The sequence below is a fragment of the Gopherus flavomarginatus genome, chromosome 16, assembly GCF_025201925.1.
Source record: "Gopherus flavomarginatus isolate rGopFla2 chromosome 16, rGopFla2.mat.asm, whole genome shotgun sequence".
NCBI lineage: Eukaryota > Metazoa > Chordata > Testudines > Testudinidae > Gopherus > Gopherus flavomarginatus.
This window is the reverse complement of record NC_066632.1, coordinates 16,472,823-16,544,518: the sequence shown is the minus strand read 5'-3', so window position 1 is coordinate 16,544,518 and position 71,696 is coordinate 16,472,823. Positions and strand designations below refer to the sequence as shown.

The 71,696-nt window shown below is 51.1% G+C and overlaps 1 long non-coding RNA gene across 2 annotated transcripts; it reads right to left on the bottom strand.

Annotated features, from left to right (window-relative positions):
* Positions 1 to 28,566: 28,566 nt before the first annotated feature.
* Positions 28,567 to 58,322, bottom strand: LOC127035752 (uncharacterized). Of its 2 annotated transcripts, none has more exons than XR_007769916.1 (3): positions 58,206 to 58,322; positions 56,688 to 56,825; positions 28,567 to 28,813 (listed from the first exon to the last, which is right to left on the bottom strand). It is a non-coding gene; the product is annotated as an uncharacterized LOC127035752 (long non-coding RNA). The 2 variants fall into 2 exon arrangements; XR_007769915.1 differs by lacking the exon at positions 28,567 to 28,813 and adding an exon at positions 54,699 to 54,861.
* Positions 58,323 to 71,696: the final 13,374 nt, after the last annotated feature.

Sequence of the window (71,696 nt, the reverse complement as noted above, 5' to 3'; positions counted from 1 at the left end):
ATAGCACCTCCTAGCACCACATAGGGTCATTGCAGTCAGTATTGACTGTGAGGGTAGAGCACCCGCTATTGAGCTCCTCACCCCGCTCCCTGCAGCACAGCACCCCCCAGAGCCATGCTGGGATATTGGGGTCAGCGTTGACTGTGAGGGGCGAGTGCCCTCTACTATGAGCACTGGAATGGGGTGGCCAGGAGGCCATGTGGGGAAGGGGTGGCGTGGGAGTGAGGCCTCAGAGGGAAGGGGCAGTACAAGGGGACAGGACCACAGTTTGGGTGCAGGTGCCCCCCCCCACTTTTAGGGAGCTTCCGTCACCCCAGGACCGGTTCCAGGCCACAGCGCGCCAAGCGCGTGCTTGGGGTGGCACGCTGCAGGAGGCGCTCTGCTGGTTGATGGGATAGTGGCAGGCGGCTCCGATGGAGCATCCGCAGGTATGCCTGCAGGAGGTCCATGGGAGCCGCGGGACCGGCGAGCAGCAGAGCTCCCCCAGCGGCGTGCCACCGTGCTTGGGGTGGCGAAATTGCTAGAGTTGGCCCTGCGTCACCCGACCCTCTATTGAGCCCCTGCCTCAGTCCCTGCAGCAGCCTGGGGTTTCCCAGTCCAAGTACTAACCCAGTATGTCCTTGCAGAAAGAACACATCACCCACACAAGACAGATTGTCGCTGGCTTCCAGCCTGTCTGACTCCTCTTTTAAGGAGAGTGCCAGGTACAAGGGCACTCAAGGAAATGGGGATAGCTGGCTGGGGCTGCCTGAACAGCAGCAAGCTGGGCCATAGCTGTCAGTTGCACAATACCAAAGAGAGAACATTGCATTAATTAGACACACCTCCCTCCCCATCTGCCTGGGCTATGATCCAAGGACAATCACTTGCAGTGATTTCCTTTACAGCTGGTGCCAGGGACATCCCTGCTTCTGGATGGACTCGGGGTTCCCAGCACGGGGCCTCAGAGGGACACAGGACCTGAATTTCCTTCCACATGGACAGTGTTCGGAGTAACACCATCAAAGTCAGCACAGAGGGCTCATTGTGTCTGGGGATTGTTTCCTAAGAGACTTGTAAAACTAAACTGGCTTTGGATTAAGAGATCTATTTGCGGCAACATTCCAGCCATGTACACACAGACTAACTTGCACATGGCTCGTCCCTCCTGCAACCTGGACTCCTCCCTATAAGTCACATGCAGATTGTTACAGGGATTGCTGTCTATGCAGAAGGGTCCTCACCCCCACCCATGCCCCCTTACAGAGCAGGCTGGCTGTAAAGACAGGAGTCTGAAGATTGTAAGGGCGTTGTCTTTTTGCTCAGTATTTGTCCAGCACCTAGCACAGTAATAATACCTACCTCTTCTATAGTGCTTCTCATCCCTAGCTCTCCAAGCATGTAAGCCTACTGCAGTACAGCTAATAAATAGTACTCACAGCTGCCAGCTCATCTCAGACACTAGCTGGTGTCTTGGCTAGGGCTTCGCCTTTTGGAGGAGGGTTTTCAAATCACACCCTCGCCATGCAGTAATTAGGTCCTTTCCTTTCACTGCCACATGTTGCTGACGCAGTGACATCCAGCTTGGCTGGCAGAGGGCAGTGGCCAAAGTGTGGGAGCTTCATAAAGGGGAATCTAAGTGTTAAAAGTTTGTGGATTAGAACAGACGTCATTCCTCAGCTTTACAAAACACAAGACTCCGCTGCACGTCACTGTGAGGCACTGTCTCTATATAGGTAGTACAGGGCAAACATTCCTCTTGTTCTGGAAGCACCCGCAGGCCCTGGCCAAGATCCCCCTGTTCATTGTGCTAGGTGCTGCATCTAGTAAGGGCATAGAAACATGAGAAAGTTGACCCGGTGCGGTGCGGTGCTAGGGGCCGCTGTGCTGCAGGGAGCAGGTTGGAGGCCAGAGGTGAAAGTAAGCCGGTACAGGCCGGTTAAGCGTACCAGCAAGAGCCAGTACGCCGTGCTGGACCGCACCGGCTTCTGCACAGCAGGCAGCCCAGAGCCCTTTAAAACCCCTGCCCGCAGCTCCGGTGGCTGGGCTGGGGCCAGATTTAAAGGTCTCTAGTGTACTGCAGCTGCCAGAGCCCCAGGCTCTTTAATTTTCCCCTGAGCCTCAGCTGGGAGTCCCTGGTTGATTTAAAGGCCCTGGGTCTCCCAGCCACAGCCAGTGTCCCAGGGCCTTTAAATCTTGCGAAGCACCACTTCTTCCAGTTGAGGCCACGCCTCTTCCAGTTGAGGCCATGCCCCCCTCAGGACTCCGGCAGTACCGGTAAGTCCTGTAAGTTACTTTCACCCCTGGTGAAGGCTCTCCCCTTGCAGTCAGTGCTGACCCCAATGTCCTAGCTTGGCTCCAGAGGTGCTGTGCTGCAGGGAGTGGGTCAGGATTCGGGGTCCCTCCCACACATTGAGAAGGGGCGAGCAGCATCTCCTCTGCCACCCCATCAGGGTCAGTTACATTTTCACAGACTGTCAGCTAGTTCCATTTGGGAGAGGGGGATTCCTCCTTCCTGTTTGGCACGGCTCCTTTTGCATCTTCCCAAGCAGTGGCTTCTCTCTTGCCTCGGGCTTTCCCCACCCTCTGGCAGGTATCATATGTCCTTAGTACCCCTTAACAGCCTCCATTTCCCCACTCATGACTGGAATCTCCTCCACATCAACACTCAGCGCAGCCTCGGTTTCCCCAGCAGCTTCCCTGGCCACTGAGTCTAGTGTCATGGCATTTACACCTGTTCTGTGTAGAAATGGGTGGGGAGCCCAGTCATGTGCTGCCAACTAGCCCCCCACTGCCATCCGGTCCCAGTCCCAGTTGCTGTTGGAATGCAGACAGAACTGACCAGAGCTGTGTAGAACTCCTCCGGGCCGGATCAAACTGGACTACAAACTCATTCAATTCCTAAACTCAGAGAAGCGATTTGAAATAAACCCATTGGTGGGGGGTGTTTGATGGTTCGAGGGCAGCTCTGGAGGCCTGATCCTGCAAAGACTGAATACATGTGAGCCAGTGGAGACACATGGGTGTCAACTGGGCGGCTCAGCTACAGTTCTGGAGGAGACACGAGGCTTCACTGCAGTCAGAGGGGTGACTGCAGCTCGTGTAGACAGACCGGAGCCAGCTTGGACCTAGCTAGCTCGAGTACTGGAAGCTGTGGCAGTGAAAGTGTCACCATGAGCTGTAAAATCCAGCTGGACCCCTGGGTCAGTACGCGGGCGGCTATCCCTTGCTGATGGCCATGCTCCTTGGGTTTCACTGCTTTGGCACCGATCAAAGCCAGCTCAGGTGTCAGCTCCAGCTACAATCAGCCCTGATGACAGTGTAGCTGTGCTCTGAGAGGGCTTGGCTTGTGTGGCCCAGCAAACTGATGGCTGAAAGAGAACTGATCGAGCTCTAGAAATACATCGGGGGGGCAGGATGCCAGGGAAGGCGAAGGGCTAGTGCAGCTAACAGACAGTGTTGCCCAAGAATCAATGGGGTTAAACTGACCAGGAATCAATTAGAAGCAAGTTTTGAACTGCCCAGAGGAGGGAGGTGCTGGAACTGCCTCACAGTAGGACCATGAGGGGAAGAGACTGTAACCGATCTGACTGTCGAGTTCGGGCCATTGATGAACAGGGCAATACGAGAGGGTGCCCTGTGATAGCAGCTACCAGACCCCATGACCCAGGAGGCTGCTTCCAGTCCTGTGTTCCAAAAGTTAAGCAGGTGCCTATGTCATTTAGGGCTTGTCTACACATGAAAGTTAATTTGGATTAAGGTCAGGTGTGACTTTAAAGCCCAATAGCTATTCAGTTCTATAGAGGGTTTTATACCACACTCATGACTGCGGTGTCTGAGCTCTTTCCAGTGGAGCACTAAGCCACATGACTACCCATCCCCTGTTGTTTGTTCTCCAATCAGCGAACAGTGTGGAGTGAAGCGGCTTGTTTTGCGAGGGTTTGTAGATGAGTGGTGTTGTGTGTTTATCATAGAGAAGGGAAGATCCACAACCTGTGCTGGGTGGTGGGGTGATTTATGGGAGCTCATTCCGCAGGCTGGGACTGGCCTCCAGAAAAATTCTGGGTGGAGACTTCCATTGTGGAATGAGGCTGCCCTGTTCTTGTTTTGCTTAACCCACTTTGCCCTCATCACCTTACCTCTGCCCCCTTGTGCATGGGCATTAGGCTACAGTCTTCTTTGCAGCTTCATTTCCAGGAGCCCAACCTCCTTCAGTGCACAGGATGGGTGGGACTGATAGAAAAGGCAGCTATAGTTAGTGTTCATTTTTATTCTGCATTGGTCAGTGGGTAGTGCTTGTTAATAATAATTGGAGATATACCAATCTCCTAGAACTGGAAGGGACCTTGAAAGGTCATCAAATCCAGCCCCCTGCCTTCACTAGCAGGACCAAGTACTGATTTTTGCCCCAAATTCCTAAGTAGCCCCTCTCAAGGATTGAATTCACAACCCTGGCTTTAGCAGGCCAATGCTCAAACCACTGAGTTATCCCTCCCCCCAGATCAGCAGTAGGCAACCTATGGCACACGTGCCGAAGGCGGCACGTGAGCTGATTTTCAGTGGCACTCACACTGCCTGGGTCCTGGCCACTGGTCCAGGGGCTCTGCATTTTAATTTAATTTTAAAGGAATCTTCTTAAACATTTAAAAAACATTATTTACTTTACATACAACAATCATTTAGTTATATATTATAGACTTATAGAAAGAGACCTTCTAAAAACATTAAAATGTGTTACTGGCACACAAAACCTTAAATTAAAGTGAATAAATGAAGACTCGGCACAACACTTCTGAAAGGTTGCCGACCCCTGATTTAGATGGACAATCAGGCCCAGAGAGTCAGAGGTGTTAATGAGACTCTGCAGCTGCCCAACGTTAAACAATGGATACAAAGTCGGGGGGTTGCTTTACAGAGACCTCAACCTACTTAGTCCCACGGCAAACAACCCATTTAAAAATCTTGGTAACTTTCTACTGAAGAGCCAAAAGAAGAAAGAAAAACAGTGAAAGCATTGGAGGTGTAAAACACTAAGGAAGGCTTTTATCTTAACCTTTTTGTTGTCATTCCCTTTCCCTAGAACAGTAGAGAGGCTTTGCAAGGAAAACCCTCTATCTGACAGTATCTCAGATTGGTGGGTCTCAACCTCTGGTCCGCGGACCCTTGGGATCTGCAGTATAAGCTAAGGGGTCCAAAATATAAGGCCACTTACAGCCCTGCAGCGGTGCAGCTGGATCGGTACAGCTGATACTCTGCAGCGCATGTGGTGAAGACCCTCTGTGCCAATGGGAGAGAGCTCTCTGGTCGGCATAAAAAAGCCACCCCGGTGAGCGGCAGAAACTATGTCAGTGGGAGAAGCTCTCCTGCCAACAGCACACTTATGCCAGCTTAACGTATGTCACTCGGGGGGTGGAATATTCACACCTCTGAGTTACAGAAGTTTTGTTGACATAAGCGGTAGTGCGGGCATGGCCTTAGACTGAAGACTGACTGAACAGAACTCCACTGTGTACACAGGCAATTGATTTCCAAAGGGGTCCGCAAAGAAAAAGGGTTGCGGACCCCTGGCTTAGAGGGTGAGAACTGTCCTCTTCTGGGGAAAGAGGACATTAGTTGCAGCTGCTGTTAGTGCTGTGGGGGTTTGAGTCCGATCCCGTTTCTTAGAAGACAAAGCAAGACAAACACACCAAAGGAGAGCGACATGACCAACAAAGACACAAAATCCAGCTTTTGTCTCTGGTGTTGCTACTCTCTTGTAATCTCCCTGCTGGAGAACCACAGACATGGTGCATGGTTTTACCAGCCACTCTGAGACCTGGCAAACTTGTACCAGCATTGGGTAATTAGGGCTTTGCACTTAGCTGCCTTTCTGGCCACAGGCTTACAGCAGTGTTGCAAAATATGCAGTCCTGGGGCGCGGGGGGGAAACTCTTATTCAACAGAAGGCCAAGGAGAGAGAGAGGAAAGAGAAGAAATAAGGTAGGGGAGGAAAAGGATGCACAGGGCGGGAGTGAAGGTGACAGTCCCAGGTGGTATTTGGGATTCAGCTGGACCCAGGGGAGGTGGCGCTGTCGTCTGAGTCCCTCCTTGGCCCGACGGTAAGGACATCTCTCAAGTTCAGGACAACGAAGGCTCAGTGATGTGATGTGATCCTAGGAGCCAGTGCAGGTGGCAGCCATGATGGTGAAAGCTACTCCTTCCTCTTTTTTCTGTCAGCCATTGTCTCCTTGCAATACCTCTCCTATCAGTCGGCAGCATCGTGGGAGCCTCTTTTTCCACACAGTCTCCCCACAGAAAGGGAGTGATGGGCAGAATAGCCTGCCCCCTCAGTGTTTTGTTCACCAATTAGGTCTAGTTTGAACCCACCAATTTTGGTCCATTTTGCTCTGGTCTTGCCATTGTTCGTCTTTCCCAGGCATGATTGTAACACAGTCTTTGAGTGATCCCTGGAGGCCTTCTCGTTTGGACTAATTCAGTCTGTCTGTCTCCCTTTTGCAGCTTTTCCCATCCGCCTTTGCTGTTACAGGAGGTTTGGAGACTTTATGAACTTTCATTCCCTTTTCAGAATTGAGCTCACACTGAGAGTAAATGCTCAGGCCCAGCTATCACATCACTGCCTGCACTCAGCTTCAGGGGTGCTCCATAACTCCCGAGCCACACAGCTAATCAATTCCAAAATGTCAGGGAATGTTCTAGGCATCGGTGGGTGGGACTATATGGATTTTGGTGCAAATCGGAAAGTCAGATTCCGAGGACAAGCTGGGCTCCCACACTGCCTGGAGTTTCTCCGGCACCTGGGCTGCTGTGTCTCAGAGGCAGCAAGTTCACCTGCTGCCCGGAGAGATCAGGGCATTTTGACATGGCCAAAACAAAATGGTTTGATGCTTCCAAATTGAAATTTTGCAAAATTTCTGTTTTGCAAAAGAATTAGAAATGGTAACTCAGTGTTCTGATTTGGAACAAAACCAAATTTCGAAATGTCAGGATTTCCTGGGGAACAGAAATTCTGTTTTCTGCTCAGCTCATGTCCAGGTTTGTTAAATCAAGACTCCTCCACCACGCAGACCTGGAGAGTCCTCAGTGAATCTGAGATAGGTCTTGTTGATAGAGCAGGGAAAATAATGGATTTGTTGGTCACTGGGAATTCCAAAAAATGGAGGGAAGAATTCATTTTCGGTTGAACCAAACAAAGAATTTTCTGAATTTTTCACTGAATTGAAAGTAAAACAAATTTCATTTGGGGTTGAACAAAACATTTGGGGCATTGTTGTTACTTTTTTGTTTTTTAAAAAAAATAAAAGGCAATTTTGAAACAAATTTCTAAAAGTTTTGTTAGAAAATGTCAACATGAAACATTTTGATTTTCTTCCTTTTTTTCTCAGTTGAAACCATTCAGCAAAATGGACAGGAATTGGCATAATGTTTTGGTGTTAAAGCTGCACTTTTTGCCAAGAAAAGTGGTTTGCACCCAGCTCTAATCATTAACCTCCCTTATGCAGATGGGGAGGCACAGAGTGATGTGACTTACCCAAGGTCACTCTGCATGTCAGTGGCACAGCCAGAAATAGAATGCAGTTCTCTAGCTCCCAGGCCTGTGCTCTCACCGCAAGACCATGCTTCCTGAAGACACACTGTTTTCTGATGCACTCCAAACCAAGGAGGTTGGAGAGGTTTTGTGACGGGTTGGACTCCCCTTTCGAGGTGCCACCAGATGTGCTGGGGTCCCACCGAGCCTGCCTATCCCAGCAGTCTGGGTTTTCCTTTACTCTGTGTTGCTGTGACAGGCTCTCCAGCCCCTTTCCAGCACACACATAGGTAGGGACACACCCAGCTATAGACTCACACAGAACCTATGATCAGCTCTATGTGAGAGGTCTCAGCTAGGGAATTGTCCAGCACTCCTGTGCACACACACCCTCTGGAGCGTAACCCCAAAATTATATTGTTTTGCACCGCATAGAGATCTATATAGCATAAGCTCATGAAAATCACACCCTCCCTCAGTGGAGGGAGTTATGCACAGCTCCGCCCCTCCCCCCTGCCCCAGTTATGAGTTGCACAAACTGGGTTTTGGTATAAACAAGAAATAAGTTTATTAACTACAAAAGGTAAGTGATTATAAGGGAAAGCAAACAGAACAAAGCAGATTACTGAGCAAATAAAACAAAACATGCAGCCTAAGATTAATTCACTAAAGAAACAGGTTGCAAATCGAATTTCTCACCCTAAATATTGCTTTAGGCAGGTTACAGAGTTTCTGCAGCTCAGAGTTTCAGTTATTTCTCTTCACAGGCTAGACTCCTGTCTCAGCATGGACTCAGCCCTTGCCTTTCCCCAGCTCAGTTCCTCTGCTTCTTCGGGTGCTTTCAGCAGTCTTCCTTGGGTGGGGAGGTGATCGAAAAGAGCCTTAGTTGACTCACTTCCCAGCCTTAAGTAAGATTTACGTAAGGCGGGAATCCTTTGTTTCCAGTGGAAAAATACCAGCAGTGTCCAAGGTGGTATTTGGTACCAGATGACATCATCAGATGACCCTGCAGTGTCAAAGCAACATCCCAGGAAGCTTCTCAGAAAGGTGGGAGATTAGCATCTTCAAAGTCCTATTGTCCTTCTTAAATGGCCCATTCAGGCTGATTACCTGCTATCTGGTGGGTGTTCCCCCAAGTACACACACAGTTGTAATTGTTACAGAGTCAATATTCCTAACTTCAGATACAGAAACGATACATGTGTACCAATTGGATAATCACATTCAGCAAATCTGAACCTTTCCAATAATACCTCACATGACCCATCTTGCATAAAATATATCTTAGTTATGCCATAACAATATCTCTATGAATATGAGACGTAGCATCACATGTTTAAATCCATTTGCCAGATGGAAAAGGACATTTGAGGAAGACAAAATGTTTCCATGGCAAATTTGTGGCCAAACTGCTGCTATCCACAGCCCCTCAGTGACTGGGATTCATCTGCTCCTAAGCCATGCCTCTACGAGAACTTCCCCCCCTCCTGTTAGCAGTATAGGGCTCATGACTCACAGCAAGTTAGTTCTAATTCCATTCCATGAAGAGGAGTGGGGACACATCCCTGCCCCAGCGAGCTCATTTTGTTATTCACCTGCTTGTCAGAGAGGATCCTAAGCCACAGCCACAGAAATAACAGCAATGAGCTCTGAGCCACGGACTGTGTCTGCCAGCACCAGAGTCTGCTGATTTTCTAATCACAAGGTGGCATTTCACACCTGGCTCTCTCAGGGCTCCCGTGGGGCTGCCAGATCAAATCACTCCCATGCAGCAATGAAGCAGGAACATTAAGCACCATGGATTGAAGCCCAGAGGACACACACAGCTGGCCCTTCTGCCTGGCTCTTCCCAGCTCCTAGATATTCTTGGTAACACTGCACCCACTGGGGCTACAGGGCGTCTGGTGCCTGGGGGTGGGGGGGATGCCCAGATGCCTGTCTGTCTGCAGCAGAGGAGCTGAACTGTGGCTCTCTGGTCCCATCGCCATTATTATCATTTGTCTTATGGATATCTCAACCAAGATCAGGGCCCCATTGTGCAGGGCGCTGTACAGATACATTTGAAGGACAGTCCCTGCGCTGAAGAGCTCACAGTCCAACTAGACAAAGGGCAGGCTGGGGAACGGAGGCCTGGCGAGGGGAAGTGTTGGCTAGGGGCTGTTGTGAGCTGCGATAAGGCACCATCTGTGTGGAGGGCAGTGGCAATGGAGGGGTTAAATCCAGGGAAGACTGAGGGTACATCTATACTACAGGATTATTCCGATTTTACATAAACCAGTTTTGTAAAACAGATTGGATAAAGTTGAGTGCACGCGGCCACACTAAGCATATTAATTCGGCGGTGTGCGTCCATGGTTCGAGGCTAGCATCGATTTCCGGAGCGTTGCACTGTGGGTAGCTATCCCGTAGCTATCCCATAGTTCCCGCAGTCTCCCCCGCCCATTAGAATTCTGGGTTGAGACCCCAATGCATGATGGTGCAAAAACAGTGTGGCAGGTGATTCTGGGTAAATGTCATCACTCATTCCTTCCTCTGTGAAAGCAACGGCAAACAATCATTTTGTGCCCTTTTTCCCTGGATTGCCCTGGCAGATGCCATAGCACAGCAACCATGGAGCCTGTTCAGCTTTTTTTTACTATCACCGTATGTCTACTGGATGGTGCTAACAGACGCGGTACTGCAGCGCTACACAGCAGCATTCATTTGCCTTTGTAAGATAGCACAGACGGTTATCAGTTGTTCTGTACCATCTGCCATGCTATTGTAAATTGGCGATGAGATGACGGTTATCAGTCATTCTGTACCGTCTGCTGCTATCATGGGTGCCCCTGGCTGAGGTTGGCCGGGGGTGCAAAGACAAAAATGGGAATGACTCCCCAAGTCAATCCCTCCTTTATGGTATCTACAATAGAGTCAGTCCTGCCTAGAATATGGGGCAAGTGTACTAGAGAACCAGTGTACCAGAGAACCAGGGAGCACAGCCGCTCCGTGTCAGATCCCGCAGAAATGATTAGCTACATGCCATTCTAGGGGATGCCTCTGCAACAATCTCATTGCTTCCCTGCTCCCCCAACCCTCCTGGGCTACCATTGCAGTGTCCCCCCATTTGTGTGATGAAGTAATAAAGAATGCAGGAATAAGAAACACTGACTTGTTAGTGAGATAAAATGAGGGGGAGGCAGCCTCCAGCTGCTATGACAGTCCAGGCAGGACACTAAACAGTGCAGAGGAGAGGAGCCCAGCATCCCGCTGCTATGATAGTCCAGGCAGTACAGAATCTTTTCTTTACACATGAAAGGGAGGGGGCTGATGGAGCTCAGCCCCCAGTTGCTATGATGAAGATGGTTACCAGCCGTTCTGTACCATCTACCGGGAATGACTAGGAGTCATTCCTATTTTTACTCAGGCGCCCCCGGCCAACCTCACCTGAGGCCAGCCAGGAGCACTCACATGATAATGATGATGATGATGATGATGATGACAGATAGCAGTCATATTGTACCATCTGCCACCGGGGAGGAGAGGGGAGGGAAGAGGATGCTGCTGTTCACTGCCGCAGTATGTCGTCTACCAGCAGCATGCAGTAAACATAGGGTGACACTGAAAAAAATCAAGAAACAATTTTTTTCCCTTTTCTTTCACAGGGGCGGAGGGGGGTAAATTAACGAGCTATACCCTGAACAACCCTGGACAATGTGTTTGACCCTACAGGCGTTGGGAGCTCAGGCAAGAATGCAAATACTTTTCGGAGACTGTGGGGACTGTAGGATAGCTGGAGTCCTCAGTACCCCCTCCCTCCCTCCATGAGTGTCCATTTGATTCTTTGGCTTTCTGTTAAGCTTGTCACTCAGCACTGTGCTGTGGACTCTGTATCATAGCCTGGAGATTTTTTTCAAATGCTTTGGCATTACGTCTTCTGTAACGGAGCTCTGATAGAACAGATTTGTCTCCGCATACAGCAATCAGATCCAGTATCTCCCGTACGGTCCATGCTGGAGCTCTTTTTGGATTTGGGACTGCATCGCCACCCGTGCTTATCAGAGCTCCACGCTGGGCAAACAAGAAATGAAATTCAAAAGTTCACGGGGCTTTTCCTGTCTACCTGGCCAGTGCATCCAAGTTCAGATTGCTGTCCAGAGCGGTCACAATGGTGCACTGTGGGATACCGCCCGGAGGCCAATACCATCGATTTGTGGCCACACTAACCCTAATCCAATATGGTAATACCGATTTCAGTGCTACTCCTCTCGTCGGGAAGGAGTACAGAAATCGGTTTAAAGAGCCCTTTATATCGATATAAAGGGCCTCGTTGTGTGGACGGGTGCAGCGTTAAATAGGTTTAACGCTGCTAAAATCAGTTTAAACGCATAGTGTAGACCAGGCCTGAGGTGCCAGCGCCTGGCTCTCTGCATGGCAGACATTCACTTTGCTGCTTTGCAGTGGAGCAGGGGATGCCTGCAGGCTAGTACCCTGTGGGAGGACAGCTCAAAGATTAGCTGAGAGATGGAGGACAGCTCTGGATAGTTGCCCCTGGCTGGAGCCATGCACCGTGCTGCTCCCAGACATGAGCACTGAGCTGTGGGCAAGGGCTACTCCAGAGAGCCACAGGGTCCAGATGGTCTGGCCAGGCCCTGTCCCATGGCTGAAGACTGGAGAGTCAGGCAGAAAGGGCAGGCCACTGTGTGAACAACTAAGCAGTTATAACTGCTGGCGCCAGCCCCTTGCCATGGGGCTCTGCCCCTCCCTGCACTCTGCCTCCCCGCAAGGCATCACCGACCCCTCCAAAGCCCCCATGCCATTGGGCTCTTCTCCTCCCCACAGCCCACCTGCAGGGCACCATCTACCCCTCCAGAGACCCCATACCATGGGACTCTTCCCTCCCAGCATCCTTCCTGCGGGGCACCACCAACCTTGCCAGTGCCCCCAGGCTATGGGGCTCTGCCCCTCCCAGCATCACCGCCTGCTGGGCACCACCCGTCTCTGCCCTCTGCCAGTCTCTGCCCTGTGGAGATTCCCCTCTGAATAGACAAAGTGTGAGAGGGGAAACTGAGGCACAGAGTGAGGAAGTGGCTTGCCGAAGAGCATCCAGCAGGGAGTGGCAGTCCCAGCTTCCTGCCCACTAACCCAAGCTGTCTGGGTCACTCATCAGTGCTGCTGGGAAATGACTGAATACTCTCCCTGGGGGGAGCCCTGTCAGCTTCTGAGTGTTCATCGCCTTTGTTCTGTCTCTGGGCTGCTATTGTCACTGGGCTGAACTTAGCGCATGGAAATGGTTGCAGAAGATCCACGGGGGCAGGGGGTATAAACATGTCACAGAGCTCTCCCCCCTCCCAGCTTGGGATTTCACAACACCTGCACTGCCCGGGACATTATTTTGTTCTGTTTGTGCAGCTCCCAGCACCATGGGGTCCTGGCCATGGGGCTCCTGGGTGCTACCATAATGCCTCTAATAAATAAGGTGCAGAGCCTAACACAGTGGGGTCCTGGTTCTAGCCCATGACTGGGACACAAAGGCATTACCGTAATACCCCAACTAAACAAGGTACATAACCCGGCCCCTAGGTGCTCTCGTTGTATAGATAACAACACTGGCAAGGAAGAACTCTCCCAGCTCTCGCAGCCCAGGGCCTACAGCAGGGGTGGGCAAACTATGGCCCGCAGGCTGGATCTGGCCTCTCAGGGCTTTGGATCCGGCCCGTGGGATTGCCCCCAGTGGCGCCATGGGCCCTGCGCCACTCTGCAGAAGCGGCCAGCACCATGTCCTTGTGGCCCCGGGTCTCCATGTGTTGCCCATGCCTCCAGGCACCGCTCCCCACAGCTCCCATTGGCCAGGAATGGGGAATCACAGCCAATGTGAGCTTCGGGGGAGGTATCTGGAGGCGCAGAAATGGCAACACACACGGAGTCATCCACCCCCACCATCCCCCAGGGGCCACAGCACTTCCTGGAGCAGTGCAGGGCCACGGCCAGGGCCAGGGCCAGGGCAGGCATGCAAGGAGCCTGCCTCGGCCCCGGAGCGCGCCGTTGTCACCCCGGAGCTGCTTTAGGTAAGCAGTGCCTGGCCGGAGCCTGAACCCCTCCTGTACCCCCCAAGTCCCTGCCCTAACCCCCCTGCCTCTACCCCACACCCCTCCTGCACCCCAACTCCCTACCCTGAGGTCCCTGATCCACCCTGCACCCCTGTGCACCCCAACTCCCTGCCCTGAGCTCCCTGCTGCACCCTGCACCCCTGTGCATCCCAACCTCCTGTCCTGAGCCCCCTCCCACAGTCTGCACCCCTCCTGCACCCCATTCCTCTTCCCTGAGCTCCCTCATACACTGCACACACCTCTGCCCCAATCCCTTGCCCTGAGCCCCTTCCTGCACACCGCACCCGCTCCCACATCCCCCACTCCCTCATGCACCCCATCCTCCTGCCCTGGCACTGCATACAATTTCTCCACTCAGATGTGGCCCTCGGCCCAAAAAGTTTGCCCACTCCTGGCCTACAGCTTGAACTATAGCAGAATATTCCTCTGCTCTCAGCAGTATGGGGGCTCTGAGACACAGTTGGGTGGCTTTCAGAGTAGCAGCCATGTTGGTCTGTATCCGCAAAAAGAACAGGAGTACTTGTGGCACCTTAGAGACTAACAAATTTGTTTGAGTATAAGCTTTCGTGGGCTACAGCCCACTTCATCGGATGCATGCAGTGGATGCATGCAGTTGATTAGTTGTGTCTCCATCCAGCAGAGACGACACCCACTAACTAGCTGTGTCACTGCCCAGTGAGAGCTCCAATCAGCTTGTCCTTTGGCAGTTTGGAGAACAATGACACAGCCTGGGAAGAGGCTAAATTACCATGATTATTATGGGCTGGGCAGGCTGACAAGGCCCTGCTGCGTCAGCCAGCCAGTGAATGAGGGGATGAGATAATGGCTCCCCCCTCCCTCCCAGGATGGCTTTGTTCCTTGTGAGGGGCTAATCACATCCTGGCTGCCAGCAGCTCCTGGGAAAATAAAGGATGGAGCCCTGAGCTGGCAGATAAAGGCTCTTATTACAGTATGTTTTGTTGCCTAGACCTCTGCAGAGTGAGGGGAGGAGGGGCAGGAGGCAAGGGGCATGGGGAGAGAATAGGGCACACCCACCCACAGAGCTCACCCCCCGCCCACCCAGGAAGGGTGTGATCTGGTAGCTGGCGTTGAACTGCCTGGCTGGAAAAGGGTTACTGACCCCTAGGGTGGGAGACTGGGGTCTCTGGGCAGAGCTAGTGGAAGGGGAGTGAGAGGCAGGCAGTTCCAGCCCTTGTCCATGTGCTGCATCAGCTCCAGGAGGCATGGGTGGCAAGTTTGTAGAAATTTTGGTGGTGCCCAGAACCTGCACTCCAAACTCTGCCCCCCAAAACCCCACCCCCACCTGCCTAAGGCTCTGGGAGGGGGGTTGGGTGGGGGGAGGTGGTCTGGGGTGCAGGTCCTGGGCTGGGGATTAGGGTGCTGGAGGGGTGCAGGGTACAGGCTTTGGAATGGAGTTTGAGTGCTGGGTGCAGGCTCCAGGCTGGGGCAGGGGGTGGTGTGCAGGAGGCGGTGAGGGGTGCAGGCTTTGGGATGGAGTTTGGGTGCAGGTTCTGGGCTGGGGGTGGAGGCATAGGAGGGTGTGAGGGGTGCAGGCTCTGGGAGAGAGTTTTGGGGCAGGAGGGAGTGCAAGGGTGAGGGCTGTGGTGCTGAGGATGAGGGGTTCATGATGCAGGAGGGGGCTCAGGGCTGGGGCAGAGGATTAAGGTGTGAGGGGATGAGGGTTCTGGCAGGGGCTGGCGGAGGAGGGGTTCATGATGCAGATCGGGGCTCAAGGCTGGGGCAGAGGATTATGGTGCAGGGGGACGAGGGCTCTGGCTGGGGCTGGGGGGTTTGGGGTGTTGGAGAGGTTCAGGGCTAGGGTGGAAGGCCAGGGTAAGGGCAGCCTGCCCTGCCATTAGGGGATGGGGGGCACTAGGACACCAGCAGCACAGCCACAGGAGAGGCGCGCGCCGCTTTCTTTCAGGCAGGGATGCGGCAGGAGGAGATGTGTAGGGAAGTGGGGGCCGGCGCCCGATCCAGGCAGGGCCGAGGGAGAGATCCAGCTCCAAATTTTGATGGAGCAGGTCACCCAGCCCTGAATATTCCTGGTGCCCAAGCACCACAAAAGTATATAACCTGCCGCCTATGCCAGCAGGGGGTGGCAGTAGCAGCGTTCTCCAAGGAGGGCAGCATGGGAGGGGTATGAAGTGCCCCCTTCGGAACCCCCCACCCCGCTCCCCAGAGCACAGCACCCCCTACTGCTGGGGAGTCAGGGCAGCACTCCCTGCCAAGGGAGAGTGCCCCTATTGAGCCCTCCCTGCACAGCACAGGACCTATGAGCACTGCGTTGGGTCAGCTGGGGCAGCACTGATTGCCAGGAGACAGCACCACTGTGTTCTCCTGGCAGGTCGCCCATCCATGTACTGACCAGGCCCAACCCTGCTTGGCTTGTGGATCCCGCCCAAACCCCAGTGCAGGGTGTGACTGGAGATGTGAAACAGCCATTGCAGTATGGTGCCAGCACCCTGCATGCCAGTGTGTGTGGGGTGGGGTGGGGTGCAGAGAGATACTGATGTTCAAATGGCCAGGACCATCCCACCCTAAACTGAGTGGGGCTGGCCCCACATGTTCCCCACATTTGCAGCCTGAGTAGCTTTTACCCCTCTACCACCCTGGGAATGATACCCACAGCCCTGAAGGGCTCCCAGCAACCCTGCCCACAGGGTCACTCATGGGGAGATTTCTGAGAAAGTTGTAAAAGCCCAGAGCACCAGGACTCTGCTTGACACAGCCATTCTCCAAGGTGTTAGAAGAGGGAGTTCTGTTACCATCAGACCCAATTACTCTCCTGTCTGGCCTTCCAAATGCCTCTGTTGGGGAGCATGGAACCATCAGCCAGCAAGGTGAGGGATGAGGGGTCAGCAGCATTGAACTAACGTGGAACAAACAGGCTAGTGTGTATATATACATGTGTGTGTGGTAGTGGGTAAATGTGAGTTGGGGGGATGTGGCTGTGTGTGTGCTCATGCACCGTTGTGCTCCAAGGCATGGGACCTGCACTGGTCCACCATGTGTCACAAGCCCTGAGAAGCTAGTAGAGATGGAGGATTTTAGCTCTGGACTCTGTTGGGTAAACTACCATGTGAAGCATTAAGTGATGGACATGTGTGCACATGGGGTTAAACCAAATCCATTCTCACTTCTGTGTGTAGCCAAAACCCCAGAGTGATAGCTATAGAATATCAGGGTTGGAAGGGACCTCAGGAGGTCATCTAGTCCAACCCCTTGCTTAAACAGGACCAATCCCCAGGCAGATTTTTGCCCCAGAGTCCCCAAATTGCCCCCTCAAGGACTGAACTCACAACCCTGGGTTTAGCAAGCCAATGCTCAAACCACTGAGCTATTCCTCTCCCTGTGGGGGAGGGGACTTGGGCTCTGGGACACTCTTGCTGTTTGTGATCGTGGGTCTTTCTGTGTGGAATGGCCATGAGACCCAGGAAACTCATTCTACACCAACTACCACCTCCTCCCCAAGGGGCTGCATCATTCCAAGACAAACCCCTCAGTATCTGGCCTATACTGGGAAATGCCTGAGACTCTGCCTCCTCCCCGTTCTGAGCTGCAGAGCCAATTACACTGAGATGGCAGGGAGAAAAATCACAGTAATGAGGGGATAATGGGGAGCAAAAAAATGAAGGAAAATTTGTCATCTTCTCACTTAGGGCCAGATCCTGCAGCAAGCTGAGCACTTCCTAGCAGTTGTCGAGCAACTCCTGCAGCCTGTGGAGCACCCACAGAGTCAGTGCCTATGCTGTGGGGCTGAGCCTCCCCGGCCCCCGGGATGAAAAATGCAGAATTCACAGCATCCTTCCCATACATTTGCTGCTTAGGGCTTCCTAGAGTCTGTTAGAGGCTTTCCCTTCACTCTCCCACTTCCCTGGTTCTTGTCATGCAGACAACAAGCAGCAAAAGACTAGAAGACCGAAGTGCAGACAATGTGATGTTTATTGAGGTTAGTTTCCAAGAAAGCATATCCTGAAGCCCTTCACACCAGTTGGGCTTATCTCTATACAATGATAGAGTCTGTTCCCCAGTGTTCCCTTCCCAGCTCTGACGTTGCAGAGCCTTTCCCCTGCCTCCCCGTTCCCCGGCTCCGAAGCCGCACAGCCTTTTCCCCACGTCCCTGTTCCAGTCTCTGATGCCTCAGAGCCTTTCCCCCGCCTCCCCCTTCCCATCTCCAACGCTGCAGAGCCTTTACCCCGTGTCCCCCTTCCCAGCTCCGACACTGCAGAACCTTTACCCCGCATCCCCCTTCCCGGCTCCAATGCCGCAGAGCCTTGCCTGTGCCCTATTCCCTGTTCCCCACCTGTAGCAAACATGATTCCAATTTCCCTCCCACTTCCTGTTTGACCCCAGTTTATATAGTAATATTCTCAGCTATACCTTAGCCAATCACTTTACTGAAATGTAACTAATCAATCCTAACATATTGTAACATAATTCTCTAACCAATTATATCCCACTACCCTAATTAATGTACACCTAGCAATATTAATTATACAGTAGAACAGATTAGCAAACAAGACAGATTAACAATAGAAAAGTGGGGGCCTGTCATAAACAGATAAGTAAGAGTTAATAGAACAAAAGTACTTCACATCTCTTTTGCCTGTAAAGGGTTAACAAGATCAGTGAGCCTGGCTGTCACCTGACCAGAGGACCAATCAGGGGACAGGATACTTTCAAATCTTGAGGGAGGGAAGTTTTGTGTGTGCTGTAAGTTTTTGGTTGTTGTTCTCTCTGGGTTCTGAGAGTGACCAGACGTGCAACCAGGTTTCTCTCCAATCTCCCTGATACAGGTTCTTATAGATTAAAAATAGTAAGTACTAGGTGATAAGGCGAGTTAGGCTTATGTTTGTTTTCTTTATTTGCAAATGTGTATTTGGCTGGAAGGAGTTCAAATGTGTATTTTGCTGAAAGGATTTTACTTTGTACTTGTATACTTAGGCAGGGAGGGTATTCCCAGTGTCTACAGCTGAAAGACCCTGTACCTATTCCATCTTAAATTTACAAAGATAATTTTTACTGTTTTTCTTTCTTTAATTAAAAGCTTTTCTTGTTTAAGAACCTGATTGTTTTTTATTCTGGTGTGAAATCTCAGGGGACTGGGTCTGGATTCACCAGGGAATTGGTGGGGAGAAAGGAGGGAAGTGGGAGAGAAAGGTTAATTTTCTCTCTGTGTTAGGATTACTTTCTCTCTCAGGGAGAGTCTGGGAGGGGGAGAGAGAAGGAGGGGGAAGGTGGATTTTCCTCTCTGTTTTAAGATTCAAGGAGTTTGAATCACAGTGATCTTCCAGGGTAACCCAGGGAGGGGAAGCCTGGGAGAGGCAACGGGGGGAAAGGGTTTACTTTCCTTGTGTTAAGATCCAGAGGGTCTGGGTCTTGGGGGCCCCCGGGCAAGGTTTTGAGGGGACCAGAGTGTACCAGGCACTGAAATTCCTGGTTGGTGGCAGCGCTACAAGTATTAAGCTGGTAATTGAGCTTAGAGGAATTCATGCTGGTACCCCATCTTTTGGACGCTAAGGTTCAGAGTGGGGAATTATACCATGACAGGGCCATAAAGATAAAACACACAGAAAGGGTGTTTCACAACCAAAATCATTGACCAATGATTTCTTGCCAGACAGGATGCTGTCATACTACCTTTTCTTTAACCAGCTTAAGATCTGTTCTTTGTCTGGTCGGGATGGGCACTATCAGGACAGGATCGTCTTCCTAACAGCCCAGTACCACCTTACTTCAATATGACTGGTCTGGGATGTGGGGATGTGACTGTAGGCTTCCCAGCTTATGGCTGCTCCGGCTGCTTAGCCACACACCTTAGCTAAGAACAAGGCCTCAGACTATCCTAGTGAGAGAAGGCCCATACACAGGCCGATTATGATTTTAATTCTTTGTTTTTATACCCCTGTAGCTAGATAAAAACACACCTAAGTTCTTCAAGTCCAGGCCTGTACAGGCAGGCGTGAATATCTATATTCTAACAGAGTTCAAGGCCAAAGGGGCCAGGGTCACCCATGGGGTGGGGTGACGGGGAAGTGGGGCAATTTGCCCCAAGCCCCGCAGGGGCCCCCATGAGAATATAGTATTCTACAGTATTGCAATTTTTTTTATGGAAGGGGCCCCTGAAACTGCTTTGCCCCAGGGCCCCTGAATCCTCTGGGCAGCCCTGAAAGGGGCCACTGTGATCTAGGCTGACCTCCTGCCTAAGGCAGCCCAGATGCCTGCCCTGAATCAGAGCAGATCTGTGAGAAAAACAGCCGATGCCCCGGCTCCTTGGGGAATCACTCCATTGGTTAATTACTGTCCCTGCGACAAAACTGCTCCTTATTTCCCAGCTGAATTTGTCAAGCTTCAGTTTCCAATCGTTGAGTCATAGTAAACCTTTGTCTACAGCATTGAAGAGTGGATCTGTTACCAAAGTGCAGCTCCTCTGGCAGATACTTCTGTGGGGGCTGGTTAGAGACTGTCACCAAGTCACCCTTGTCCCTCAAGAGCCCTTGGCATCGTTAGGGCTCTTGTTAGCTCATAACTGAGGATACGGTTTTGTTACAGAGTCATGGATCCTGTGACCTTAAGAGACCTCTGTGAGCTCAGTCTCAGCACAGAGAGACAAAGGGATTTTCCCCCAGCAGCAGAACTGGGACTGGACCCCAGGTCTCTGATCTCCCAGCTCAGAGCACTGGCCACTTGACTGCTGCAGCCAGCCAGCTGGCAGGGTTGACTGATTGATCCTAGCATGCATCTGAGGAAGTGGGTATTCACCCACGAAAGCTCATGCTCCAAAACGTCTGTTAGTCTATAAGGTGCCACAGGATTCTTTGCTGCTTTGATTGATCCTAGGGAACAGCTGCACCAGACCTCTCCCATTTCTCATTTTTTTCCCTCCAGCCAGATGTTCCAGGGGCCTTCAGGTGCCGCTGCCTGGCATCGCACAGACCCCACAGCCTAGCTGGGTGCTGTTTAATTATAACCCACTTGTCACTTTTCATTCCTTTGTCTTCCAGCAACGATCACCCTCGTGTCTGGTGCTGATAGGCTGGAGCCCGGGCTCAGCGCAGCCAGCACCTGGCAGCAGGTGGAACACACAAAAACCTCCTGTCTCAGTGGGAAAACATGCCCCAGAGGGAATGAACAGAACAGGTAGTCATCAAGTGATCCATCCCGTTGCCTATTCCCTGCTAATAGCCATTGATGGATGGATCCTTCATGAACTTATCTAGTTTTTTTTTTTAACCTTGTGATAGTCTTGGCCTTCACAACATCCTCTGGCAAGGAGTTCCCCAGGTTGAATGTGTGTTGTGTGAAAAAATACTTCCTTTTTTTTGTTTTAAACCTGCTGCCTATTTGGGGCTTTCAATTGCAGCCGCTCCACTTGCTAGTGCTCCCAAAGCAGCTCTCGTACCTGCTGTGGGTGACACCATTAGAGGGCTTTCCCTTCACCCTCTCCCCTGGTTCTTGTCACGCAGACAGAAAGCAGAAGACCAGAAGTCCGAATTGCTGACAATGTGATGTTTATCAGGGTTAGTTCTAAGCAAACATATCCATAGCTCTACACGCTGGCAGAGTCTGTTCCCCAGTGCTCCGTTCCCAGCTGTGACCCTACAGAGCCGTTACCCTGTGTCCCCCTTCCCAGCTCTGACGCTGCACCACCTTGCTTATGTCCCTAATCTCCATTCCCTATTCCCCCCTCCTCCTTCTTAGCAGACCCAAATATACCTGCAATGCAGGCCCACAGTCATACCCCAGGGGAGGGGCAAGGAGTGAGGTAATGCTACGGTCAGGGACAGGCCTTTCTTTGGTCTTATAGTGTTTTATATTTCCCCCCTCAAACCTCCTTTGCCCCTCACCCCTCCCCCTGGTTGCTTGACCTTGCCTTGAGATAGGGGTTGAGGCAATCTTAAAGTGTGCTCTCAAATAACACCTCAACCACTCTTGTCTGTTCCCATTGGACTAACAAACCCAGCTGACTAGGCAGAACCAACATCACAGCATCTTTGTCCCTTGTTTACACATTTTCATATAAGTGTAACCCTTCTGCCCTCTGAGTTGGCAGCAACAAGGGCCGGGTTCAGTATCCAGGGGTTCCGTTTCAATAACACAATGCATAACCGGCTCGAGCCCCCACCCAGTGACCTGGGACACTTACATACTACCCCCCCCCCCCGGCACCTCTAGGAGGCAATACTTCCCCACTCGCAAGCACGGAGTCTGAGTGTAGCAAAATCCTTTTAATAAAGGAGGGAAACAATGTGGCACCACATTGGAGAAATACCACAAACAGGATTATAACACAAACCATAAGCAAAAACCCCACCTCCAAGTACATCTGGCAATGTCCTTTCCCCCTTAGGGTCTTAAGTCCAATCACCCCAAAGTCCAACAACCCAAAAGTCTCTGGTCAGTGCCACCCCAGAGTTCAAAAGTTTAACTGCAGAGTTTTACCTCCCCACAGCCTGGGTGGAAATGGGGGGAGGGGAAGCCCCCACAGGGTGTTAAGGGGCACCTTACATGGGCCAGGGCCAACTGCTCCGCCTCTCTGTGGAGTTCTGCTGCAGCCTTCACCACGAGCAGCTCCACTACACCAGCTGTGCCGCTCCTCCAGCCAACCCGTGAGCCACTCCAGCCGTCCCTGCAAACCACTCCACTCACTGTTCCATGGGCTGCTCCAACATGCTGCAAACTGCTCCGCTCTGCCAGCTGCTTAGCGATAGGTCTTCAGGCTCCCCCTACGAGTTAACACAGCCCTCAGTGATCTCAGCTCAGCTCTTTTAGTAATTTCAGCTCTTAGTAGAGGAGCCCTGGTGCTGGTGCACCATTGGCCCAACATGAATTCAGCTCAGCAGTCTCTAGATGGACTCTTAATAGAATCAAAATTAGCTCTACTCTGTAACAGTGGAGAGAGAAGGATGTGCAATTGGTGTTCCAGTCCCTCAAAAGGGGCCCATACCATCAGGTACACACACCAGTCCCCAACCTCTCTCAATTCACTGGGTTTTGGAACCCATGTCCCTTGTCTAGCAAGTGCCACTTAATTTATATTGAGACACCTCTGTCATAAAGCAGTCTCGTAGTTCCTCATTCACATAATCAGGTGGCAACACTTTATTTATCCTGCCCCAATAACAAAGAAATTGGGGATCCCAGAGCTGTCAAAATAACCATCCCAGGCTGCACTGGGCTATGCTGAGTGTGCCCATGCAAATACCTGAGATTTCACACTTCCCAAAATTCTTTCCACACTTCCCATAATTCACCACCAGATGTCAGGGTAGAGCTCATCCTCACTCTGCTTACATAAGCTATAAGAGTATGAAAAACTCAAACCTAAAATTCTATCCCAGGCTAACAACCAGACCTCTATACTAACACTGCACCCCAATTCTTCTTTTCTTCTGGGACCCTCCTGCCCAGGTATCCCAGGGAAAGCATAGGACAGAGAGCAGCACATTTTCTGATAGGGCCAGGTATCAAGATGGAATGTGTCCATGCTCCATTTGCCCCACTGTCCCCTGTGCAGTATAGTGCCCTGTACCTTCCCTCGCATGGGGATACTGCACGTATATTCCAGTGAGTGTGTTAGACTGCCCATAGTAATGGGCCCAAGAAGGTTGGGTCCGGGTTATTCGTTACACTTGGGTGGAGGACCATTCACATTGCTTAATTCTGACAATTAGTGGTTGTACCTGGTGAGTCTGTGCCCCCTTTAACCACCGCAGTATACATTGCAGGATTAGCATACTTAACAATAGGCTAATAGCCATAATGATCCACTGTAATATTAGGAGACCTGATCACTGTAATATAGGCTAACATCTGGGCCAGCACCAAAAATGCTGTTTCTTTTCTTTTGATAAGGTTAAGATCTTGTAACACCATTTTGGAGAATCTATTTTAAATGTGTCCAATTGTTGGCAGTTGCATCGAGCTGCTCCTGTAGGTTTTGCATGTTTTCATCCATATCAAGATACTAGACCCCACTCTCCTCCCGACACTGGAGATAGAACCCAGGAGTCCTGAGCACATGCACGTCCTGTGATTTGTGGTATCCTGTCAGTGCAGTGGGTTTCCATGGGCAGGGAGAGGTGCAGCCCTTTGGGTCGGGTTTGGAGAGAGACGGAGTCACTAGGCATCATTATTAATCCATGGAGCCTAGTCCCTGCTCCGCACGAACTGAGGGGTGAACCTCCGCTTCCTCACCTACTTCAACAGAGCCCAGGGCCTGCCCTTGCCACTGAGCCCGCGGGGCAGGACATGAACCTACAGGGTGATTCTACTGGGGCTGCAACCTGCTGTGTCCATCAACTCTCCCAGGATGGCTGGGAGGGGTAACAGCACCATTGAACTCACTGGGGGACAGGTATGAATAGGTAGATATGGGGGGTGTATGGGGATGGATAGATAGATACGAGGGCGTATGGGGATGGATAGATAGATACGGGGGTTTAATGGGGATGGATAGATAGATACGGGGGCGTATGGGGAGGGATAGATAGATACGGGGGTTTAATGGGGATGGATAGATAGATACGGGGACGTATGGGGATGGATAGATAGATACGGGGGGTTTAATGGGGATGGATAGATAGATACGGGGGCATATGGGGATGGATAGATAGATACGGGGGTTTAATGGGGATGGATAGATAGATATGGGGGCATATGGGGAGGGATAGATAGATACAGGGGTTTAATGGGGATGGATAGATAGATACGGGGGCGTATGGGGATGGATAGATAGATACGGGGGCGTATGGGGAGGGATAGATAGATACAGGGGTTTAATGGGGATGGATAGATAGATACGAGGGCGTATGGGGATGGATACATAGATACGGAGCCTATGGGGAGGGATAGATAGACACGGGGGTTTAATGGGGATGGATAGATAGATACGGGGGCGTATGGGGACGGATAGATACGGGGGCGTATAGGGATGGATAGATAGATACGGGAGTTTAATGGGGATGAATAGATAGATAGGGGGGCGTATGGGGAGGGATAGATAGATACAGGGGTTTAATGGGGATGGATAGATAGATACGAGGGCGTATGGGGATGGATAGATATATACGGGGGTTTAATGGGAATGGATAGATAGATACGGGGGCATATGGGGACGGATAGATACGGGGGCGTATAGGGATGGATAGATAGATACGGGAGTTTAATGGGGATGGATAGATAGATAGGGGGCGTATGGGGATGGATAGATAGATACGGGGGTTTAATGGGGATGGATAGATATGAGGGTGTATGGGGATGGATAGATAGATACGGGGGTTTAATGGGGATGGATAGATAGATACGGGGGCGTATGGGGATGGATAGATAGATACGGGGGTTTAATGGGGATGGATAGATAGATACGAGGGCGTATGGGGATGGATAGATAGATGCGAGGGCGTATGGGGATGTATAGATGGACGATGGGATGTTTCATGACGTTAAGACTCCTACAGAAAAAGGGAAATGAATGCCCCTCGCCCTTCCCCACTCAGCCTGTGCTTTGAGGCAAGGAGGGCTGAGTGTCCCTGTGAGCTGCTCTCAAGCACCCTCTTCAAGTCTCCTTTGTGCTTGTTCCTGTGAAGCCCTTGAGACACTCTGGTCTGTTCCTTGCAGCCACTCCACACCTGCCTGGCAGCGCCACCCTCCCCCCTGCAGCCCGGTTCATGCTCCCAGGCCCCCAGCCCCCAGCCTGCTGAGTTCAGCCTGCTCTGCAGCCTGTGGGTCCTTCCCCATGTGACATGGGGGCAGCAGGTGTTTGGTAACCCTGAACCAGCCCATGCTCCTGGGACCAGCCCTCCCGTACCTCACACCCTTATTGCAGGGCATGGGGCAGGAACATGGGGCCAGATCCCCATGGGGTTTAAATCAGTGTCGCTCCATGGATGACAGGGAGCAGATTTACCCCAGCAGGGCTCTGGCTGTGACTCTAGCACATGGGGAGCAGCTGAAGGCAGCTGTGCCCCACGCTCTGGTGGGCTGTGGCATGTGGGCTGCTCTGACTTCAGTCTGTCGGCACCAGGTGGCCTTGCAGAGCAATCAGAGGGTGAATTCCAGAGCCATCTTGGAGCCTCTTGAAGCTCCTAGAAACAGGAAGCTCAGGGGCTGCAGGGAGTGAAGCCTGGAGCACATACCACCTCTGGACTGCTTGTTGCAGGAACAACATCTGACGAGGTCAAAAGAGAAACACTGAATGTCCCTGGCAGCTGGATGGGCATTGGGCTGCCCCCCACCCAGACCCTGCTACTGGGGATGGGGGCTAAGTAAGCCAGAGGTCCCTGCATGCTCAGCCCCTGTTTCCAGCAGCCAAGCCCAGGCAGGGAGTGGGCTGCCTGCCTCCCAACCAGGCTCTCAGGCAGAAGTGGCTCTGTCCTGCTCTGTGCCTGGCTCCCACAGAGAGCAGCTGAACATAGAATATCAGGTTGGAAGGGACCTCAGGAGATCATCTAGTCCAGCTCCCTGCTCATCTAGACCCATCCCCAGACAGATTTTTGCCCCAGATCCCTATATGACCCCCTCAAGGATTGAATTCACAACCCTGGGTTTAGCAGGCTAATGTTCAAACCACTGAGCTATCCCTCCTCCCCAACATGTCGGGGGGAGGCTCAGGGACAGAAGGACAGAGCCTGTCTCCCACCCCACCCCTGGTAGGTCAGTCGAGGGTGAGGGGGGGAAGACGGGGAGGACTTGACCCTCCATGCCCCTCTGCATCACTTCTGCCTGTGGGGCTGACTATCAGGCACCACCCAATGGCGTGAGCGTGGGGCAAGGTAGGAAAGTAAGCCAGTGGGGAGAGCTGCAGTGGGCGGCACGCTGTGAAATCAGTGTGAGGTGATGAACTTTCTGTATCTTTCCCAAGCTGCAAATGCCTTTGGAAAGTGGGGGGCATCTGCTGTTTCTGTTGTGGTTTTAACTCCATGCTGGGGCTAGTGGCAAAAGGCTGACAGCTGAGGGTTGTTAACCTGGGATGATTCTCTGCTCTGCTAGACATCCTAGACAATAGACTGACTCCCAAGGGCTTATCGGGGGAGGGGGTGGCCTGGTCATGAAGGCACCTGGTTGAGGTCTGGGATCACCAGGGGAGGCTAAGGCAGGTGACAGCAGGGCTGGAAGGTCTCCAAGGGCCAGGGCTGATCTATTTCGAGTCTTTGTACATTTTCACCAGCTAAAGAGGAGGAGCTCCCCAGAGCAACCCCCCCACCCTCTGGCTGCTGCAGGATTCCAATGTGGTGAGGGGGACCCTGCGATCTGAACTCAGAAAGACCCCAAAGGACTCCCTAGGGACAGGTGAGCTGGCGAGCAGCACTGCAGTTGGGGGATGGTTGTTGTGACACCCCATAATGCTGGGAGCTGCCAATTGATGTGCCAAGACTACCTCTGCTCCTGCTTTCCCTGCCAGCTCAGGACTCCAGCACCCTGTCTTACTGAGCCAGACACACTTGTCTGCTCCAACACAGACCCAGGGTCTGAATTACTTGCCCCAAAGCTGCAGGTGTACCTGAAAACAGCTCACAGAAGTGTGCTTGTCTTTAGCACTCAGATACCCAACTCCCAACGGGGTCTAAACCCAAATAAATCCATTTTACCCTGTATAAAGCTTATACAGGGTAAACTCATAAATTGTTTGCCTTCTATAACACTGAGGGATGTGCACAGTTATTTGTTCCCCCAGGTATTAATACATACTCTGGGTTAATTAATAAGTAAAAAGTGATTTTATTAAATACAGAAAGTAGGATTTAAGTGGTCCAAGTAGTAACAGACAGAACAAATTAAGTCACCAAGCAATATAAAATAAAATGTGCAAATCTATGTCTAATCAAACTGAATACAGATAATATTCTCACCAGTTCCAGAATGCTGCCTTTTACAGACTAATCTCCTTTTAGCCTGGGTCCAGCAATTACTCATACCCCCTGTAGTTACTGTCCTTTGTTCCAGTTTCTTCCAAGTATCCGGGGGGGTGGAGAGGCTCCCTCTTTAGCCAGCTGAAGACCAAATGGCGGGATCTCCCAGGGGTTTAAATAGACTTTCTCTTGTGGGTGGAGACCCCTTCTCACTCCTATGCAAAGTCCAGCTCCAAGATGGAGTTCTGGAGTCCCCTGGGCAAGTCACATGTCCATGCATGACTCACAGTCTTTACAGGCAGAAGCCATTGTCCACATGGTATCTTGTATGTCTCCAGGAAGACTTTGTATGTGGATTGGAGCCTTCCAAGATGCATTGTTCCCCAAGTTCTTCCTGATCGGGTACTTAATCTTGCGAATTCCTTCATAAAGAGGCTGACCAAATGCCTCACAAAGCTTACTTAGAAATCAAGCAAATACAGCCAATATTCTTAACCTCAAGTAGAACATGATATATGTGTACAAATAGGATGAATAGATATAGTAGACCATAACTTTTACAGAGATACGTTACATGGCACAGGCAGCACAAAACATATTTCAGTTATATTCCCATAAAGCATTATGGGGTACAGCATCACAGTTGTTTCCTTTATGATCTGGGCTCTGTTAAGTGAAGAGAAATGGGGTAGAACCCTGCCTGCTGTGTCTGTGCGCTCGGTGGTACACTGACCACCAGGCCCCTGGAAGAGAGAACCCAGCTGGCCCACACATTCAGGGGGAGTTCTGGGAGAAGGGAGGGGGTGACGCTGTATGGAGTATGTGAGACCATTTATAATATTAGTAAAAAGCAACTGAGTCCTGTGGCACCTTGTAGACTAACAGATGTATCGGAGCATAAGCTTTCATGGGTGAATACCCACTTCATCAGATCACAGGCTGGTGGCAGGATGGGACCATGGGGGCCAGCGTGGTGCCCTGCTCTCTCCTCCTTCCCAGCCCCCAGTGCATGACCCTGTGGCTCCCTTGCAGCCAGGCTACTGCCCAAGGGAGGTCAGTAAGATGTCCCAGGGGTCTGGGCACATCAAGTGCAGCCAGAGACTTGGCAGTAGTGTGAATGCCATTGCTCCCGGCACTGCGCAGCACATGGGCAGGGGGGCCCCAGGCAGGCTGGTGGTGCATCGCTGCCCCAGCTCCACACCCACCCAGGATTGCAGAGGGGATGGGGTCTGTGCCTCAGTGGCCCCTCCCTCCTTGGGTCTGCGGGGCACTCGGGAAAGTGCTCTCACCTGCTGGGCAGGAGACAAGTGCCCCACGTGCAGAGACGTCCTGGCAGAGTAGCTTGGCTTTGGCCAGGGTGGAGGACACTGCAAGGCAAGAGGCAGAGTTGTAGCCAGCAGGACCCTGGGTGTGGAAAGGCTGCCCCCTCCCTCCAGGCTCAGGTGGAGAGAAGCTGCCTCTGCCCCAGCTGTTACCTGGGCAGGTGTAACCCACCCAGCCTCACTCCATGTGGCTCTCTGGCTCCCCCGAGTGGTGGCTGGGCTACATACAGTCGCAGTGCCTGGAGCTGGGTGCCCTCTAGCTCAGGCATAGAGCAGCGGTTTTCAACTTGCAATCCATGGGCCGCATGCGGTCCATTTAGCACACAATTGTGACTCAGCTGTGTGCTAAAACATGTTCAAAATTTGCCACTCTGATCTGGAAGGGAGAGGGGCTGGCTGAGGGGAAGACAGCATCTGGCAGCATGCTGGAGCGCAGCTGGGAACTGGTGACAGGGTGCAGGGCTGGTGCAAGGCAGTTTTGTGCCCTAGGCGAAACTTCCACCTTGCATCCCCCTAGCCCTGCAGCAGCTCCCCGCCCCGCCCTGAGGAGCCACCCGTCCCGTGGCAGCTCCCCAGCCCCTGGCCTGAGGAGCCCTGCGGTACCTCCCCACCCCAGCTCACCTCTGCTCCATGTCCTCTCCAAGCAGGACTGCGCAGTGGAACCCCTGGACTGGCTGCTGCCGGCAGCGGAATGCTGACCCAGGGGAACTCCCTGGGTTGCCAGCGGCGTGCCAGGGCAGCCCAGAGGATTCCAGGGGCCTGGGGTCTTCAGCGGTGGGGGGCCCCTGCTTTGGCAGTAATTCGGCAGCAGGGGGCCCTTCCGCTCCGGGACCCACCGCCGAAGTGCCCCGGAGACCCGCCGCGGGGCCCCCCCAACGCAGAATTGCTGCCGAAGTGGGACCAGCTGCCGAAGTGAAGCCGGGTCTTCAGCGGTAATTCTGTGGCAGAGGGCCCCTGCCGCAGGTCTCCGGAGCACTTCGGTGACTGGTCCCAGGGCGGAAAGGCCCCCCACCGCCGAATTACTGCCGAAGACTGGGCTGCGTGTCAGCAGCGGGTCCTGCTTCAGCGGTAATTCACCAGCGGGGGGTCCTTCCGCCCCGGAACGGAAGGACCCCCCGCCAGCAAGGACCGGGAGCAGAAGAAGCGCCAGGGGCCAGGGCCCCATGAGAGTTTTCCGGGGCTCCCAGAGCGAGTGAAGGACCCCGCTCCAGGGGCCTCGAAAAACTCTCGTGGGGGCCCCTGCGGGGCCTGGGGCAAATTGCCCCTCTTGTCCCCCTCTCTGGGCGGCCCTGCTGGCGTGCAGACCCAGAGGAAGCCCTGGGCTGCTGGCTGCCGCGGCAGCGCACTGACCCGGGGAACCCCCTGGGCTGCCGGCAACGGCGCACTGACCACGGGGAACCCCCTGGGCTGCCGGCAACGGCGCACTGACCACGGGGACTGCCGGCTGCCGCGGCGGCGCCCTGACCCGGGGGACACCTTGGGCTGCCAGCTGCCACCGGCAGCTCAGACTCCCTCTCTGTCCCAGAAGCAGCGGCTGCTCAACCATTTAAAAAAAATTTGGGGGTGCTTTTTGGTGCCCCCAAATCTCGGCGCCCTAGGCAACCGCCTAGTCCGGCCCTGACAGGGTGTGAGAAAGTGGGTCTCTGAGCAATGAGGGGGTGGGGGGAGCTAGGAACTAGGGTTTTGTGGGGGTTCTGCAGCACCCTCAAGTTTTACGCTGCCCTGCCACATGCTGCGGGGTCCAGCTCCCCGGGCCCATGCCCAGGCTCTGTTCCTGGCCCTGCTCTGTGGAGGGGTCTCTGGTAGGGGCCGAAGGCATAGGGAACAGTGGAGGGCTTTGTGGGGGGGCGCTGTGGTTCTCAACCTGCAACCCACGTAACATATTGTGGGCCACATATGTGGCCCACAAAGATAATTAAGTTGAGAACCACTGCAGTAGAGTCTCCTGGTTTGAGATCTGAAGGTCCCGGGTTTGATGCCTGTTGCCCACAGCCCTGTAGAAGACTGTTACTCAGGGGAGGCCACTGGGCATCCAGCAAGACCCTACCCTCCGCCTCAGGATGTGAACAAAGGGCAGGGACAGAGGCAGCAGAAATAACTCCTGGCTGCTTCCCCCAGCCACTACACCCAAGTCTGTGCGCTCTGCAGCCGGTCAAGCTAGCAGGGGGCTCGGACAGCTGCATGGGCTTGTGTGGGTGAACTTGGATGCTGCAACTCATATCAGGCCACCTCCGCCACCTTACCCTCCTGGTAGTTCGGGGTGTGGGGTCAGCAGGGGCTGAGCATGATGGACTAAGAGATCCTAGCTAGCCCTGGTTATAGTAGGAGGGGTAGCTCTGTGGTTTGAGCATTGGCCTGCTAAACCTAGAGTTGTGAGCTCAATCCTTGAGGGGGCCATTTAGGGATCTAGGGCAAAAATCTGTCTGGGGACTAGTCCTGCCCTGAGCAGGGGGTTAGACTAGATGACCTCCTGAAGTCCCTTCCAACCCTGATATTGTAGGATTGCCTTGGGTGAGGTGGTGCTAGCTATGCAGACAGCACCTTGTGGACCCGGTCTCCAGAAACTCCCAGGGGCTGACTGACCATCCAGCAGGTCTGTGGCTAAGGCACTGGACTGAGTCACAGGAGAGGTAGGTTTTATTCCTGCCTCTGCCCCCAATTCCCTGTGAGAATCTCTTAGGCCCTCTGGACTTCGGTTCCCCTCTGTGCACAGGGAGTGACAATCCCTCTCTTGGCAGCTCTTTAGGGCAGGGAGCGTCTTACCATGGCCTCTGCAGCACCTGGCACGACAGGGCCCAGAGTGCAGCCACTGGAATAGAACTAACGCAAATGCCGGCTCCGTGCTGTGCTCAGGCCTGAACCAAAGCTAAGGAACATCAGGGAATCCCAAGGGTTCCAGCTCCCCTTTGCCCCATTTGCACACTGAATGGGGCTGGCTGGGAGCAGAATGGGATGGGCAGTGAGAGAGCTGCCCCGGTGGGCTGGCAGAAGCAGGGATTGAACCTGGGACCCCTGGAGTCTCTGCTGTCAAAATCCCAGGCCTCTCATATTAGAGGCAGTAGCAGAAACTGTGTGGCCTGACCACTAGATAGCCACACTTCAGGTACAGATAATTGTGCTCTTATGTGTGGACTGGTTCCACCTTCCTCTCATGTGTTGTACCTGTTTCCCTGCCTCCACCCCTGCACAGCATCTTACCCCCGCACCATGTCCAGTGTATTCTTACTGCAAACCCTTGGGCACCAGCGGCATTAGGTGTCTGCAGGGTTTGGCAGTGGCCTAGTGGGAGCTACGTGGCTCGCAGGGTGTCTAAAAGCACAGCACCTTTGTAGATCTGGGCCAGAGAAGCAAAGGGACTTACTCAAGATCAAACAGGGAGTCTGTGTCAGAGGAGGAGCTTGAAACCCGACCACCCCCCTTGAAGGCTTATGGGCTAACCACTGCACCATCCTGCCCAGGCTCACTGCTCAGATGTGCATTGGTGAGATATGACACAGGCAGCGAGAGTGACTGGCCCCCAGCACATGACGAATTGCAAAGCCAGCTCCCTTGCCCAGTCTGAGGGCTCAGAGCAGAGACTGCTGGAGCTTCGCCTTTTGCTGCAAAGTCCCATCCCCCAGATTCCCCAGCTGGGAGCCACATCTCTGGGGGAGATGCCCCCTGGTCCGACAGACAGTTACAGATGGATCTAACTGCTGCCTGCACCTTCAGATCGACCATGTTATCAATGTTGCACAGAGCACCCGTGTGGCATGCAGGCACCATGAGGGCAAGCGACAGGAACATGGCAGCCTTCATCCCACCGGGTGCTGCGCCGCCTGCAGGGGAAAGACCCAGCCAGTACGTGAGACCCCAGAACAGGAGCCCTCTGGAACCTGTGGCTGGAGCCAAGGTGCATTTGCAAGGCAGTGGAGTGCGGCACAGGCATGAGGGTCAGAAGTGGGGACAGGCAGACCCACGAGTGCAGGAAAGAGTGGCAGGGATTTCCCTAGGGGCTGTACACCCCCCCTGAATTTCTCCAACACCAGCCCACCCCAGTGATGAATCAGATACATGCAGTGTTGCCAATTTAGTCCGTTGGAAATTTGAATTGAAATTGAAACATTAATACACACTTTAAAAGCATACACAGTATATGATAAAATACTTGTACCCAAGAAAGCATAATGCCTTTGGAAAGTCTGAACAAAAACGAGCTTCCTCATACAGCTGTTATTTATGGCAATGTCGGCACATTTGTTTTGGCTGTATTGGCCTACTATGATTGAAGCCAGGTCTGAATGAGCTCTCCCCTGACAGCCAGTGATGAGCCAGGGGTGGAAAGGCTTCAGGACCAGACTGTGTCTTCATGAACTCACCTATTCTGCTTAGGTATCCAGCAGACAGAGCTGTGCTGCCCAAGTGATGCGGGATGGGCCAGCTGCCCCATACGTGTATCCCAGGTCTCAGTCAGGATCATACTCTGTGTGGCCAGCCGTTCCTGCTGTGTCACACTATACCACACAGGGATGCCCTGTAACCCCCATATTCACCATTTGTATATAATTGTGATATTGCATATAAAGCAGGCCATGTGAGGTATCGTGGGAAAGGTTATGATCTGCTGAAAGCCATTGTTCTATCTAAATATGTGTATCTTGACTGCATATGAAGTTATGAGATTGTATTGTATGGTTGTCACTAAAACATGCTGTGGGTGGTGGAATCATCCAGATAGTAGCTCCCCAGAAACAACAAGGGAGCTAACCAACGCTCGGGTGGGTGTCAGCCATCAACAAGTGTTAACCATCAACCATCATTGTCCAGCAAGGGAGCTACAATTCAATGACTCGGTTGCACAAGGCCACACCAGGGGAATTGCTCAACCTTGCCTGGTGACTCAGCAACTTTGGTGGAAGACCGTTCACATTGCTTAAATCTGACAATTAGTGGTTGTACCTTGTGGTCTGTGCCCCCCTTAACCACTGTAGTATACATTGCAAAATTAGCATGCCATAGGCCAATATCCACAATAATCCAAAGTAATATTGTCAGCCCTGACCATCATAATATAGTCCAGCATCCGGGCCACCACCAGAAACACCGCTTCTCTTCTTTTAACGGGGTTAAGATCCTTTTAACACCATTTTGGAGAATCTATTTTAAATGTGTCCAATTGTTGGCATTTGCATCAAGCTGCTCCTGCAGGTTTTGCATGCTTTTGTCTATATCATGAGACCACGGAATGTCCACAGAGAAATGGGGTATTGTCCAAACTAGCTCAACCACGTGGTATGGAATCAGGTAGTAAGCACTGGTTCGACTGTCCACAGCAATAAGTTCCACAGATCCATTCGTGCATTGAAGTCCCGATGGCTGTGTGTAGATGTGTGTAACTGTGCCAGATGCTGGTGCAATTGTGTCCCTAAGTGTTGTGCACATTTCCAGCAAACACCCCATACCCCATGTATATCACTCCTAATGGCCCCATTTGCAACAGGCCATTAATTCTGCCCCTCCATGGCCATCGAGGAGGGACACATTCAAATATTTTCTCTGGACAAATAATTACTTAAGTGAATTATTGTCCATTTTACACCATTTCATCCTCCCCAGTGGTTCCCAGCGAGCTCCTCCATTTCCCATTGTTCCAATAGGGCTCATGGGGACCATCTTAGTAGCCGTCCCATTCTAAGGTACCACAGTAACTATTATACAGGAGCTACCCCCAGAGTTGAGCATTTTGTATCCCCCCCCAAGTTAGCCTTTTGAAGCCATCCTCCGCCCATGTCATGAGGTTTCCTGTCCATTGAATTAGCCACAGGTTCACTTTTGCCGCTCTTTTCCATCCCATTGAGATTGCAGATTGTTGCTGTGCCAGTAGCTTATTGATTTGCTGCTGCAATTTCACATTTTGGCTTTTCAACTGCTTGGTTACCCAACTGTCCCCCCAGATTTCATAGACCCAAACCCATGGTTCCTGCTCCCCACAAATCCCTTTTCCAGTAATGTTTCCATGTATGCCCCTCACACACCAATTAAGTTGTTACTTGAACTCTTCTATGTATCAGAGTGGTAGCCATGTTAGTCTGTATCAGCAAAAAGAACAGGAGTACTTGTGGCACCTTAGAGACTAACAAATTTATTTGAACATAAGCTTTTGTGGTCTAAAACCCACTTCATCAGATGCATGCAGTGGAAAATACAGTAGGAAGATATATATACACAGAGAACAAGAAAAAAATGGGTGTTGCCATACTAACTATAATGAGAGTAATCAGGTAAGGTGGGCTATTATCAGCAGGAGAAAAAAAACTTTTGTAGTCATAATCAGGATGGCCCATTTCCAACATTTGACCAAAAGGTGTGAGCAACAGTAGGGGGAAAAATTAGCATGGGGAAATAGGTTTTACTTTGTGTAATGACCCATCCACTCCCAGTTTCTAGTCAACCCTAATTTAATGGTGTCCAGTTTGCAAATTAATTCCAATTCTGCAGTTTCTCATGGGAGTCTGTTTTTGAAGTTCTTTTGTTGGAGTATTGCGACTTTGAGGTCTGAAATCGAGTGACCAGGGAGTGTTCTGGCTGAGTGTTGAAGTGTTCTCCGACTGGTTTTTGAATGTTATAATTCTTGGCATCTGATTTGTGTCCATTTATTCTTTTGCGTAGAGACTGTCTGGTTTGGCCAATGTAAATGGCAGAGGGGCATTGCTGGCACATGATGGCATCTATCACATTGGTACATATGCAGGTGAATGAGCCTCTGATAGTGTGGCTGATGTGATTAGGTCCTATGATGGTATCCCCTGAATAGATATGGGGGCAGAGTTGGCAAAGGGCTTTGTTGCAAGGACAGGTTCCTGGGTTAGTGTTTTTGTTGTGTGGTGTGTGGTTGCTGGTGAGTATTCAGGTTTGGGGGCTGTCTGTAAGTGAGGACTGCCCTGTCTCCCAAGATCTATTAAAGTGGGGGATCGTCCTTCAGGATAGGTTACAGATCCTTGATGATGCACTGGAGAGATTTTAGTTTGGGGCTGAAGGTGACAGCTAGTGGCGTTCTGTTACTTTCTTTGTTGGGCCTGTCCTGGAGTAGGTTACTTCTGGGAACTCTTCTGGGTCTGTCAATCTATTTCTTCTCTTCATCAGGTGGATACTGTAGTTTTAAGAACACTTTATAGAGATCTTGTAGGTGTCTGTCTCTGTCTGAGGGGTTGGAGCAAGTGTGGTTATATCTTAAGGCTTGGCTGTAGACAATGGATCGTGTGGTGTAGTCTGGATGAAAGCTGGAGGCATGTAGGTAAGTATAGTGGTCAGCAGGTTTCCAGTATAGGGTGGTGTTTAAGTGACCATCACTTATTAGCACTGTAGTGTCCAGGAAGTGGATCTCTTGTGTGGATTGGTCCAGGCTGAGGTTGGTGGTGGGATGGAAATAGTTGAAATCATGGTGGAATTCCTCAAGGGCTTCTTTTCCATGGGACCAGGTGATGAAGATGTCACCAATGCAGCACAAGTAGAGTAGGAGCATTATGGGACGAGAGTTGAGGAAGCATTGTTCTAAGTAAGCCATAAAAATGTTGGCTTACTGTGGGGTCATGGGGGTACCCATAGCAGTGCCACTGACTTGAAGGTTTACATTGTCCCCAAATGTGAAATAGTTGTAGGTGAGGACAAAGTTACAAAGTTCAGCCACCAGGTTTGCCATGACATTATTGGGGATGCTGTTCCTAATGGCTTGTAGTCCATCTTTGTGTGGAATGTTGGTGTAGACAGCTTTCTACATTCGTAGTGGCCAGAATGATGTTTTCTGGAAGATCATCAATGGACTGTAGTTTCCTCAGGAAGTCAGTGGTGTCTTGAAGATAGCTAGGAGTGCTGGTAGCATAGGGCCTGAGGAGAGAGTCTACATAGCACTCTATTACACCGACGTGCACGGGCTGAAATTGTGGAAAAGCAGCATCACTTGCCCCATAACCTCAGCCGTGCAGAACACTCCTTTGTGCTGCCATTTATGGGCAGTTCTCTCCTTCCTCTATCAGCTTGGTAATTTGCATCCACACGGATGCTTTCTGCCTTGCTTTTGGATCCAAAGCTACTAGCAGTTCAGAGACTCCATCTTAAAAGGGACACAATCAACTTCCACCCGAGTTCTGATTACTTTTCACTTTAACTCCTGCTGCCAAAACACACAGTGATCTGAGAAAGGAAACACAACCTATTGTGGCTCCTTTTGGAGCTCTGAGAGGATTTTAATTATGTAGCATGTTTTGTTTGCATTTCTTTTACCCCTTCTACAATATACACTGGACATGTTCTGGGAAAATGCACCCCCACCCCCGCCACAATTCAACTTTACAACATTATATTAGCCACATCAACATTCACACAAGGTGTAACTGCCTCCCCGCTGTGCTCACAGAGTTCTCATGCACCCCCACCAGAGCGACAGTCCAATCCCCCAGAGCTACCCCAAGGTCAGTGTTCCCAGCACTGCTGCCCTTTTCCTTCTCCTTTTTCCTGTGCACACACAGAAAAGATCCAGAATGTCTCCCCCATCCCCTGCCCCCGGCTGCTTCCCACCACAGCCATGGCTTTGCTCTTTATTTAAGAACATATTAAACTTTGTAAAGCATTGAGGTACCTTAAGGGTTAAATGCTAAACAGCAAAGCCAAGCAACACTAGTTACCTGTGTCAGGTAAAATGTGTCAGTTTTGCAACATTGAATGAAAGATTGAAATGGGTTTTTAGTGGTATTATTTAAAAACAAAACAAAACCAAGTCATCTTAAACCTACAAACAGGATTTTACAAACCAGGAGTGTTGGTTTCGGTCCTTAAAACCTCACATAATTACACACAAAGATTCACACACACAAATTCTCTTTTGCCCAACACCCCTTGCACTGCTATTATTATTTTTTACACAACTGTACCCAAGTTACATTCCCATCTTGTACGATCGAGACAGTCAAGTTAAGTTCCAATAGAAACCCCTTACTTTCCTTTAGTGATTTTGATTAACTCGTCCAATAGTTAAAATAATATAGATCAGAGTATCTTACAGACCATGTCTGTGGGAAAAGGGCCCATTTTCCTTCAGAATAGCTATAAAGGCTCCTGAGGACAAAACCACAGTGGTGGTAGTAGCCACCTGACCCCCCTGTATAATTTATTTAACTACCAGGGTTCCTCCCAATGTGACTGTACCAAGTTGCACAAATAATTACATTTACATAACTGAGTTTTATCATCAAACCAAAAACTTCCTTCTTATAACACCACAACTGTTCCTTTTTAACATCTTCACAACCGTTACCTTTAAACATTTCCACAACTCCCAACCAAACTGAGCAAACTGAGGAGCAGGAGGAGGAGGAGGAGAGGAAGAAGGATATAGTTAGCTCTGAGCTAAGGGCTTCCTAAGTTTAAACAGCTGGGACCCTTATCCCCAGGCTTTTATCCTGGCTCTGGGAGAAGAGTAGGGGTTGTTCCCCACTCCTGCAAACCCTGCTGTTTTTTACTTTGAAAATTCTTTCCTCCATTCCCCCAGGACCAAGTCCCAGCTCTGTCTCTAAAGGTGGTCTGGTAACTCTGCTTTTGACTCCAAACCCTGTTGTGCCAAATCATCTTTAACCACCCCTAACTCTAATTTACAATCCTCCAGTAGCACAGCAGGATTGGTTCATCGTGAAAGAGTCTACCCATTGTTCTCTAAAATGTGTCTTTTTAAATACGACTCCCTCTTTTTTCCCTCCTGCAGCTGCAAATATTTCAACGCTCCCCCTATCATCTCTGTCCCAGAGGCTAGCACAGATAAGAAGGTAAAAAAACGCACTTGCAATGAAATGTTCTCTGAGCTCATGCAGCCCTCCCACACTGAAAGAGCTCGGCAGAATGTGTGGAGGCAAACAATGTCAGAGTTGAGGAAAGCAGAAAACGAATGCAAGGACAGGAGGGATGAGCAAGATGAGAGGTGGTGGGAGCGAGATGAGAGGAGGCAGGATGCAATGCTAAGGCTAACGGGGAAGCAAACTGACATGCTCTGACGTCTGGTGGAGTTGCAGGAAAGGCAGCAGGAGCACAGATCGCCGCTGCTGCCCCCGTGTAACCGCCCGCACTCCTCCTCAAGTTCCACAGCCTCCTCACCCAGACGCCCAAGAACACAGGGGGACTCCGGGCACCCTACCACTCCACCCCAGAGGACTGACCAAGCAACAGAAGGCTGGCATTCAATACTTTTTGAAGTGCAGTGTGGCCTTGTCCTTCCCTCCTCCCTCATTCACCACCCAACCTGGTGCTTCCTTCCTCCCCAACCCCTCCCAGGCTACCTTGGCAGTTATCCCCCTATTTGTGTGAAGAATTAATAAAGAACAATAAACAAAAATGACTTTATTGCTTCTGCAAGCAATGATCGAAGCGGGAAGGATGGTTGACTTACAGGAAAGTAGAGTGAACTAAAGAGGCAGGTTTTCATCAAGGAGGCGGATTTTCATCAAGGAGAAACAAACAGAACTGTCACACTGTAGCCTGGCCCGTCATGAAACTGGTTTTCAAAGCTTCTCTGATGGGCAACATGCCCTGCTGTGCTCTTCTAATCGCCCTGGTGTCTGGCTGTGCATAATCAGTGGCCAGGTGATTTGCCTCAACCTCCCACCCCGCCATAAACGTCTCCTCCTTACTCCCACAGATATTGTGGCGCACACAGCAAGTGACAATAAGAATTAGAATATTGGTCTCGCTGAGGTCTAACTGAGTCACTAAACTGCATCAGCACACTTTTAAACTTCGAAAGGCACATTTGCTCAGCCTATAGTTGAACAGCTCCTTACTACTGTCCAGATGCCCGTGTATGGCTTCATGAGCCATGGCATTAAGGAGTAGGCTGGGTCCCCAAGGATAACTATTGGCATGTCAACATCCTCAACAGTTATTTTCTGGTCTGGGAAGTAAGTCCCTTCCTGCAGCTGTTCAAACAGACCAGAGTTCCTGAAGATGCAAGTATCATGTACCTTTCCCAACCATCCCACGTTGATGTCAATGAAATGTCCCTTGTGATCCACCGTGCTTGCAGCACCATTGAAAAGTACCCCTTGCAGTTTATGTACTGGCTGCCAAGGTGGTCCGGTCCCAAGATAGGGATATGTTTTCCATCTACCGCCCCACCACAGTTAAGGAATCCTATTGCAGCAAAGCCATCCACTATGACCTGCACGTTTCCCAGAGTTACTACTCGTGATAGCAGCAGCTCAGTGATTGCATTGGATTCTTGGATCACAGCAGCCCCCACAGTAGATTTGCTCACTCCAACTTGATTCACGACTGACCAGTAGCTGTCTGACATTGTAAGCATCCAGAAGGCTATCACCACTCACTTCTCAACTGTGAGGGCTGCTCTCATCTTGGTGTTCTTGCGCTTCAGGGCAGGGGAAAGCGAGCCACAAAGTTCCATGAAAGTGCCCTTACTCATGTGAATGTTTTGCAGCCACTGAGAATCATCGCAGACCTGCAACACTGTGCGGTCCCACCAGTCTGTGCTTGTTTCTCGTGCCCAGAATTGGTGTTCCACGGGATGAACCTGTCCCATTACCACCATGATGTCCAAATTGTCAGGGCCCATGCTTTGAGAGAAGTCTGTGTCCATGTCCTCATCACTATTGTGATCACACTGTCGTTGCCTCCTCACCTGCTTTTGCAGGTTCTGGTTTTGCACATACTGCAGGATAATGCATGAGGGGTATACAACACTCACAACAGCAGCAGGGAGCTGAAAGGGCTCCATGTTTATCGTAGTTTGGCGTCTGCAGGAGAGCAGAGTTGCAGCGGAAGCAGTGGATGACGACTGATGCCACGAGAATAGATATTTATACCAAACGGGTGAGAGGCCCTGTGAGGTCGATTCATGGTACCAGGAGAGCAGCAGAGCAGAGTTGCAGTGGAAGCAGTGGAGGACGATGGTTAGCACCGCGCACATTTCCCGAGGAAGAACACACGTTCCTGGGAGCCCATGGTAGACAACACGGAGAAATTTGCTATTGAGACACGAGCAGGAGAGCAGAATTGCAGCGGATGCGGTGGTTGGATGACAATGGTTAGCAGTCCTACTGAAAACAGTATGGCACTTGCATGGAAAAAAGGCGCAAAATGATTGTCTGCTGTTGCTTTCACGGAGGGAGGGGCAACTGAGACTTGTACCCAAAAACACCCATGACAATGTTTTTGCTCCATCAGGCATTGGGAGCTCAAGCCAGAATTCCAATGGGCAGCAGAGACTGTGGGATAGCTACTCACAGTGCAACACTCCGAAAGTCAATGCTAGTCACAGTACTATGGACGCACTCTATGACTTAATGCACTTAGTGGGGACACACACACAATCGACTGTATAAAATAGCTTCCTAAAAATTGACGTCTATAAATTTGACCTAATTTCCTAGTGTAGACATGAGACTCCCTGTACAGACATTTCTACCTATTTTAGACTGTAGTGCAGAGATCGGCAACCTTTCAGAAGTGTCAAGTATCAGAGGGGTAGTCGTGTTAGTCTGGATCTGTAAAAAGCGACAAAGAGTCCTGTGGCACCTTATAGACTAACAGACCTATTGGAGCATGAGCTTTTGTGGGTGAATACCCACTTCATCAGATGCATGGATGAAGTGGGTATTCACCCACGAAAGCTTATTCTGCAATACGTCTGTTAGTCTATAAGTTGCCATAGGAGTCTACGTCGCTTTCAGCAGTGCTGTGCCGAGTCTTCAGTTATGCACTCTGATTTAAGGTTTCGTGTGCCAGTAATACTTTTTAACGTTTTTAGAAGGTCTTTTTCTATAAGTCTATATTATATAACTAAACTATTGTTTTATGTAAATTAAATAAGGTTTTAAAAATGTTTAAGAAGCTTCATTTAAAATTAAATTAAAATGCAGAGCCCCTGGCATTGGTGGCCAGGACCCGGACAGTGTGAGTGCCACTGGCATGCATGCCATAGGTTGTCTACCTCTGCTGTAATGGGTTACCCAGGACTTTCTGCATCCTGTTCCTACAAATAAAACAGGGTCCCGCTTTTTGCTGGCGAGGGAGATATGGATCCTCAGTTCAAAAGGTAGGTGCTGCATCTCTGTTCATGATTGAGGTGGAGCTCTGGACTCAGTAACGGGTAAATTACCACGTGAAGCATAAAGCGATGGACGCATGTGCACATGGGGCTAAACCTAATCCATTCTCACGCGGGCAACAGGAGAGCAACTTCCGTGTGTAGCCAAGACCTCAGAGTGACCCTGCCATCGGGGAAGGGGGCTTGGGTTCTGAGGCCTATTCAGTCCTGAGAGAGGGACACACATACTGTTTGTGATTGTGGGTCTTTCTCTGTGGAATGGCCATGAGACCCAGCAAACTTTTTCCACACCAACCATCCCCTGCTGCCCAAGAGGCTGCATCATTCCAGCTAAGACAAACCCCCCAGGGTCTGGCCTATACTGGGAAATGCCCAAGACTCTGCCTCCTCCCCGTCCTGAGATGTACAGCCAATTACACTGAGATGGCAGGGAGAAAATCACAGTAATGAGAGGATAATGGGGAGCGAAAATGAAGGAAAATTTGTCATCTTCTCACTTAGGGCCGGATCCTGCAGCAAGCTAAGTGCTTCCCAGCAGCTGTCAAAGAACCCCTGCAGGCCGTGGAGCACCCACAGAGTCACTGCCTATGCCGTGGGGCTGAGCTCCCCCATGTTTCCCCCCAGGGATGGAAAATGCAGAACTCACAGGATCGTTCCCATGCAATTGCTGCTTGTGGCTTCCTAGAGTCCAAGGCCAAAGGGGCAACTGTGATCTAGGCTGACCTCCTGCCTAAGGCAGCCCAGATGCCTGCCCTTTAACCGGAGCAGATCTGTGAGCAAACCAGCCGATCTGGAGTCCAAACCTTCCCCCGGCCCCCTGGGCAGTCGCTCCATTGGTTAATTACTGTCCCTGTGACAAAACTGCACCTTATTTCCCGGCTGAATTTGTCAAGATTCAGCTTCCAGCCATTGAATCACGTTAAACCTTTGTCTACAGGATTGAAGAGCGGCTGTTACCAAAGGGCAGCTCCTCCAGCAGGTACTTCTGTGGGGGCTGGTTAGAGACTGTCACCAAGTCACCCTTAGGGCTCTTGTTAGCTCATACCTGAGGATACAGTTTTGTTACAGAGACATAGATCCTGTGACCTTAAGAGACCTCTGTGAGCTCAGCCTCAGCAGAGAGAGACAAAGGGATTTTCCTGAGCAGCGGAACTGGGACTGGACCCCAGGTCTCTGATCTCCCAGCTCAGGGCACTGGCCACTCGACCACTGCAGTCAGCCAGCTGGCAGAGTTGATGGATTGATCCTAGGGATCAGCTGCACCAGACCTCTCCCATCTCTTGTTTATTTCCCTCTAGCCAGCTGTGCCAGAGGCCTTCAGGTGCCCTAGTCTGGTGCCGCTGCCTGGCATCGCGCAGACCCCACACCCTGGCTGGGTGCTGTTTAATTAAAACCCACTTGTCACTTTTCATTCCTTTGTCTCCCAGCAACCATCATCCCCCTGCCTGGTGCTGATAGGCCAGAGCCCAGGCTCACCACAGCCAGCACGTGGAACACACACAAACCTCCTGTCTCAGTGGGGAGATGTGGTTACACAGCAGCTGCTTCCTCCCAAGAGCTAAAAGCCCCTTTGTCAGTTTGGGGCTTTCAACCACAGCTGCTCCACTTGCTAGTGTTCCCAGGGCAGCTCTGGCACCTGCTGTGGGTGACACCCCCCCATTGGTACCGTGCCCCCCCCCATTCCATGCCCAGGTGATTTGACCGATTAATTAATTAAGCTTTGAAAGTCTGACCCCCATCCCCATGAGATAGATCAGTGTCATTACCTCTGCTTAACAGAGGGGGACAAGATACTAGACCCCACTCTTCTCCCGGCACTGGGGCTAGAACCCAGAGTCCTGACACCCAGCCTTCCCCCTCCTCTGTTCTAACCATTAAGACCCCACTCCTCTCCCAGCACTGGGGATAGAACCCAGGAGTCCTGAGCACATACACTTCCTGTGTTTTGTAGCATCCTGTCAGTTTGTTGGGTTTCCACGGGGAGGGAGAGGTGCAGCCCTTTGGGTTGGGGATGGAGAGAGACGGAGCCACTAGGTATCATTATTATTCCAAGGAGCTGCCTGGTTCCTGCTCCATACACACTGAGGGGTGAACCCCACTTCCTCACCCCCTTCAACACAGACCAAGGCCTGCCCTTGCCAATGAGCCTGTGGGGCAGGATATGAACCAACAGGGTGATTCTGCAGGGGCTGCAACCTGCTGTGTCCATCAACTCTCCTGGGATGGCTGGGAGGGAGTAACAGCACCACTGATAGCCACTGAGCAACTGGGAGTGGGGGCAGGAGATTTAAGGGCCAGAGGGGCACAGGTATGGGATTAGCTAGCTATCTAGCTAGCTAGATAGAGGGAGTATATGGGGATGGATAGGTATGGAGGTATAAGAGGATGTGTAGGTAGATACAGAGATGTATGAGGGAATGGATAGATAGATATGGGGGTGTATGGGGATGGATGGGTAGAAACAGGTTCTTGTCATGCAGACAGCAAGCAGCAAAAGACCAGAAGTCCAAAGTGCAGACAATGTGATGTTTATTGGGGTTGGTTTCCAAGCAAGCATATTCCAAAGCCCTTCTCACCATTCGGGCTTATCTATATAGTATATTAGAATATAGTAATATTCTCAGCTATACCTCAGCCAATCATTTTACTGAGATTTAACTAACCACCCCTAACAGGGTGTGTATGGGGATGGATAGATAGATACAGGGGGTTTCATGGGGATGGATAGATAGATATGGGGGGGGGGGTATTGTGGGGTAAGGAGGACGGGGGGGGGCTGTCTCTGTACAGTGTCTTTGTGAGCTGCTTTCAAGCATCCGCCTCCTTTGTGCTTGTTCCTGTGAAGCTCTTGAGACGCTCTGGCCTGTTCCCTGCAGCCACTCCACACCTGCCTGGCAGCCCCACCCCCAGGCAGCCCAGCCACTGTCAATGCTCCAGCCCGGCCGGACTGAGAGCCAGAGCTGCCCCTGGGCTCTGCGGCCTGTGGGTCCTTCCCAGCCATGTGACATTGGGGGCAGCAGGTGTTTGGTAACCCTGATCCAGGCTGTGCCCCTGGGACCTGCCCTCCTGTACCTCACGCCCTTATTGCAGGGTATGGGGCAGAAACATGGGGCCAGATCCCCAGGGGGTTTAAATCAGTGTCACTCCACGAATGACGGGGGAGCAGACTTATCCCAGCAGGGCTCTGGCCATGACTCTTTGGCACAAGTGGAGCAGCCTCCTGTACCCCAATGGCATGCCCCAACCCAGAGCCCCGCCCAAACCCAGAGCCTCCTCTGGCACCCCAAACCCCTCATCCCTGGCCCCTCCAAAGAGTCTGCACCCCCAGACAGAGGCCTCACTCCTCCTGTGCCCCAACTACCTGCCCCAGCCTGGAGCGCTGCCCAAAACTCTGACCCTCCTCTGGCACCCCAAACCCCTCATCCCCAGCCCCACCAAAGAGTCTGCACCCCCAGATGGAGCCTTCACACCTCCTGCACCCCAACTGCCTGCTCCAGCCCTGAGCCCCACCAAAACCTGAAGCCTCCTCCAGCATCATAAACCCCTCATCCCTGTCCCCACCAAAGAGTCTGCACCCCCATATGGAGCCTCATCCCTCCTGCACCCCAACACCCTGCCCCAGCCCAGAGCCCTCTCCCACACTCTGAACCTGTCTGCCCCACCCCCCAGCCTGGATCCCCCTCCTGTACCCCCAACTCCTCATCCCTGGCCCCACCCCAGAGCCTGCACTGCCTGCTGGAGCCCTCATCCCCTCCCATACCCCAACCCTCTGCCACAGCCCAGTGAAAGCGAGAGAGGGCGGGAGAGAGCGAGTCACTGAGAGAGTGGGGAATGTAGTGAGCAGTGGTAGGGCCTCGATGAAGGGGCAGGGAAGGGGCTGTGACCTCAGGGAAGGAGCGGGGCTAGGGTGTTCGGTTTCGTGCAATTAGAAAGCTGGCAACCCTAAGGGTTTGGCTACACTTGCAGCTGTACAGAGCTGAGAGTTAAAGCTGTCTTTGTACAGCTGTGTAGGAAAAGCGCTGCAGTGTGGCCACACCGACAGCTACCAGCGCTGCAGTATGGCCACATTTGCAGCATTTGCAGCAGTGTTGGGAGTGGTGCATCATGAGCAGCTATCCCACAGAGCACCTCTTCCAATTCTGGCACCATGGGTTGTGGGAAGGGGCGGAGGGGGCGGGTCATTCTGCTTTCTGTCCCAAAGCCCCGTGATGCATCACTTCACATCCCAATAACCCCTTTTTTCCATCCATGTTTGGTGCCATCTTGCATCTTTCAATGATTTCTGTGCAGTGAGATTCTGTGTTCTGTTTCAGTCTCATAGACTCATAGACTCATAGGTCAGAAGGGACCATTCTGATCATCTAGTCTGACCTCCTGCACAAGGCAGGCCACAGAACCCCACCCATCCACTTTTATAACAACCCCTAACCCAGGACTGAGTTATTGAAATCCTCAAAACTGGTTTGAAGACCTCAAACTGCAGAGAATCCACCAGCAAGCGACCCATGCCCCACGCTGCAGAGGAAGGCGAAAAACCTCCAGGGCCCAGTCTGCGGGAAATGGAGCCCAGGCTGCTGAGGAATATGCTGACGAGTCTCACCAGAACATCACATTTGGCAGTTGAGCTATTGCTTAAGATCCAAAGTGACAGTGAGGAGTCTGACGATGATACTGAGTCGCGTAATGCATACGACACGAAATTGCTTGTGGCATTCACAGACATGCTCAGCACCGTGGAACGCTGCTTTTGGGCTCAGGAAACAAGCACTGAGTGGTGGGATCACATCGTCATGGAAGTCTGGGATGACGAGCAGTGGCTGCAGAACTTTCGGATGAGAAAAGCTACTTTCATGGGACTGTGTGAGGAGCTGGCCCCCACCCTGTGGCACAAGGACATGAGATTGAGAGCTGCCCTGCCGGTGGAGAAGCGGATGGCTATTGTACTCTGGAAGCTGGCAACTCCAGACAGCTACTGATCTGTCGGGAATCAGTTTGGAGTGGGAAAGTCGACCACTGGAATCGTGTTGATGCAAGTTTGAAGGGCCATTAATCGGATCCTGCTAAGAAGAACTGTGACTCTGGGGAACTGCAGGACATTGTGGATGGCTTTGCACAAATGGGTTTCCCTAACTGTGGAGGGGTGATAGATGGGACCCATATTCCTATTCTGGCACCACCAAACCTAGCATCCGAGTATGTTAATCGGGAGGGGTATTTCTCTATGGTTCTCCAGGCTCTTGTGCATGACCATGGGCATTTCATTGACATTAACGCAGGCTGGCCCAGAAAGTTGCATGATGCACGCATCTTTCGGAACACTGGGCTGTTCAGGAAGCCGCAGGCCAGGACTTTTTTCCCAGACCGGAAGATCACAGTAGGGGATGTCGAAATGCCCATTGTGATACTTGGAGACCCCACTTACCCGTTAATGCCGTGGCTCATGAAACCGTACAAAGGGAGCCTTGACGGAAGCAAGGACTGGTTCAACTACAGGCTGAGCCGGTGCAGAATGACTGTGGAGTGTGCTTTTGGCCTTTTAAAGGGGCGCTGGCAATCTCTGTATGGGAAGCTGGACTTGAGGCAAAGCAGCATCCCCGTGGTTATATCCACGTGCTGTACCCTCCATAATATTTGTGAAGGGAAGGGTGAAAGATTCAGTCAGGCATGGACCTCCGAGGTTCAATGCCTGGAGGCTGGATTTGCACAGCCAGAGAGCACGGCTACTAGAGAGGCCCAGCACAGGGCTGCAAGGATTAGGAATGCCTTGAGGGAGGACTTTGAGGCTGAAAACCAACAGTAATGTTTGGTGCCTTGCACGGGAGTGAAGTGCAGTGGTTACAATGTTAGTAGGAATCTGTGTTTCCTAAGCTAATTTGCAGTGTCTGTTTCTTTCCTGGGCTAAGATATCTTTAATTTTCTGCAATAATAAAGACTGTTTTCAAAGCCAAGAATTCATTTATGAAAAGAAAATTACTTTATTGACAGACACACAACTTTTTGGGAATCTGAAAGGGCAAAGGGATGGGGTGGGGAACTGTTCAGTCACAGGTTTGAATATGTCCTGTCTGGAGTGCTGTGCAATGACTGCTGCACTTCAGGATGCCTATACTGCATGGTGATGGGGGTTGAATGCAGAGGGTAAGGGTCATAGTTCTCAGGGCTGCTTGGTGAATGTACAGGTGTTGGAGGCAGCTGGTGGTGGTAAGAACCTGGATGCTGGGGATGAGGGTTTTGAGCTAACATGGGGGCACAAGGGAAAGAGCTTTGGGACAAGGGCGGCAGGGGGGGCGGGGGTGGTAGTGCTCCACCTGCAAGGCTACAAGCGTCTGAATAGAGTCCGCTTGGCGCTCCAGGATGCTTAGCAGCTGTTTCATGCTTTTCTTCCTCTGCGCTGCATTTTTCTTGCGGATCCTGCTTTCCCTTTCCCTTCAGTCCTGCGCTTTTTGATTTTCTATGAGAGATTGCTGCATCTCTTCTTGCAGCCTGTCTTTTTTGCTTTTTTGCCTCTTCTTCCGGAGGTTTTGTAGTCTCTCAGCTGGTGATAACACGGACAGCCGAGTTCTCAAGGTTGTATTTGTAAAGATAAAATGCAACACTTAACAGAGGCAGCATTGTTTATTGGGTGGGAGGAATAGCTCAGTGGTTTGAGCATTGGCCTGCTAAACTCAGCGTTGTGAGTTCAATCCTTGAGAGGCCATTTGGGGATTGGTCCTGCTTTGAGCAGGGGGTTGGACTAGATGATCTCTTGAGGTCCCTTCCAACCCTAATAATCTATGATTCTATACCAGATAGAGTTATTTCCCCACAGTGAAAGACTGAGTGCACATTAACAGTCTTCACAATAGTGTAATTTTTCCATCCCAAAGAGAGCGCACATAACCCACAGGAGCCTCGAAATGGTGAGTAAGGGGGACTGATTGCTTCAGGGCTGTACTGGGGTTTCTGTGCATTGGAGAAAGCAATCAGCTGCAGGGGGCACCTACACTGAACACTATCCCAACATTTTCCACAGGAGGTTATCCTGGAAGATATCTCGCTGCTGAGGGTCACCTGGGAAGCATGGGAGGGTCTTCAACTGCAATGCAGATTCCACCCTAGCCCCTATGCAGCTTCCTTGTGTCTTGCAATGGTCCCGCCACCCTCATAGCACAGTGGCTAGGCCACATTAGCCTGACTGGGACAAGGACCACAGTGGCTTTCCCAATAAACCTGGGCAAGCGCATTGCCCACGCTCTGGCTGAAACTTTTGAAGAGATTACCGAGGCCGATTACCACAAAGTGATAGACCACATCAATGGGCTGTTCCGCATCTAGGCATGCAGAAAAGCAGCCCTAACCTTCCCTCCTCTCCCAAAATATTTCCATCCTGAAAGTAAAACCTGCTCCTCCACAAGGCACCGGACGCTGTGACTAGCTACCTTCCCCCTGACTTGAGAAGAGCTCCTGGCTGCATGCCTCCTGGGACTCTAGGTTGTCTCCCCCAACTCCAGTACCCTCACTCTCGCTTTCCTCCTTCTCCTCCTCCTCCCCTCCCCCCACTCTGAAATGTCCATTGAGGTCCTTGGAGTGGAGGTGGGGTCACCCCCAAGTATCACGTCTAGCTCTTTGTAAAAACAGCAGGTCATGAGGGCAGCGCTGGAGCGGTGGTTTCCCTCACGGACTTTGCAGTAGGCACTCCGCAGCTCCTTTACTTTAACCCTCCACTGCAGCACGTCCCGGTCATGGCCTCTTTTCAAAGTTTCCATCATGGCCCTTGATATTTGCCCATAGGTATCGTAATTCCTATGGCTAGAGAGCAGCTGGGACTGCACAGCTTCCTCCCCCCAAACACTGATGAGGTCCAGCAACTCACTATTGCTCCATGCTGGGGTTCATTTGGCGCGTGGAGGCATGGTCACCTGGAACGATTCACTGATTGCTCTCCGCATCTGGCTGAACAAATAGGAAGGGGATTTTTAAAATTCCCCGGGCATTTAAAGGACGGGTCTGATGGTTGGTCACCTGAGGCCAGGGCAGTAGAGGTCGAACTGATGAGCAGAGTGGCTAGAACAGGCATTCTGGGATACCTACAGGGCTGGTGCAACCATTTAGGCGGACTAGGCGGTTGCCTAGGGCACCGAGATTTGGGGGCACCAAAAAGCACCCCCCAATTTTTTTTAAATGGTTGAGCAGCCGCTGCTTCTGGGACAGAGAGGGAGTCTGAGCTGCCGGCTGCAGCCGGCACCCAGGGGTTCCCCTGGGTCAGGGCACCGCCGTGAGAGCCGGCAGCCTAGGGTGTTCCCCGGGTTAGGGCGCTGCCGCGGCAGCCGACAGCCCAGGGGGTTCCCTGGGTTAGGGCACCGCAGCGGCAGCCGACAGCCCAGGGGGTTCCCTGGGTCAGGGCGCCGCCGCAGCAGCTGGCAGCCCAGGGGGTCCTCTGGGTCTGCATGCCAGCAGGGTCTCCCAGAGAGGGGGACAAGAGGGGCAATTTGCCCCAGACCCTGCAGGGGCCCCCACGAGAGTTTTTCGAGGCCCCTGGAGCGGGGTCCTTCACTCTCTCCGGGAGCCCCGGAAAACTCTCATGGGACCCGGGTCCCTGGCGCTTCTTCTGCTCCCGGTCCTCACTGGCGGGGGGTCCTTCCGCTCCAGGGCGGAAGGACCCCCTGCCGGTGAATTACCGCTGAAGTGAGACCAGCTGCCGACACGCAGCCCAGTCTTCGGCAGTAATTCGGGGGCGGGAGGCGTTTCCGCTCTGGGACCAGTCACCGAAGTGCTCCGGAGACCTGCGGCAGGGGTCCTCTGCCACAGAATTACCACTGAAGACCCGGCTGCACTTCGGCAGCTGGTCCCACTTTGGCGGCAATTTGGCGGTGGGGGGCCCCTGCGGCGGGTCTCCGGGGCACTTCGGCAGTGGGTCCTGGAGCGGAAGGGCCCCCTGCTGCCGAATTACTGCCAAAGCAGGGGCCCCCCGCCGCCAAAGACCCCAGGCCCCTGGAATCCTCTGGGCTGCCCTGGTGAGCCGCTGGCAACCCAGGGAGTTCCCCTGGGTCAGCACGCCGCTGCCGGCAGCCGCCAGCCCAGGGGTTCCACGGCGCAGTCCTGCTTGGAGAGGACATGGAGCAGAGGTGAGCTGGGGTGGGGAGGTACCGCAGGGCTCCTCAGGCCAGGGGGTGGGGAGCTGCCACGGGACGGGTGGCACACTTCAGGGCGGGGCGGGGAGCTGCTGCAGGGCTAGGGGGGTGCAAGGGGGAAGTTTCGCCTAGGGCCCGAAACTTCCTTGCACCGGCCCTGGATACCTCCGAATACTTCTGGAGGCCAATAACAGCGCTTTTGGTGGCCACACTGGCAGAGCAGCGCTGTATCAGCAGCGCTATAGTCTTTATTCCCATTGTCAAGGTGGAGTACAACCAGCGCTGTAGCTAGGGAGAAACAGCACTGTATGTGCCTTGCAAGTGTGGACGGTGAGTGAGTTGCAGTGCTGTAAAGCCACCACCAGAGCTGCAACTCTCCAGTGTAGCCAAGCCCTAAGAGAGACATCAAAGGACCAGGGGTGGCTCTAGCTTTTTTGCTGCCCCAAGCACGGCAGGCAGGCTGCCTTCAGTGGTGCGCCTGCGGGAGATCCGCCGGTCCCACAGCTTCAGTGTGCCTGCAGCCAAATTGCCATTGAATCCGCAGGACCAGCAGACCTCCTGCAGACGCACCGTTGAAGGCAGCCTGCCTGCCACCCTCATTGCGACTGGCAGGCGCCCCCAGCGGCTTGCCACCCCAGGCACATGCTTGGAGTGCTGGTGCCTGGAGCCACCGTTGCGAATGACCCAACTGCTCCAGAGCTTGGAAAGTGAGTCCACGCAGGTAGGCAACAGGAGAGACTCAGGGGGCAACCTGGACATGAATGTACGCTGCTGCCCCTATGGAGGGGAAGGCTGGGCCCTTGGGGAGGGCACTTGCTAGGCCTTGGGGGACCCAGGGTCAATTCCCTGCTCTGCAGCAGCCTGCTGGAGTGATTTGATCAGACTCTGTCCCAGAGCCACCAGAGGAGCTGAGGGGCCCCAGTCCCATGTTTAGGTACCACTGGGCTATGGGCTATTCTGAGGTGGGTCTCACTCTCGCTCCCCATCTATCCTACTGAAGTTGTTCCACTTTAGTTAATAGTTGAAGAATTAAGTGAATTCGGCCATACCACAAGCAAGACTCGCTCTATAGCCCTTAGCCAGGGCACACGCCTGCGAGGTGGTAGATCCCTCTTCAAACTCCTTCCCTGCATCAGGCAGACGGAGAATTGAATCAGGGGCACCCCTTCATCTGAGCTGAGTGTCCTGAGCCGTGGGCTAAAGGAGAGGTGGGTCCCCTTCCCCCCATGTGTTCTGTGGATAGTTCGTCAGCCCCCCAGCGCACCCTATGGGATTGGCCCTGCGGCAGTGAGGCCGGCAGCTGACCACACAGCTGCTCTGGGCTAGTAGTTCACTTGGAAACAGGCGCCTCCCTGTGGGCTCAGGCCTGGCCGACACTTTGAAGCTCGACTGACACAGCCCTGGTGCTCAGGGGGTGAAAAATTCATGCCCCAGAGCAACACAGTTAAGCCGACCTAACTACTAGCGTAGCCGGCTGCTGTCCTCATTCAGGAAAGGGCAGTTCCTGCAGCGAGGGAAACAGCACTGCCAGCCCCCCATGAAAGTGTCCACACTGTGGTGCTGCGGAGCCACTGGGGCTCCGCCACCACAGCGCCCGCAGTGTAGACGTGGCCCTGGGCCCTGACCTCCAGGAGAGGGGTGGAGCTTAGCACACAGCCTTCTCCTTGGCATTTCCCATTGGCTGGCTCCCGCCCTGCTCGCTGGCTCTTGTTACTCCCATTCTCAGGCACCTCTCTCCCCCATCCATCAAAGGGGAGCCCGGGCGCCTGACTCAGGCCTCATGGACGACCTCGTTATTCCAGCGAATGTCTAGGCCCTACAATGTTCAGCATCACCACCCCCCAAGTGCATCCATGGAGCTGGGCCTCAGTTCCCCTCTGTACACCGGGGCCAACAGCCCTCCCTCAGCTCCTATCCAGAGCACAGCCTGTCCCAGCACCACTAGCGTACTCTGCAGGGCAGGTGGGTTCTGAGCCGTGTCAGGGCAGAGTCTGTGCTGGCCCACACGGGCTCTCTGGGGCTGGGCTCCTTTCTTGTATGTGCTTCTCTGGAGTCTGTACAGCACCTGGCACAATGGGGTCCTGGCCCTTGACTGGAGCTCCTGGGTGCTACCATAATACAATTTATAGCAGCCTCTCTTGATTGAAAGACCTCAGCCAATGTCTCTAAACCCAAACTTGGCATATCTCCAGAGGGCTGCGTCCTAACTGGCCTAAATCAGATACCTGCATGTGCAAATGGGCCAAATCCTGAGGGTCATTAACTCGGGATGATCCTTTGTTCTACTACAGACACCCTAGCCAATAGACTGGCTCCCAGGGGGTTGGCTGGGGAGCAGGTGGCCTGGCCATGAAGGCACCTGCTCGAGGTCTGGGATCACCGGGGGAGGTTGAGGCAGGTGACAACATGGCTGGAAGGCTACAAAGGGCCAGGGCTGATCTATTTCGTGTCTGTGTACATTTTCACCAGCTAAAGAGAAGGGGCTCCCCAGAGCTCTCCCACCCCCAGTTGCTGCAGGATCCCAATGTGGTGAGGGGGACCCTGTGACCTGAACCCAGATAGACCCCGAAGGACTCCCAAGGGACAGGTTAGCTGGTGAGTGGCACTGCAGTTGGGGGATGGTTGTTTCCTTTATGATCTGGGCTCTGTTAAGTGAAGAGCAATGGGGCTAGAACCCTGCACACGGTGTCTGTGTGCTCCGTGCTACACTGACCACCCGGCCACTGGAAGAGGGAACCCAGCCAGCCCACACCTTCAGGGGGAGTTCTGGGAGAAGGGAGGGGGCTACTGGGGGGTCAGTGCTGGGCCTGGGGCCCTAAGGCAGGTGGGTCGCGGGGCTTCATTTCTGTGAAGGGGTAACAGACAGAGTCAATGCTCAGGAAATGTGACACAGAGGCACAGGAGACACCAGCGCTGCAGCCTGTGATACCCTGGGAAGCTCAGAGCACTTGTGGGGTTCAGTGTCTGGACCTCCGTAGCGATCTGGTGAGCCACCAGTGGTGGCAGCCTGACCGCATCTGGGACAGAGGCCTCTATGGGGAAAATAGGATGGAGGCAGAGTTGTGCCCCCGGCCCATGCTCTGGCCCTAGGTACCAGAGACCTGGAGCCAGGGGAGGAACAGAGCTAGAGAAGCATCAGATTCAAGTTTATTCATTGCACTGGGCACAAAGGGCACAGCATGGTTCTGTGCCAGCGCCCATGGCGAGGGGACGGCAGGGGCAGCAGGCCAGGTGGGGCTCTCCGGTGCCCCAGGCTGGGTCTTGGCGTCACTCCAGCCCTATCTTGCAGCAGCGCGTGGCTGTCCAGTCGATGCCTCCACACTGGCAGTGGCAGGTGGAGTCAGAGCGAATGTCCCAGGAGCCGCAAGCCATTCCGCAGGCACAGCCCGTGGGCTTGTACCTTGTGGGGGATGGGGGAGGTGGGGTTAGAGGAGCAGCTATTGGCAGGATGGGAGTCATGGGAGGTAGCAAGGTGCCTTGCTCTCTCCTCCTCCCCAGCATCGAGAGCATGGCCCTGTGGTTCCCTTGCAGCCAGGTCATTGCCCAAGCAAGGGAAGCCAGTGAGACGTCCCAGGGGTCCGATCCGGAGGCCCACACTGGTCCCAGCTCAGCAGCATCCAGTGCCCCCAGGGACTCAGGAGTGGTGCGAATGCCATTGCTCCCGGCATTGGGCAGCACATGGGCAGGGCAGCCCCAGACAGGCTGGTGGTGCATCGCTGCCCCAGCTCCACACCCACCCAGGATTGCAGAGGGGGTGGGGTCTGTGCCTCAGTGGCCCCTTCTTCCTTGGGCCTGCGGGGCACTCGGGAAAGTGCTCTCACCTGCTGGGCAGGAGACAAGTGCCCCACATGCAGAGACGTCCTGGCAGAGTAGCTTGGCTTTGGCCAGGGTGGAGGACACTGCAAGGCAAGAGGCAGAGTTGTAGCCAGCAGGACCCTGGGTGTGGAAAGGCTGCCCCCTCCCCACAGGCTCAGGTGGAGAGAAGCTGCTTCTGCCCCAGCTGTTACCTGGGCAGGTGTAACCCATCCAGCCTCACTCCATGTGATGCTCTGGCTCCCCTGAGTGGTGGCTGGGCTACATAAAGCCTCAGCGCCTGGAGCTGGGTGCTGTAGCTGAGCCTAAGGCAATCAAAGCTCCTGGCCTGAGATCCAGAGGTCTCATGTTTGATGCTAGTTGCCCACAGCCCCCTAGAAGAGTGTTACCTGGTGGAAGCCACTGGGCATCCAACAAGACTCCCCTGGGCTGTGAACAAAGGGCAGGGGTGGAGGAAGCAGAAAATAATTCCTGGCTGCTTCCCCCAGCCAATACGCCCTTAGGTGCTGGAACTGGGGCACTATTGCATGTCCCCGTCTGGACTTGAAGAGGATTCCATCATATACATGGTTTACAGTTTGGTTCAATGGCTCTCAGCTCCCCCGCAATACAAATTTTTCCAGCCCCGCTGAATGCAGCCATGTCCAGGTGAGCAGCAGCCTGAGAGAGATGAGTAGAGCAACCCCAGCCAGCCCGGTTCAGCCCCTGGGGTGAAGTGGTGCTAGCTGTGCAGATGGCATCTCATGGACCCTTTCTCCAGAAACTTCCATGGGGTGACTGACCAATCCAGTGGGTCTGTGGCTAAGGCACTGGGCTGGGCTGCAGGAGATGTGGGTTTAATTCCTGCCTCTGCCACTGACTCCCTTTGTGACCTTGGGTGAGTCACTTAGTCCCTCTGGACTTCCGTTCCCCTTTGTGCAATGGGGATAACAATCCATCTCTTGGCAGCTCTTTGGGTCAGGGAGCATCTCACCATGGCCTGTGCAGCACCTGGCACGACGGGGCCCAGAGCGCAGCCACTGAAATAGAACTAACACAAATACTGGCTCCATGCTGTGCTCAGGCCTGAACTGAAGCTGAGGAACTTCAGGGAACCCCCAAGGGTTCCAGCTCCCCCTCGCCATGTTTACACACTGAATGGGGTTGGAAGGGAGCAGAATGAGACAGGCAAGGAGAGAGCTGTCCTGGGTGGTTTGGCAGGAGTTGGGATCAAACCTGGGACTCCTGGAGTCTCTGCCTAAGTCAAAGCCCCAGGCCCATCAGCTCTGAGGCAGTATTAGAAACTATATGACTCAACCACTAGAAAAAGATAGAGACCCACAGTGTGGGGCACAGGTAATGTTGCTCTTGTATGTGATTAGTTCCAACAAGTCCTCATGTGGCTTTCCCAGCAGTTTAGTTGATCCCATTAATCTTGGTTTAAAAATCAGGAAAAGATTGACCCAGTCACTGACGCTGCCTGTGTCATATCTCACCAATGCACAAATGACTTGCGAGCCTGGGCAGGCTGGTGCAATGGTCCAGACTTGTGCTGACTCCCTGTATGATCTTGGGTAAGTCATTTAGCTTCTCTGGCCCAAATCTACAAAAGTCTCTTGTTTCTAGACACCCTGAAAGCCCTGTTAACTCCTGTTTGGCCACTGCCAGACATCTAATAAACCTGGCACCCAAGTGTTTGCAATAAGAATACACTGGAAAGGGTGCAGGGGTCAGACGCTGCGTGGTAGGAAGGAGGAGAGACAGGTACAGCAGAGAGTGTAAATGAGCCAGTTTGGGAGGAAAGCTGTAGCTTTGGCAGCTCCCTCGCCCAGTTTGGGGCTCAGAGTAGAGACTTTTGCTGCAAAGTCCCATCCCTCGGCCCCCCCTAAATGTGACCCCCCATTTCTGGGCGTAGTGACCCTGGGTCAGTTACCTATGGAACTAATTGCTGCCTGCAACTTCAGATCGACCGCACCGTCAATGATGCACTGAGCACCCGTCTGGTACGTGGGCACCAGGAGGGTGAGCAGCAGGAACACGGCAGCCTTCATCCCACTGGGTGCTGAGCTACCTGCAGGGGAGAGACCCAGCCAATGTGTGAGACCCCAGAACAGGAGCCCTCTGGAACTGGTGGCAGGCGCCGAGGTGCACATAAGGCAGCGGAGTGGGGCACAGGCATGATGGAAAGCCACAGTGCCAGGGAAGGTGGTGAGGGTCAGAGCGGGGACAGGCAGGGCCAAGGGGGCAGGGGAGGTGGGGAGGAAAATGTAGGGGGCTGGAAGGGATACTGAGGAGTGGGAGAAATGTAATGGCAGCAAATAGGGAAAAGGGAGGAAGGATTTGGAGGAGGAGACTGAGAGTGTTTGGTGAGTGGGGAGGCAGGCAGGATGGTAATGGTGGGTTATTGGGGAGGGCTGGAATGGCACCCCCATCCTAGGGGCTAGCAGAGCAGGACTGCTTCCAAGCTGCCAGTGGGGACCATGTGCACTGGCGGTTGCATTTTCAGGCTGAAATCGACACCCACAAACACATATGCACACACATACACAGACACACACACGGGAAGGAGGTTCCCGTTAAAGGTTTGGAATGAACTCATTAGAGAACTGATTCCCCGCCCCCTAGGGGTCCCTCCCCAAAACAAAATTAAAGCACTCACAAAAAGAGCCTCATCTCTCTGCTCCAAGCTGCACCTGTTTCACTCGGCACAACTGTAAACCAGTTCGGTGAAAGCCGTGTGAGTTGCAGTGTGGACATTCCTACTCCAATGGAATCGCCATTTGGTAAGCGCTAAATTGACATATGTCTGGTGTGAATCAGGTTCAGATTGAGCTACGCACTATTTTGCACTGAGTTATCCATTATAGACTGATCTAGTTCGAGCCATGCCCCTCTGGGGCAGATGCAGCTAGCATAGTATAAAATCATTTATAGCAAAAGAGTTTTTTAGTTAATAAGTATCCTTAAATAGGTGCAAAACTAGGTTTAGACCAGTCCTTATGGGATTAAAACCAGATTTATATTGGTTTAATTTAAGGGTAACATTTTCCCGTGATTTAGGATTCTAACTCCCATTGACTTTCAACGAGACGAGGCTCCTAGAGGCCAGATACCAAAGGCATTTAGGCACCTAACGATGCACATAGGCAGCTACATTATTTTTGAAAATGGAACATTAACTCCTGAATCCCTTAGCTGCTTTACCATACTTTATCCCAAGCCAATCTCTTGCTACATAGAGAGGAGCTCGGTTCACATTGGATTAAGAGCGTCCCCACTGTGCCTGGAACCAGATTAACTCCATCACTTTTGAAAGCCTTTGAAAGTTACACCACTGCCACCCTGACTATGGCCGAGGTCCCAGGGAGCTGGGCACACACAGGAGCTGTGCCCCAAACCCACCCCAAGGCTGAGTCTGGAGAATCCCACCCGACCAATGGTACAAACTCACCTTCTGGCACAATCTTGCAAGAGGCTGTTCCCAGTTCACAAGCTGCCCCTTTAAATAGGAGCCAGCTGGAGCAGAGGTGGCGAAATCTTCCATCCCATTGGCTGCTTGACAATTGACTCCTCCTTCCCACAAGTGTGAGACGACCCCAGGGCTGTTTCTAACAAAAAATGTTTCTTTTGCAACTTCCCTGTTTGCTCAACCCCTGCCCAGCTCTTCATTGCCAGGGCCAAATTCTCCCTTGGTGTAACTCCATTACACCAGTGTAGGCTCTGAGGGTCTGGACAGCCCTGCTCCTTGGGCTCCCACTCTGTGGGAACATCCTGGGTGCTGAAAGGCGCTTGCTGGAAAAAAGGGCCACTCTGGGTTTGGAGACTGAGGAGTGGGCTGTGCTGCAGCTGGAAGTGTAATTAACTTTGCTGGAGCTAGCGAAGTGAAAATAGCAATGTAACCTCGGTGGTGCAGGAGGTGGGATGGGCCAGCTGCCCCATGCATGTACCCTGGGTCCCAGACAGCCCATCCCACCTCCCGTGCTGCCATGGCTACATACCTGCTCTAGCCCACTAGATCAGTCGGTTCCTGAGCTGGAAATTACACCTCTGGCTACAGTGTTGATACAAATCAGCTCCATGTTGTTGGGGAACCAGGGTGCAGTATCCAGCCTGTCTCATGAAAGACACCCCCCACCCCAGCCTCTGCTTAAATCAAAACCCATCAGAGGAAAGAAAAACTTGCAGAGAGCAGTGAAGTTCATTGGGAGGCACACCTAGACCCCTTCTGACAAGGGTGACAAGATTAAGGCATCCCCATTTGCATACAGAATGAAGAACCGAGACAACTCCCCTAGCCTCATCTGCTTGAAAGATGGGACAGGGAGACATCACAATTTGCATACAGAATGGAGAACAAAGAACCGCACTGAACCCTGGGACCAAAAAAGCAGGGAATCATGGGAATCTCTGCTCCAGATGCTAATGAACCTACACCTGCACATACCTAGCTCAGTAATTATCAGACCAATTCTAGTAAGGAATTCTTGATCGATATCCAAAATACGGAAGCAGCCTAGTTGCATTGTGAGCTCCCTGGAAGAAAACACTGCCCATAGCCAAGAGTGATCAGCTCCTATTGTCTAGCCTAAAGAAAACCCTTGAGTCATCAGCTTACCTATAAACAAGTCTAGTGTTCTCCTTTGAACCATTGTATTTTCTCTACAAAAATCCCTACTCACCCTCCAGTCAGTGTTCTGATGTATAGACCCAAACTCTGCATCAGTTCCACCGGGACTTCATCTTCTCCTGACTGATCGTGCTGGGGGCTCTGCCCATCTCCAGCACTCAGGTCCCTGAGCTACCACCATCACCTGGGAACCCCGACCAGTTCCAGCTTCAGGGAGCGGTGAGATCCCCTTCTCTTTTTTTCTCTCTCTCTTTGTTTCCCTTTCTACCTTAGGTTTTAACCTTTAATAATGTAGGTTATGTTGGTTTAGCCCTTCTTGTGTAGTTATCACTATTATTCAATAAATAACTCTCATGGTTAAGCTGGTTGCTTCTCTCTCTCTTGCTGAACTTTATTCTTTCGTGTTTTTAGCTTCCCCCATTTGCTCTGCAGCAACGCCTCTTTTATCTAAGCTAAAGATCCCTGCAGCGCCCAAAATTACTGTGGGGTTTGCTCATCGAGTAGGTTACTGCCAGTGATGTGAGAGTGGGGATAGGGACGTGCTGAATCTGGGACGCATAAGGGAAACAGCTTGAAAGTGCTGCTTGACCCGGTCTGCTCAGACTTGCTCTGTTAATGTACGTGTGGGTGTGGGTGTGTTTATCTGGTTCTGGGGCTGGAGAAACCCAGCCCTGGGGAACTGTGGTCCTGCAGGGTAGCTCCATTGGGAGGGGACTTGCAGAAGGGAGAAGTAGAGCTCCATATGAACACACAAGTGACACAAGCAGCACATTGATAGAATTACAGAATCCCTTCCCCAGAAGAGTAACCCGAATAAATGAGTCTACCCCAAAGCAATGGGCAAATCCAGTGGTTTCCCCAGGAATTGAAATTAGGGGGGGTATTCGAATTTACTGGGGGGGGGGGGGTCAGGTCCTATGAGATATATAAAAGAGATATGAATAAAGTAAATGTTTTGTTAGGATTATGCAAATTTAACATAAGGAAAATGCAAGTTACACCAAAACACATAACAGATCTAGATTTCTAAAAAAAATAATAATTAAAAAATGTATTTAATTTAAATTGACTTTTGAAAAGTAAGTCATCATGGGATAAGAGGGAAGTCCTCTCATGGATCAGTATCTGGTTAAAAAATGGGAAACAAAGGATAGGAATAAATTATCAGTTTTCAGAATGGAGAGAGATAAATAGTGGTATCCTTGAGGGGTCAGTACTGGGACCAGTACTGTTCAACATATTCATCTGGAAAAATGGGTAAACAGTGAGGTGGCAAAATTTGCAGATGACACAAAAACTATTCAAGATAGTTAAGTCCCAGGCAGACTGCGAAGAGTTACAAAGGGATCTCACAAAACTGGGTGACTGGGCAACAAAATGGCAAATTAAATTCAATGTTGATAAATGCAAAGTAATGCACATGGGAAAGCAATCTCAACTATACATACAAAATGATGGCATCTGAATTAGCTGTTAACACTCATGAAAGAGATATTGGAGTCATTGTGAATAGTTCTCTGAAAACATCCACTCAGTGTGCAGCAGCAGTCACAAAAGCAAACAATGTTGGGAATCATTAAGAAAGGGATAGATAATAAGACAGAAAATATCACATTGCCTCTGTATAAATCCATGGTACGCCCACACCTTGAATAGTGTGTGCAGATCTGGTCACCCATCCTAAAAAATATATATTGGAATTGGAAAAGGTACAGATATGGGCAATTAAAATGATCAGGGGTATGAAACAGGAGGAGAGATTAAAATGACTGGGAATTTTCAGCTTAGAAAAGAGATGACTAATGGGGATATGACAGAGGTCTACAAAATCTTGACTGGTGCGAAGAAAGTGAATAAGGAAATTTTATTTAATCCTTTACATAACAGAAGAACTAGCAGTCACCCAATGAAATTAATAGGCAGCAGATTTTAAAAAAACAAAAGGAAGTACTTCTTCACACAATACAAAGTCAACCCAGGGAACTCTTTGCCAGGGGATGCTGTGAAGACCAAAACTATAACAGGATTATAAAAAGAACTAGATAAATTCCTGGCGAATAGGTCCATCTGTGGCTATTAGCCAGGATGGGGAGGGATGCAATACCATGCTCTGAGTGTCCCTAGCTTGTTTGCCAGAAGCTGGGAATGGGCAACAGGGGATGGTCACTTGATGATTACCTGTTCTGTTCATCCCCTCTGAAGCACCTAGCCTTGACCACTGTTGTAAGACAGTGTACTGGGCTATATGGACCATTGGTCTGACCCAGTATGACCATTCTTATGTAAAAATTAATTATAATAATAAAAATGCTTAGTACAGAAACTCCCCAACATAATGACCTCCCAAGATAGCAACAATGTGAGATAACAACCTTGGCAAATAATGCATTTTAAAAATCTTGGCCTACTAGGAAACATTTATATAAGTTTCCATTCCCAGTCACAAATCCAGCATTCTGGAGCAAAGTCACTAAAATATAGTCCAACAAACAAATGTTTATTTAACATGCCCCTCACTTTTCCCTCCACCACACTCCACTCACCGGTGTTGTCCTTGGTCAGTGGAGACTCAGAGTTCAGAGGTGCTTTCAAGTGAGTACACCTTCCAGGTGGGGGACAAGAAGGCACTTTGCTTGTTCCTCCAGCTGCTCACTGTTCGCTCTGGCCACGTCTGTTCGTTGTGCCACTGTTCACTTCACCACTCTGTTGCCAATGGCCCTGCACAGTCACCTTCGGCTGCCACCTGCCACTGTGACTTCTGCCAGTTGGTCTCTTGAGGTTCCACCAGCTCTCAGTGATTTTAGCTGAGCTCTCAGTGGGGGAACCTCGCTCGCTGCTAGCACAGTCTGGGTTGTCTCTTACACAAAAACACTGTCCCCACAGGAACACTGTCCCCACAACAGGACTAAGCACTTAGACTTGATTGTCAGTGATTTCAGCTGCAGTGGTCACTTAACAGAACAAAAGACTATCTATGGAGCCTAATCAGCTCTGTCTTTAAACAGTGGAGGGGGACAGGTCCCCACCCTCTCTCTTGATGTCTTCAAATCATCACAGGCTAAGTACAGTTCTACTGCCCTTTACTCATACAATAAGAACAACATTTCATCCCCCCTTCCCCCCACATTCAAGTGGTTTGTAACCCAATCCCAGCCAAAGTCTATCACTTGGACAACACAGCTCTGTTTGCTGGATAGCTAGGTAAATTAGGTGTGAATGTAAATATAATCTGGCCCTGAAGCCTTTCCCTGCAGCCCCAGCTCATCACTAGCTGTCAGGGAGAGCTCATTTAGACTTTGCTTACAAATCATCTTTTGAAATTATTAGGTTGGCCAACATCACCGAAATGAATGCACTGACATCATAAAAAACAGCTGTATTAAGGAAGCAAGGAAGCTAGTCTATGTTCATACTTTCCTTATACTTTTTCAGATACACATATTTTATTGTTGCAGGGGGGCAACAGTTGGGGTTCGTTTACCCGGTGTGCGTATCCCCAGTGACCACACCGGAGTGGAGAAGCAAGTATCTTTATTTGAGTCAAATAAGGTGCAAGGAGATATAAAATCTCAGACCATGCACCCATCACTATCCGTTGCCATGTCTTATATACCTTACTTGTTTACAAAGATGTTAACAGGTGCTACAATTCATCATTTACAATTCATTAACTACCGGATCTTTTAATTAACTATATCCTTAACCCATACTACTGACCCCCCCCCTTTGATCGATTACATCTTGTACCATAAACAAAAGAACACAAGAAAATGATAAATGATTACATGTACTCATGCTAACTTTAAAGGAACATATTGTTTAGCTCAAAAGGCAGTCGTAGGCCTGAGAATGTAAACTTCTGACCCCACGCCATATTGCCAGTTACCTGGAGCCCTGCACCCCCCAACATTATCATACACTGTATAAGCTTTTAAAGTGTGTATTAATGTTTCAGTTTAAATTCAGATTTCCAAACAGTCACTGAACTGGAATGTAACTAGCTCACAAAACTGGGGGGTGTAGGGAAAATTCAGGGGGGGTGTCGGGAAATCACTGGGCAAAACTGGTAACAGTGTTGCGGCCAGGATCCCAACCGACACAGCAGCAGGCCGCCTGCTGCTGTTAGGGCCCTGGGCTGGGATGCAGAGGAGTGGGCGGGCCTATGTCCCCCCTGCCATCCCACTCACGGGTGGCAGTCTCCCCCTCGCCCTGACGCTCAAGCCCAGGAGCCTGGGCTTCTTACCTTGCAGAACTGTTTGCTCAGCCCCTGCCTAAGGGTCTGAGCCCTGCATTGTTGTTTGCAGCCCCGCCCTGACCGAGGGCCTGGGCCTAATAGACTGAACTGTTTGCTCAGCCCCTGCCTGAGGGTCTGAGCCCCTGAACTATTTGTCTGTTGCCCTTCCCTAACCGAGGGCCTGGGCTTAATAAACTGCGCTATCTGCTTGGCCCCTGCCTAAGGGTCTGAGCCCTGCATAGTTGTTTGCAGCCCTGCCCTGACCGAGGGCCTGGGCCTAATAGACTGAACTGTTTGCTCAGCCCCTGTCTGAGGGTCGGAGCCCTGAGCTGTGGTTGTTGCCCCAGGTAGTGAGGTGGCCTGGCTCCCAGCCACCCCAGAGAGGGGTGAACCCCAACAGCGGACGTCTACATGGAGTATAAGTTTTCATGGGTGAATACCCACTTTGTCAGATGCAAGTCTATAAGGTGCCACAGGACTCTGTTACTTTTTACAGATCCAGACTAACGTGACTACCCTGCTGATACTTGAGTGATAAGAATGTTATAGCAAAAACATTTAAAAATATAGCAATATATTTTATGTCTGGTTATGTTGCAAAATGTGAAAGCTAACAGGTTTCCACCTTTGTTTGCCAAACACACCCAAGTGTCATAAACGTTTAATACCCTCAAAGTATTTGCATAGACCTGTATTTAACATTTATTTTGGTTGAATTTTTATACTTGTTTTTGGTTATGTTGGTGGAAAATAGGTGGTGGTAAAGTTTGCTTCTGAACAGTGAACAAAAGTTGAATTGGTATCACAAGGAAATTAATTTTTAAAAGCTTGGGTAAAAATTATGTTATTCATTTGCTAAAACAGTGCTCAGCATGGGAAAGCAATGCGCCTTCTCACAGAAGATTGTGAGCATCTATTTTAGCAGTTAAGCACTATCTTTAGTATAAAAAATAAGTAATGCACATGTTAAGGAAGTAAAATGCAAAACTGCAAAAGCATCTAAAACAGGTATATTTGTGCTAAAGACTTGGATAAATCAGAACAAAAGCATAGCTTGTGTTATCAAAGACTCCATCCCTATTACAGTGTAAACAAGCTAAATTAATCTGTATATTAAATTTGAGTTACTGAAAACAAGAGAAATGTAAAACAAACCAGCAAAACGTTATTTGTTAACCAACACAAGCTGGTTAAATTGCACCCACAGACCGAAGACACCAGAAAATATCAGTGCATACTAAGAAACCCCTGGGCATCAAGAATCAAAAATGAAGTGCTTTAGAAATAAATGACTGAACTACACCTCAGTCTACCATATATGGACAGTTAAGTATGAAAACAGCTAGAAACCACTAACTGGGGCAGGCCTGTTTAGGAAAGTATATTGAGCAAAGCAAGTTTGTGTCTATGGTTTTAAATCTTTATCACTGAAATAGGGATGCCTTGGCTACTGTTTAAAAGTAACTGTATCATTGCTGTATACTTTTTGGATGTGACTAGCAGATTCTCACCCTACAAGCAGGCTGCAAATCCTTAAGGGGCAAGCTGCACTTGCTTACAGCTTGGAATCCCCAAGTGTTTCATTCACAGGCTAGAAATCCCTTTAGCCTGGGTCCAGCACTTCTCCTCGTTCAGTCTTTGTTTCTCAGGTGTTTCCAGGAGTTTTCTTGGGTCACTGAAGAACACCAGGTGATGTCACTCCCTGCCTTATATAGCTTTTGCATATGGCAGGAACCCTTTGTTCCCAGATCAGTCTGTGGGGAAAAATACTGACATCCCAAGATGGGGTCCAGCATCATGTGGTCTGATCACATGTCCTTGTAGAGTCATGGATGCCGTTACTTGAAGGTTGTCTGTAGTGTTCTCAGGAAGGCTCCCCAGGTGGGAGATAAGCTTCTCCTAAGGCCTAGGGTTTTTTTCCTAATAGCCCATTGCCCTGAATAGGCCCTTCCCCACCCACTAACTGGACTGAAAACATCTTGTCTAGTGGCCATTACCCAGGTGTAACTACATTTGAAATACAGATTCATAGTCAATATTCATAGCTTCAGATACAAAAATGATACATGCATACAAATAGGATAATCATATTTAGCACAACTTTTCCAATGACACCTCACATTACTTATCTTGCATAAAATGCATTATTATGCTATAACCATATCATAATACTATCCCTGTGAAGAATATGGGGTGCAGTGTCACAAGTACTACCCATAAAGAACCACCAGCACAGTTCGGTGATGAAGGCACTCAGCCAGGTTTATTGCCCTCAAGACACAGTACTAGCGCACTGGCTCCATGGTTACAGGTATCCAGGAGCAGCAAAATTTGAATTTTTTGGTGCCCCTAGAATGTTGGCACCCCAGGCATGTGCCTGCTGTGCCTAATGGGAAATCCGGCCTTGAATGTAATTTATAATTTGATTTTGGAGTCTCCTATTTTGAGAGATACCAGACCGCGGAATAGTCTTTTGCCCAGCCCTGGAGTCTTGTGCACATTCCTGATAAGATGCTAGTATATCAATTAACAAAGAAATATACAGTAATTATACATCAGAGGGGTAGCCGTGTTAGTCTGGATCTGTAAAAAGCAACAGAGAGTCCTGTGGCACCGTTAAGACTAACAGATGTATCGGAGCATAAGCTTTTGTGGGTGAATACCCACTTGGTCAGACGCATCTGTTAGTCTTAGGGTACGTCTACGCTATGGGATTATTCCGATTTTACATAAACCGGTTTTATAAAACAGATTGTATAAAGTCGAGTGCACGTGGCCACACTAAGCACATTAATTCGACGGTGTGCTTCCATGGTCCGAGGCTAGCGTCGATTTCTGGAGCATTGCACTGTGGGTAGCTATCCCGTAGCTATCCCATAGTTCCCGCAGTCTCCCCCGCCCCTTGGAATTCTGGGTTGAGAGCCCAGTGCCTGATGGGGCAAAAATCATTGTCGCGGGTGGTTCTGGGTACAGCCTCACCCCTCCCTTCGTGAAAGCAGCAGACAACCGTTTCGTGCCTTTTTTCCTGGGTGAACTGTGCAAACGCCATAGCACAGCAAGCATGGACCCTGCTCAGATCAATACCACAATAGTGGATGTTGTAAACACCTCGTGCATTCTCGTGCAGTCATTGCTGAACTGGGACCTGCAAAGCCAGGCAAGGAGGAGGCGGTGGCTACGGCAGTGCGGCGACAAGAGTGATGAGGACATGGACACAGAATTCTCTCAAACTGTGGGCCCCTGCACTTTGGAGATCCTGCTGGTAATGGGGCAGGTTCTAGCCATTGAACGACAATCTTGGGCCCAGGAAACAAGCACAGACTGGTGGGACCGCATAGTTTTGCAGGTGTGGGACGATTCCCAGTGGCTGCGAAACTTTCGCATGCGTAAGGGCACTTTCATGGAACTTTGTGACTTGCTTTCCCCTGCCCTGAAACACCATAATACCAAGATGAGAGCAGCCCTCACAGTGGAGAAGAGAGTGGCAATAGCCCTCTGGAAGCTTGCAACGCCAGCCAGCTACCGGTCAGTCGGGAATCAATTTGGAGTTGGAAAATCTACTGTGGAGGCTGCTGTGATGCAAGTAGCCAAAGCAATCATTAAGCTGCTGCTACGAAAGGTTGTGACTCTGGGAAACGTGCAGGTCATAGTGGATGGCTTTGCTGCAATGGGATTCCCTAACTTTGGGGGGGGCGATAGATGGAACCCATATGCCTATCTTGGCACCGGAGCACCAGGGCACCCAGTACATAAACCGCCAGGGGTACTTATCAATGGTGCTGCAAGCAGTGGTGAATCACAAGGGACGTTTCACCAACATCCACGTGGGATGGCCAGGAAGGGTTCATGAAGCTCGCATCTTCAGAAGCACTGCTCTGTTTAAACTGCTGCAGCAGGGGAATTACTTCCCAGACCAGAAAATAATAGTTGGGGATGTTGAAATGCCTATAGTTATCCTGGGGGACCCAGCCTACCCCTTGATGCCATGGCTCATGAAGCCATACACAGGCAGCCGGGACAGTGGTCAGGAGCTGTTCAACTACAGGCTGAGGAAGTGCAGGATGGTGGTAGAATGTGCGTTTGGCCGTTTAAAGGCGCGCTGGCGCACATTACTGACTCGCTCAGACCTCAGCCAAACCAATGTCCCCTTTGTTATTGCTGCTTGCTGTGTGCTCCACAATCTCTGTGAGAGTAAGGGGGAGACCTTTATGGCAGGGTGGGAGGCTGAGGCAAATCTCCTGGCCGCTAATTATGCGCAGCGAGACACCAGGGCGACTAGAAGAGCACACCAGGAAGCGGTGCACATCAGAGAAGCTTTGAAAACGAGTTTCATCACGGGCCAGGGTACTGTGTGACTGCTGTGTTTGTTTCTCCTTCGTGAACGCCCCCCCTTTATTGACTCCTTCTCTGTAAGCAACTCACCCTCCCCCTTTGATTACAGCTTGCTTAAGGAAATAAAGTCACTATCGTTTAAAAATCATGTATTCATTATTAAAAAGTAATTATAAAAAGAGGCAGAGAACTGACAAGGTATCCTGGGTGTGGTTTGAGAGGAGCATAGGAGGGAAGGAAAAGGCCATTAAATAAATTTCAATGTAATGACAGCCTTTTGGTTGGACTGTCCACGGGGGTGGAGTGGGCAGGTGCACGAAGCCTTCCCCCACGCGTTCTTACACGTCTGGGTGAGGAAGATATGGAACATGGTGAGTGGTGAGGGTGTTTACATAGGGGCTGCAACGGCACTCTGTGACCCTGCTGCTCTTCCTGAAGATCCACCAGACGTCGGAGGATGTCAGTTTGATCACACAGCAGCTCCAGCGTTGCATCCCGCCACCGCTGATCTTCCTGCCTACACCTCTGATCTTCCTGCCGCCACGTCTCATCTCGAGCGTCTCTCCTATCCTCACGTTGGTCCCTCCTATCCTCACGATGGTCCCTCCTGTCCTCACGTTCACTGGCATCTTTCCTGTACTTTGCTACCACGTCCTTCCAGTCATTCAGATGAGCTCTTTCATTGCAGGTTACTTCCATGATTTTCGAGAACATTTCGACTCGCGTCTTCTTTTTCCTCCGCCTTATCTGAGAGAGCCTTCGGGATGGAGTAGGGAGGCTTGAAAAATGTGCAGCTGCATGAGAGAGGGAAAAAAGAGAGAGAAGTATTTAAAAAGATACATTTTACAAAACAATGGTTAAACTCTTTCACAGTGAACAACACTATTCACCGTACATAGCACATGTGATTTCACTACAAGGTTGCATTTTGCATCTTAATATTGAGTGCCTGCGGTTCTGGTGTTACAGATCTCACAGACGCAGGTCCGGGCATCAGAATTAAGCTTGCAGGCGGCCATGGTAAACCATTGTCTCTCAGCTTCTCCAGCCTTCATATACACAGTGCCCTCTGACGCTTCTTCCTGTTAACATGCAGCAGCAGAAGCCAACCCCCCCATCCAATTCTCTAGGATTATTGCTTTACCCCTCCCCCCACCGCATGGCTGGTATCATGGAAGATCACTGCTAATCACCCCCCTTTCTGCCCCCCACTGCGTGGCTGGTAGCTGGGATGATTCCTGCTAGCCAAACACAAAAAAGCTTAGCGCTATCCTTCCTCCCCTCCCCCTGCTTGGCTACGTGCAAGGAATGATTTCCTTTTAAGCAACAGCCCAGTAGGAAAATGGCCATCTCTGTCCCCTTAATTAAATTCCTGAATTTCAACCAGGTTACCATGAACGATATCACTCTGCTGAGGATAACACAGTGAGATAAAGAACGGATGTTTCTTGAATGCCAGCAATCACTGTGACCATACACAGCTATGATACCCGATTACTTGCTACATGCATGGTGTGGTAAAGTGTCCTACCATGGTGGACGGAACAAGACTGCCTTGCCCACAAACCTTCTGCAAAGGCTTTTGGAGTACCTCCAGGAGCGCTTCATGGAGATGTCCCTGGAGGATTTCCTCTCCATCCCCAGACATGTTAACAAACTTTTCCCAGTAACTTTACTGGCGACGAATGCATCCCAAGCCCTCATGGCAAATCAGTCATTAAAAAACACTTGCTTTTAAACCATGTTTTATATTTACAAAGGTACACTCGCCAGAGGTCGCTTCTGTGGCTTCACTGTCTGGGCTAGTGGCTTGGGAGGGCTGGGAAGGTAATTCTGTCTGAGTCACAAAAAGCTCCTGGCTGTTGGGGCTAACGGAGTGCTGTGTGCTCACTGCAAGGTCGTCCTCCTCTTCCTCCTCCTCATCTTCCCCCTCTGCAGAATTCTCAGCCATGGTTGAGATTACAACCCCCACCTCGGAATCCACGGACAGGGGTGGGGTAGTGGTGGCACAGCCCCCTAAAATTGCATGCAGCTCAGCGTAGAAGTGGCATGTTTTCGGCCCTGACCCGGACCTTCCGTTTGCTGCTTTGGTTTTCTGGTAGGCTTGTCTGAGCTCCTTAACTTTCACTCTGCACTGCACTGAGTCCCTGGTGTGATCTTTGGCCATCATAGCCTTAGAAATTTTTTCAAATATTTTTTCATTTCATCTTTTGGAACGGAGTTCTGTTAGCACTGAATCCTCTCCGCATATAATGATCAGATCCAGTACCTCCCGTGTGGTCCAGGCTGGAGCTCTTTTTCGATTCTCAGGAGACTGCATTGTTACCTGTGCTGATGAGCTCTGCGTGGTCACCTGTGCTGATCACAGCTCCACGCTGGCCAAACAGGAAATGAAATTCAGAAGTTCGCAGGACTTTTCCTGTATACCTGGCCAGTGCATCCGAGTTCAGACTGCTGTCCAGAGCAGTCACAGTGGTGCACTGTGGGATACCACCCGGAGGCCAATACCGTCGATTTGTGGCCACACTAACCCTAATCCGATATGGTAATACTGATATTAGGGCTACTCCTCTCGTCGGGGAGGAGTACAGAAACTGATTTAAAGAACCCTTTATATCAATATAAAGGGCCTCGTAGTGTGGACGGGTACAGCGTTAAATCGGTTTAACGCTACTAAAATTGGTTTAAACGCGTAGTGTAGACCAGGTCTTAAAGGTGCCACAGGACTAAAATTTAAAAACATAGGGACGTGAACTTACTTTGTTCAATAATACACACTCTTAAACAACATTTAGACCTGGCCCAGCTAGTGGTTTTTATAATGTCTCTGTAGACGATTGCATGCTTAATTGTCCATATATGGTGGACTGAGGTGTAGTTGGCCAGACTACTATTTATAAAGCACTTCATTTTTCTTTCTTGTTTGAGAGTTTCTTCACTGGGCACTGATATCTTTTGCTGCACCCTTAAACTGCGTAAGTTGGTTAGCATAATAAAGCCTTTGCTTGTTTTACATTCTTCTTGGTTTTAGTGACCCAAATTTAATACACAGATTAACTTAGTTTGTTTGCAAAGTACTAGAGACCAAGTCTTTTATAACACAAACTATGCTTTTGGTCTGAATTTTCCAATTATTTAGCACAAATAGACCTGTTTGAGATTAATAGATTCTAGGACTGGAAGGGACCTCGAGAGGTCGAGTCCAGTCCTCTGCTCTCATGGCAGGACCAAATACTATCTAGACCATCCCTGATAGACATTTATCTAACCTACTCTTAAATATCTCCAGAGATGGAGATTCCACAACCTCCCTAGGCAATTTATTCCAGTGTTTAACCACGCTGATGGTTAGGAACTCTTTCCTAATGTCCAACCTAAATCTCCCTTGCTGCTGTTTAAGCCCATTGCTTCTTGTTCTATCATTAGAGGCTAAGGTGAACAAGTTTTCTCCCTCCTCCTTATGACTCCCTTTTAGATACCTGAAAACTGCTATCATGTCCCCTCTGTTTTCTCTTTTCCAAACTAAACAAACCCAATTCTTTCAGCCTTCCTTCATAGGTCATATTCTCAAGACCTTTAATCATTCTTGTTGCTCTTCTTTGGACTCACGAAAGCTTATGCTCAAATAAATTTGTTAGTCTCTTAAGGTGCCACAAGTACTCCTGTTCTGAGTACGGTTATCCAGCCAGTTATCCATCCACCTTATAGTAGCCCCATCTAAGTTGTATTTGCCTGGTTTATTGATAAGA